At 36.3% G+C, this 60948-nt stretch overlaps 1 long non-coding RNA gene across 1 annotated transcript; it reads right to left on the bottom strand.

Moving 5' to 3' along the window:
• Positions 1 to 6606: 6606 nt before the first annotated feature.
• On the bottom strand, positions 6607 to 20142 carry LOC309646709. The gene is made up of 2 exons (XR_014255549.1): positions 8144 to 20142; positions 6607 to 7752 (listed from the first exon to the last, which is right to left on the bottom strand). It is a non-coding gene; the product is annotated as an uncharacterized lncRNA (long non-coding RNA).
• Positions 20143 to 60948: the final 40806 nt, after the last annotated feature.

Genomic DNA, 60948 nt, shown 5'->3' with positions numbered 1-60948 from the left:
TGGGCACTTGGTAGGGATTTTTGATGTGTTTTACTCTTGAATAGTTTTTGGTTTTGTTTTGAGAATATAGGCAAAAGTTAGCTTATTCAACATATTAGGTACCCTATCTACCCATCACAATATCACTTCTAACAACAGTTAAAAAAAATATTGACTTTAGTTACACTGAGAAAAATACTATGTCTTAGTTGTGTCTTCTAATGTAAAAACAAAAACAAAAACAAAAACAAAAAACATAATACAGAAGCATTTTTTCCAGAAAATTTAAAGCAGCAGGAAATAGCAGGAATAGCATGCTAAAAACGGCATTGGAAGCAAAAGACCCAATTTAGATTTTTTTTTTTCCCTTTGGCTGCTGCCAAATTTGCTTTGTGACCTTCATCCCATCAATAGATCTTTGTTCTCTAGCATCCTCATCTATAAAATGGGCATCAGTAAGTCTACCCCACAGGGCTTCCAAAAGAATTAAATTAAATAATGCAGGATTAGTGTCAAATGCATAGTAGAATGCTCAACAAGTATCAGTGTCTTACCTGTTTTCATATACTTAGAGATTGACCCTGTAGAAAATTATTGGTAGTTTGTTTCGTTTTGTTTTTCTTCCTCTTCCTCTTTGGTTTCTTTTAGAGATTCTTAAAATTTATTTAATTTTCACTCTTTTTTGTGTGTGTATCTTAATAGCAGATCTTCCTCTTTCAATCCATTTCTCCCCCAGTAGCAACCTCCCTTTGTCTGGCTCAGCTGATGACATACAGAATATAACTGAGCATTGACCTCTGGCACAAATAAGCATCTGTCATGCACATTTAGGGTATTACGTTGCCTGTAATCCCTTCCAGCTCACAATTCTAAATTACTTTTGAAATTTCTGTGTAATTTCAAGTTGGTAGGTTAAAATTGCCATTTTATTTTGGCAGATAATATGTTTTAAAATGAGCTCTTCTTTATGTGTATATTAGTTTCCTCATATAGCAGAGTAACTTTTTGTTTGTCCTTGACCACACTAGAAATTAGAAACTATGACTTACTTGGCAAAAGTTCATTTACTTTCTGGAAAAAGCTTAAAATCTTACATTTATTTTGCATTGTGTTCATATTGTGCTGGTTGTAAAGGTAGTCTGATGTCTTGCTTTTTTTTTTTTTTGGAAAAAAAAAGGAAGGGAAGAAATCCTTTGAAAGCCATTGCTTTCAAAATTATTACTTTCTTGAACGTTATTTATTTTTCTTTTTTTCTCTTACTTAGCTTTTGATATCTGTGGTAGTCTGAATAATGGATCCCCAAAGAAGGTCACATTCTGAGACTCAAAATCTGTGAATATGTTATCTTTCATGGCAAAAATGACTTTGCAAATGTGATTAATTTAAGGATACTGAAATGAGGAGATTATCCCAGATTATCTGGGTGGATTCAGTGTAATCACAAGGGTTTTTAAAAGAGGAAGGCAGGAGGGTCAGAATCAGAGACAGACACATGACAATTGAAGCAGAGGTTGGAGTGATATAGGGCCATGAGCCAAGGTATGAGGGTTGGAAGATGGAAAAAGCAAGCAGCTTCTGTCCTGGAGCCTCCAGAATAAACAGAATTCTGACACCTTGATTTTAGCCCTGTAAGACTCATTTCAGATTTCTGATGTCCAGAACTGTAAGATAAAAATTTGTACTGATTTAAGCCATTAAGTTTTGGTAATTCATTATGGCACCAATATGAAACCAATACAATGTATGAAAAAAGAGGATTTTTCTTTAATTGTTTCAAAAGTCAAAAACCAGCTAAAAACTCAAAAACGTACCTTTAATGTCAAAGTGGGCTACTTGTGCATATAAGCACACATCTTCCACAAACTGTTGGACCTGAGCATTTGAGTTGAAGGAATCCTTTATTCCTATAAGGAGGGGGCAGATACCAAGTATGTTCTGGAACGTGAGTACTAAATAGATTGGCACAATCCTCTGAGAACTAATATATGGAGAATACCTATGCACTTATATGTCTATTTTCAATTGTTTCTGAGCTAATATGCAAAGCTTTCTTTTATTCCTATACTAAAAATCATTTGAGGAAAGTTTTGCTATGTCCCAAATTTATTTGTTGACTGAGAGGCTTGGGGGAGTTCAGTAGACATTTAAATAAATGAGGTTGAATGAAGTCAGTTTTGACAGCTGCAGATAGGGACATTCTTGGGGGAACAAGAAAGACAATTTTACATTTTAAGCATAGTCAAATTGCCCTATTAAACATCTAAAGCACACCCTTTGGGGGGAAAATGATTCTCTACTCACTAGCTTCACTGACTTTTCATAATAGTATTAATGAAATTTAATCAAACAAAATACATTACTAAGCAGTTAGCTTGATTACCCTTGGGGGACCTGTGAAAATGTGTTTGGAACTTCACATGCCATGTAATAGCTCAATTTATTTTGGCCATTGTCATTGACTCTTGGGCTCATGAATTAAACCTCTCTGAGTCTGGGAACAATACGTGACTTTGAAGAGTCTTTCCTATTCTAAACACTCATTGATGCTATGATTTCATTTTAACTTACTTTATAAAGCAAACAACCCAATCAAAAAGTGGGCAGAAAATCTAAATAGACATTTCTCCAAAGAAGACATACAGATGGCCAAAAAGCACATGAAAAGATGCTCAACATCACTAATTATTAGAGAAATGCAAGTCAAAACTACAATGAGGTATCATCTCACACCAGTCAGAATGGCCATAATCAAAAAATCTGCAAAAAATAAATGCTGGAGAGAGTGTGGAGAAAAGGGAACCTTCCTACACTGTTGGTAAATTGGTACAACCATGATGGAGAACAGTATGGAGGTTCTTTAAAAAACCAGAATAGAGCTACCATATGATCCAGCAATCCCACTCCTGGGTATATACCTGGAGAAAACCATAATTGGAAAAGATACATGCACCCCAATGTTCATTGCAGCACTATTTACAATAACCAGGACATGGAAGCACCTAAATGTCTATAAATGGATGAATGAATGGGTAAAGATGTGGTACATATATACAATGGAATATTACTCAGCCATAAAAAAGAATGAAATAATGCCATTTGCAGCAACCTGGATGCACCTGGAGATTGTCATACTAAGTGAAGTCAGACAGAGAAAGACAAATATCATATGATATCACTTATATGTGGAATCAAAAAATAATGGTACAAATGAACTTATTTACAAAACAGAAATAGAGTCACAGATGTAGAAAACAAACTTATGGTTACCAAGGGGGAAAAGGTAGGGGAGGAATAAACTAGGAGTTTGGGATTGACATATACACACTACTATATATAAAATAGATAACTAATAAGAACCTACTGTATAGCACAGGGAACTCTACTCAATACTCTGTAATAACCTATATGGGAAAAGAATCTAAAAAAGAGCAGACATATGTATATGTATAACTGATCCACTTTGCTGTACACCTGAAACTAACACAACATTGTAAATCAACTATACTCCGATAAAAATTAATTTAAAAAAAAACAATTTGAGGAAAAATTAACAAACTCTAGCTAATATCAATACATAGCCTCGTAAGGGAATCTTCCCTGACTTCTCTGTGTTAAGTTTACGTGATCTCTCTGTGTTCCATTAACAACCTCAACAATCCTCTATTATACCCTTGTCCATCTTTTATTCGAAATCTCTCCTTATGGGTCTGCCTTTCTCTTTTGGCTATAAGCTCTCAAGGGCACAGATCAAGTCTAATTTGTTTTTGTTTATTATGGAGCCTCAAATAAACACACAATACATTGTGTGTTTATATACATTTGCTGAACAGTTTCTTTCACCACTCCCTTCCTCCTGTTGGGGGTTATCAGATGCCTTCTCTGAGGCAAGCGAAATATCTTCTACTTAAATCTCTCACCCTTTTGTGTTCAACATCGAAGGACTCTTCATAATACCCAATTTCCTGCTTTTTTTTTTTTTTTTTGGTTTCAAGCACATCAAAACCCTTATACAATGATTTCAAGTCCCCTTTGTAATCTGTAAAAATAAACATCAAGAGTCCATGCTTTCTATCATTATCTAAGTCTCTGCCAGGCTTTCAGATTATTAACAATTAAGCCACTTTCTTAGCAGAGATCACAAATTTTGCTGAAGCACTTATTGCCTTTGGTGAAACAGAGATAGTCTTTGGTTTTACTACCTCTAAATAATCTGGGAAACATGATTCTGATGTTTCCCTCTTTTATAAGTCTGTATTTTCAACTCTGATTTTGCTGGTGGAGGCTACCTTTGATAACTAAGCAGAAGGCAGAGAGGGTTTGAAAGAAGAAAACAAACAAACCCATATGTGCTTAGAGTGATTGCCTTTGGATTCCAGATTTTCTCTGTGGCTAAAGCCCAAATAAGTATGCTTTTGATGAGCTGCCATTTTGGTTCTCCGAGATGTGCCCACAATATGCCTTTAAAATGTAGTCCAAATTGTGTATTTCTGAGTATTTGACATTGTTTTCCTTGAATCTATTTTAGTGGTTAGTCAGCCATTGGATATTCTAACAGCTTGTCTAATTTCTCTTTGTCAATCCATCCAGTGGCCACTACAATATAGGCATTCAATACGTAATACAAAATTAGCCAACAGTGTCACTTCAGCTTAGAGGAGTTTGACTATTCCAATGCTTTACACTAGCATCAGAAAGCTTAGCCTTGCCCTGGGCTGAGCCCCAGAATCAACATGAAGCCTTAAATGACTCATTTTTTTTTCAAGGACTCAATTTCCTCATTTCTTAAAGTTAATGGAAAATATGCCCAACTTGAACTACAGTATAAAACTTGCTATGATGTAGGCACCTAGTATTCCAAAGAGATTGAGTAATTATTCCTCTTCCTGATTTAAATGTATTTGATCATCTAGTTCCACTCTGTAGGGAACGTAATGGTATGTATATAAACTTGCTCACAACCAAGCAAGACCAAATTAAGAAGCTTTTGCTGGTTGCTTTCTCAGAAGGGAAGGGCAGAACCATTTTTCTTGGAATGATGCCTGACACCACAGGACTGGAGGACCAGAGCTCATGCCACAGTCTGTCCAACCCATCACTATCTTTTATCAACCTAAGGGACCTCCTTACATGCACAGAGGCCTCTCTAAGTACCAATTAAAGAAGCCAGACTGTCACTCTGCATCACATCATTCTTTTTTAAACTTTCTGCTTGGAACTTATCACTGTGTGACATTTTCTTTTGTTTATTCACAAAAGATTTCATTCTTCCTTTAAAATATAAGCTTAAGGAAATCAGGAACCTTGTCAGCCTGGTTTATTGTTGACTCAAGAGTGCCTTAGAATAGTGTTTGGCATTTAGCAAAAACTCAATTGAGGTATGGTGACTGTTAATCATTCTCTAAGAACATAGCTAAACATAGCTAAAATCTAACCACTTCGCACAAAACCTTGCCATCATCCTGAATTACTAGGATGTAATTGAGGTAACTCATCAATGCAGTACCAGTGGTTGTCTGCCTCAGCACCAGTGGCTGTCACCATCACTCTACTCCAGTGACTACTTCTGTTTCCATATCTGTGACCTAAGCATCACTCTTAGTCTACATTTAAATATGCGAATGCCTAGATTACTTTTTCTAACCTATTTATCTTTTCTTCCATTTCTCTTACTTCCTTAGTACCACTCATGTCCTTTGCACCCCACTTTTCTTCCATTCTATGGATAGACACTTCTGTCTTCACTCCCTTCCCCACAGTCCATGACTTCAACCACAAAGTTCTTCCCTTGGTCCTCTTATCTTCCCACTCTTCTTTTCTGGACAACTGAATCACTCATAGCTCTAAATATTATCTTAGCATAGTGAACTCCCAATTTTTTTTATTTTGCAACTTTTTGTTCATTTCTTCACTAGACAATTTATATGCCTCCATTAGAACATGATGACTCCCTAAAGAGAAGAAAATGGATGAATAAAATAAGCAATGAATCCCAAATTTATGTAAGTAATGCTAACCTCTTTCCAGAGTATTGCCAATTAATAATTAGACATTCAAGACTGTAGCTAAAACAGGAGTATTTTAAGAAATAGCCTGTATTTCATTTTTAATTCTTCTATCCTAAGGCTTGATGGAGATAGTAAATAATGATCCTATTCCCCATCGAAGTTCAAAAATATTGAGAAACACAGAGGTCAAGCAGATGGAGTATGGTAACAGTAGCTTGTCTAATATTATAGCCAAATTTAAATATATACCCACCCACACAAATTCCTTCCTAGAAGTCTACTCTCATAAACATGTATCATGGAGGGTCAGAGATGAACTGGGGCTTCTTATAAGAATTTGAATACCAAAGGGAAAAGGGAATTCAGTCATGCATGCTCAGTACCTTTTATAAACTTCACTAATCAAATAAGTCATCGCCTTTTCCATGGAAAAAAGTAAATAAGGAGACCAGAACATTGCAATAATAGATGTTCCCTCACTATGAAAACATGTTGCAAGGGTGAGGAAATTATCCACCAAAGTCCCTCATCCAAAAATGTTATTTGATCAACTTTTACTGTTATAATAATTCATTTCTAAATCTGTGACACAGCAGCAAGGATAATTTTTCTCTAACATCACTTTTACTTGCATTATTCTGTTGCTCATATGTCTATCTTCCACTTAAAGCCTGGTTGTCCAGCATTCATCAGGTGCTCTCTACTAGCCCTTTGTCTCCTCTAACCTTATTTCGCATTACTTCCTGTTGTGTCCCCTCAGCCACTGCAGAGAATATCTGCTATCATTTCCCCTTGGAAGATCTCTACTCAAATTTCACATGGCTTTGCTTTATATTGTTCTTCCCTAAACTTAATCACACTTGCCAAGAAAAGCCTTCTTGCTTTCTATCACTTTTCCAAACAGTACTCAAAACTTTGCCTGTTTCTGAAACATATCTATTTTACTTATATATACATATATACGCATATATATATTTGTATTTATATGTTTAATTTTCTCCTATTAATTTCATAATATGTATTTTACTTTCTCTTGTGAATTTCACTCTCCTTTATAGCCTCTTACGAATTCATATTACACCAACCACATTTACAGCTCTATGGTCTATCACATGTCTTCTTGATCCTATGGTCATTTCCTCACCAAAGAAGATTATACCCCATTTGTGTTTATCCTGCTCCTTGTCCTCTAGCATATTTAATCCAGCCTTCTTCCTATTTGTGATTGCTCAGGGTCTCATCCAGTCTGGTCATCAGTCTCTCCATTTCTTCTCTGTTTTCCTCCTCTGTTTTGCCTAGGACAACTTGAATTCCTCATTCTGAAGAAAGATTATTATGTAAATCAGCTTTTTGCCAAAAGAAGCACCAAGTTCTACGATGGCAGGTTATGTCTATTTTATTCCCCACTACATAACCACCCTAACTTTATTGTCCCAAACATAAATGCTCAAAAAATATTTATTAAATGAATGAATGAATGACCCTCAAAGTTCATTATCAAATCATTTTCACAGTGAAAATGACTGTAACACAGAAATCCTGATGATGACACTTACATTTGTACCCACTTCTCCATACTTGCTTCCTACTCATCACAGGCTCTTTAATCTCATACTTCTTATAACAAGATACCTGTGTTTCTGTCATTTGATCTGTCAGTTTTTGCTTCATGTATTTTGAAGCTCTGTTATTAGGTGCTATAGCTTCCTGATGTATTGATCTTTTATATCATTATGAATTTTCTCTTTTTATCTCTAAATAAATAAGCCTGGGGCTTCCCTGGTGGCGCCGTGGTTGAGAATCCGCCTGCCAATGCAGGGGACACGGGTTCGAGCCCTGGCCTGGGAAGATCCCACGTGCCACGGAGCAACTGGGCCCGTGAGCCACAACTACTGAGCCTGCGCGTCTGGAGCCTGTGCTCCGCGACAAGAGAGGCCGCGATAGTGAGAGGCCCGCGCACCGCGATGAAGAGTGGTCCCCACTTGCCGCAACTAGAGAAAGCCCTCGCACAGAAACGAAGACCCAACACAGCCATAAATAAATAAATAAATAAATAAATAAAATAAAAATTTAAAAAAAAAATAGGAATTACTATGAATTGAGAGACTAAACGCACCATGGAAGACATTTCATCCCTAAAAAAAAAAAAAAAAAAAAGCCTGTCTTGAAGGCTGTATAATTTAATATCAATATAGCCACTCTAGCCTTCTGATATTTTCATTTGCATTTTCTCATTCTTTTACCTTCACACTCTTTGTATCTTTGTATTTAAAGTGAATTTTTAAAAGTATATATAGTTTTGTCTTCTTTTACATTTATTTTGGCACTCTTTGCTTTTGATTAGAGTACTTGATCTATTTAAATTTAAAGTAATTCCTTTAATTGGGGTATTTAGGTCTGCCACTTGCTACATTGTTACTATCTGTGTAATAAGTTTCTTTCCTTTGTTCTTCCTTTACTTCCTGTTTGGTATTGAACAAAATTTGTGTGGAACAATTTTTTGGATTCTATTTCATTTCCTTTATTGCTTTATAGGTGTGTCTCTTTGAATTATTTTTAAAGGTTGCTCTAGGAATTATAATATCATATTTAAATTATCAAAACCTAATTAGATTTAATATTGCATTACTACAGGTGTTAATTAGGAACCCTGCAAAGTAAGAGATCCATTTACCCCACTTTCATGTTATTATATTCATATATGTTACATTATGTATAAAATAAACCAACCAAAATTCTGTTATATGTTTTGCTTTATGCAGTCACAAATTAAAAGAAGGAAACTATTCATGAATATATATTCATAGATATATAGATATAAATATAGATGTAGAAATAATTATACTGGGTATAGAATTCTAGGTTGACAGTATTTTTTTAGCACTTTGAATATTCCACTGGATTTTTTTTTTTTTTTGCTATTTATTTTCTCTGATAATCATTTTCTCTTGTTTTTTCAAGATTGTTCAACTAAATTTGGCTTCAGTAACTTGACAACGATGTAAAAAATGATACATATATGTGTGTGAATATATATTCTTCTATTTTCACAAGGTGAATTATGAGCAAAAGTCTTTAATATTAAATATTTTATTTGTTTCACAATGAAGTTTCATTTCACAGGCTAGAGGTCCCTTTCTTTATTAAAAGTCAAGAATTTTTTTTTCTTTAAAAACCATTCAAACAACCCCGCATGTCTAGATAACACCGAAGTAACCAGATGTTTGACCAACATTTAAAACAATTTACTCCTGATTTGAATGTTCTCAATTGAACTGAACCAAACCAACTAAGCTCCTAAAATGTGCCATGTACTGAGTGAGGGACTTTCCTATGTGAATTTACCATGTAACTCTTAATAATAATTCTGCCCAATTGGCCATTATTATCCCAGTTTTTACTACAGAAGAAATGGACACTGAATATGATAAAATGTTTTACCCAAAGATGCACAACTAATAAATGGCAGAGTTGGGATTCAAACTCTGCCACACTCTGGCATGCTGGTATTCTGCAAACAGCTTCCACTTTGCACATTCAAAGTGCACTGTGTCATCTTTAGACTTCTCTATCAAGTCTAACTGGTAAAACTTTCCTGATGCAATATGACAACATGTTTCTGGTGTTGTCAATTTTTTTCACATGTGACCATTTAATGTTTAAGTTACTCATGTGTATGGGGGTCTTTCTCATTCTCCAAGGTTTCCTTCATTCTAATTAAGCATAACCTTAGACCTAGCATGTTTCCAATTCATCAAATCTCTGTTTTTGATGTTTGTGGAAAGAACATTTGATATTATTAGTTTCATTTCCACTCATCTACCCAATCACCACAATAAAGAACAGACATGTGAAGTGAAGCAGGCCATGCTCTATAACATGACATTGGTCTGGGTCTAATAGAGTATTTTTCTAGAGCCCTTTGGTAGTTAATATAATGGGATAATTATACTCCACAATTCTCAGATTCAAAACAAATCACATTATTTTGCTTTATCAAAACAAATCTTTCTCAAGGTTGGCAGGACATTGTATTTCGTCCATTCATTGGAGACCCAGACTCTCTCTATGATTCTGATTCATAGCAAACTCATGTATGCTGGAGCTTATGCAATGCAGAACGTTTTGGGGGAAAGGGCTCTATAGTTGTCTATCCATTCTGCTGACACAGAAATGGTATTGTCAAAGCTTTGGTGGCCTGCCTGTGGATTGGTGTTCCATTTCTATGCTGCCCACAGACAACACTTTGTCCATACCAGCTGGCTACTACAACTGTCCTTGAAGTTCCCAAAGCCCAATTTCTAACTGTTTGGTACCCAGGTATTCTTGTGCCACATAATCCATGTTAATGTCACCTCTGTGGTCACACATCTTTGTTATTCAGGGAATGCGCCACTCCTATCTCCTCCAAGTTATGTGAATCAGCACAGATCCATGGCCCAGACATCTTCCTCTCGATAATATGGTTCACAACCTCTAAGAGCCTCGGCATTCATATATTGTACCAAGTTCTGTTACTTCACCTCTGGGCCAAGGAATCTCACACTCCAGAGAGTAAGAGTCTTACTATTCTTATAAGGAAATTGCAGTGAGCTATCAAATCTCCGACAGCAATAAAAACAAGGTGGACATGTATTTCTTTATAAATCATAATCCTGTATCTGTAAATCTTTAAATTTGAAAAAAAATATTTAGGATAAATTAATGGTAATAGCCAGCTTTTATTGAACACTTACCAGCGCCAAACATCGTTCTAAAAATCTTTAGATATAGTAGCTAGTTGCACACCAGATTATCTGAGAAGAAGGTTCTGTGCTTTCTTTTATAGATGTTAAAATGAGGTTTGTAACTTAGGGGCTCAAGGGGCTACCTGGAGGTTGGGTGTGCAGGGGCTAGTCTGATGCTGGGGCAGCCTGGGAATCTTGGTCTGTAGGAGCAAGCCTCAAGGCTGGGACCACAGGGCTTTGGCCTGGTGACAGAGTTGGCTGGGGGCCTGTGTCTGTAGGAACTATCTGAAATCTAGGTCAATGGGGCCAGCCTGGCACTGGGATAGGCAAGAAACCTGGGGTTGTAGGAGCAGCCTGGTGCTGGGATTGGTTGAAGGTCTGCATCCATGGTAATTGGCCTAATGTAGGGCTGGGTGGGAGTCTGGTTCTCAGGTCTAGAGGTGATTTAAAGTGTATGAGAGTATGTTTGTAGGTTATATGCAAATAATACACCATTCTATATAAGGACTTGAGCATCCTCAGATTTTGGTATCTGTAGGGGTTCTGGAACAAATCCCCCTCAGATACCGAGGGATGACTACTTAAACCTTCTTACTTGGGTCATATGATCTCAGGTCTCTAAACCATGACACAGGGGTTCAGGCTATGTCCACCCCTTCCATTTCACTTAACTAATGCCAACATTTTCCCCAGTGCCTTGCCAACAGGTCCCTATATAATTTAGAGTGCCTTCTACTGTGGTTATATGATATATTGTGAGATTTCATACCATAATTTTTATTACATTGTACTTTTAATTTAAAGTGTGTATTAGTTTGAAGTAATGCTACTTGTCAATTTTTGCTTTTGTTGCCTGTGCTTTTGGTATCTTATCCAAAAAATCATTGCCAACTTCGATGTCCTACACTTTTTCCTTTATGTTTTTTTCTAGGGATTTTATAGTTTTAAGTCTTACATTTAAGTCTTTGATCCATGTTGAGGGTTTTTTAGTGTGTAAGGTGTAAGGTAAGGGTTCAACTTCATTCTTTTGCATGTTTAGGATATTTTTTTTCTGTTTCTGCAAAGAATTCCATTGGAATTGTGATATGGATTGTGTTGAATCTGTAGATAATTTTGGGTGCCATGAACATTTTAACAATATCAAACTTAAAAACTTCTGTACATAGAGGGAAAAAACAACCTATGGAAGGGAGAAAATATTTATAAGTCATGTATCTGATAAGGGGTTAATATCTAAAATACACAAGGAACTCATACAACTCAATAGCAAAAAAAACAAAAAACCCAATTATAAAATGAGCAAAGCACTTGAATAGACAGCTCTCCAAAGAAGAAATCCAAATGACCAACACATATATGAAAAAAAGTTTCAACTTTACTCATCATTAGAGAAACGAAAGTCAAAGATACAATGAGATATCACCTCACACCCATTAGGATGGTCACTATCAAAAGAAAAACAGAAAATAGCAAATGTTGGCAAGGATGTGGAAAAATTGGAACCTTTGTGCTCTGTTGGTGAGAATGTGAAGTAGTGTAACTTTTATGGAAAGCAACATGGTGGTTTCTCAAAAAATTAAAAATATAATTACCCTATGATCCAACAATTCTGCCTCTACTATGTATTCAAATGAATTTAAAGTAGGATCTTGAAGAGATATTTGTACACCCAAGTTCACTGCAGCATTGTTTACAATAGCCAAGTGGTGGCAGCAACCCAAATGTCCATCGACAGACAGATGGATAAAAAAAATGTGCTATATATGTACAATGATATATTATGCAGCCTTAAAAAAGAAAGAAATCTTGTCACATGCTACAACATGGTGAGGACGTTATGCCAAGCACAATAAGCCAGTCACAAAAGGACAAATACTATATGAGTCCATGCATACGAACTATCTAAAGTTGTCAAAATCATAGAAACAGAAAGTAGAAAGGCGATTGCTAAGAGGTGGGGGGAGGGAAAATTAGTGTTTAGTGGTTGTAGAGTTCAGTTTTACAAGATGAAAAAGTTATAGAGATCTGTTGCACAACGAGAATATATTTAACACTACTGAACTGTACGCTTAAAAATGGTATATTTAATGTTATGTGTTTTTTACCACCAAAAAAGTGATTAAACACCTTTCTATGTTCTGGTGGGGAAAATGGTCTCTGTTATCAGGAATTCAAAGGCCATAGTTCTGGCTTTTGTTATAAATTGTATTCCCCAGAAATTCATCTCAGTGGAAACATAGAGTGGCTTAACACTTGTTCTTAGCCCCTGGTGTTTTCTGAATGTACAATTACATGGGCATTTAACAAGGAATCAGAGTTCTCTTAAGTCAGCTGGAATTGAAAATAAATTGAAAGATATGACAAGATTTGTTCAAATGTCTCCAAAATATTTATTGAAGTATCAATTATGCACTGTCAAATGTACTAACGTTTCAAGTTTCAAAATGCAATGTTATTTTCACACATTGCAAATAGTTTGCAAAGGTAAGGAACTTGCTAATTTACAAAGCTTTTCCACACATGTTCTCATTCAGTCATCACGCCTACCTTATTAGATAGACAAGGAATGTATTATAATCCCCTTTTCATAGATAAAAATACTGAAGCTGAAACTCATAAAGAGGTAGTGGTTTCCCAAGGTCCTACACCTCATCAATGGCAGAGCTATTACTCTACCTATGGTTTTCTGGCTCCAAGTGACACATTCTTTTTCATTATCCCATATATGTCACTGATTCCTCCTATCTGTCATCTTTCAGGAGGTAGGAACTTAAGGGGCTAATTGAAGAACAGTCAGTAATGCTAGTATGTAGGAACCAGAAAAGGTGGGAAGCTGTGTGGTCAAGTTCAATTTGATTGCCTGAACGTTCTCTTAAGTTACTAAACACACAGCTATTTTTTATTTGAGCCACAGGGAGGTCTGTGCTCTAAGGTAAGTTCTTCAGCACGATTTATTGAATACAGGGATTAACTAAAAAACATCTGCCAAGATCAATCGAATGTAAATATTAAAATGTATTACAAATTGGATTTTATGCAGACAGGCTTTGACAAATATCGCTGTGATGGGTTTTTGGACATGAGGGGAATGTGCATTTCATTGCTTACACAGTCAGTCCTCCCAGTCTCTTAAAACAAAGCTGTGTGAAACATATAAGTACATTTTGTCCTGGTAGCCACTGGAATTTGCTCACACATTAAAGCTTTTTTGAGAATGCCGAGTTCAGTTCTTAAAGGTTCTTGGCATTCATGTTCCTACCCTCATAAGACAGTACTTCAATTTTATTCCCCTTCGGAACTCTTCTTCTTATTTCTCTTACATATCGTTATTTCATCAGATGTAGGTACTCAATATGATTCCAATTTTGTTTTGTTTGTTGGACCAGTGAACCTGGGTAACCCAAGGCATATGGCCAAGCATCTGGTAACAATAAAATCAACATTACAGTAGAAGAACATCAAGAATCCTGTAACCATAAGGTAATATGGAGTATATTTGGTAGCTATGAAGATTACATAATAGTGTTTTTTCCTATGATAGTTGTGTTCTCTGAATTGACAGAAATACGTCAAAGATCACTGATAGTGTACTTGCAATGCATTAGGCCAAGAGAAAACAGCACTTGTCCTTTGTATCTTGTCCAGATTTTTGTTTTGATTTATCATTTCTTCTGAGATCCTTAACATCACAGAACCCTAAAACCTGCAAATAAAATATACCCAGTAGGTCACAAGTTTAAAAGAGAAGGGCAGGAATTCCCTGGTGGGAGTGGTTAGGATTCAGTGCTTTCACTGCCGTGGGCCCAGGTTCAATCCCTGGTTGGGGAACTAAGATCCCACAAGCCGCGTGGTGTGGCCTAAATAAATAAATAAATTAATTAATTAATTAATTAATTAAATGAAAGAGAAGGGCAGACTGCCTTTATACAACACATCTTCTTGTATTCATCAGATTTTATTCCACAGTTGGGGTCCTGGGTAGATGTGGAAGAGTCTATGAAAGCTTATTTCCCCTAGAGATTAATTTCATTTTTTTCTCCCTTCATTTTGGCACACTGTTTGGTCCCTAGAACCTATGATAGTTTTAAGTACTTAGTAGGTGCCAAGATATATTTGGTGAATGAATAAATACATGAATAATCTACTCTGTTTTCTCTCTTTACCCTATTGTAAACTATACTTTTCCTAATGTTTGTATTAACCTCTTATTTTTATTGTGTACTTTCCACATATTAGCTATTTAAATAAACCCTTCATGTTCAGTTTTTATATAGTTATTAAATCAGAAGGAGAAGCTTACTATTCTCCTTTAGATTGCTTATACAAATTTCTAACTTGAGTTACCTTTGAAATTTTTCCCACCCCTTAATAACTTCAGAGTGCAAGGTTTATACTTAAGTTCACTTTTTCGATTTCTAGTTCCATACAACTTGTTTTCTTTAGCTTACAGTAACCATTTTTAATAAGCACCTGTTAGGTACCAGAGACAAATACTTTTTACATTTGGAAACCTATAAACTAAAGCTTACAGTTTTAAGGTTTGCTGAACAGTTTGCAGAACAGTTTGCTGTTCTTAAAACCTTCCTTAAGAAAGTCAATTCATTTTCCTTTTTATACTGGGATGGTAATAAGCATAAACAAGACTTCAGAAAAACCACTTAACCAATCTTTGATTATATCTTCAGAAAAAATGATTTAAAGCTTTATATCTCCAGTGCCTTTCCTGCCTTTCCATTAACAAGTCTTATGATCCAAAGGAAAGATATAAAATATTTCTGTTCAAAGAATGCTGGCCCAACATATAAGGAAAAGAGAAGATTTATATTCTCTTTGCATAATTCATGCAAAAATTGTTTTGGCTTGAATTTATTGGCCAAAATACTGTCTCCTGTGTTGTCATTTCCACACAGCACATGAACACAGATTTGGCCTCTCTGAACATTTCTGCTTCAGACAAACAGCAATAGAGAGGGTTACTCAAAAGGAAATTGTTAGCTCATTTCCTAATTAAAACACGCTGCACATTGAATAACCACATTTATTCTCAACTCGTGGGCCTTGAAAAAGATACCTCATTTTTCCCATGAATTTTCACTATCTGGATCCCTTGACAGCTTCCTTACAATTGCTTGTGTCTCTGTTAAAAAAAAAAAAAAGGAAAATGACATTTGTTTTCTTTGGCAAAAAAAGTAAGACCTGAAAACCATGTCCTGCCTCTAATTTGTCACTCTTTAAGTCTCCATTAAACTCTTAGGTTCTGTGGGCAGCAAAACTACTGCAAGAAATCTTTTGATCTTTGTCATAACCTCAACTAGAGAGAAGATGACTTCTCTCTGGGAGCTCATGACCACTTCTTTCAGACAGGACTCAAAGCACTAAGTGAAACCGAATGAGCTTCCGTAGCATTTAGTACCAAATAAATTTGTACTAAATAAATTTTACTTTTTTTTTTTTTGTTGGTTAGATCTTTTCTGAACAAATGCTTTATCTGAAGAGGTGAATTTGCATTTCTTACTGCAGGTGTTATCAAGTTTTGGTATCACCCATCACATCTACAAAAGTACAGGGCATTTAATAAATGCTTCTCTAGGTACTGTTTGGTTGGGCACACCCTCAGTCACAGTAACAATTACAAAAATAATAATGGTAACAATATTACCTTAGGAGGATTTGCCACATGCCAGACAATGTTTTCCTAGGGATGTCATATATGTCATGAATGTATCTACTTTCTCACCAAATTTTATTTAGAAATAAGGTGACATTTCCGTTCATACCTAAATTTCAATAAATTCAAGCTCCAATCCTTTCTGATTCTACCAGGTCCCTCTTCTAGAGCAGTATCTGAGATTTCCCCTCAAAAAACATGTATGCACTCCACTATTTTATCCTATATTTCACTTGTCTCTCCAACTGGTCATCCTACTCCGAGCTGACTCTTGGAAAATCACCTAAAATCTTGTGCCTCCAGGTTAACTGCTGCTAGTTCAAGGCTATAGTATTTAAAAATTCTTTGGGTAATAATTTTAAAGCATAAATAAATATACAACTCTGTATATAAATATGTATACTATATATAACTATATGTAATTATACAGTCTGATGTATATATCAGACTATGAAACAAATTAATTAATTAGTTGAACATTTTGCTACTATAAGTAGATATACTTAAGAAATAAAGACCAAATCCACCCTCAGAGTGCCTTCCAAACCCCTGCTGCTTCACTGAGCTGAGGGCAAGCTAATTCCCAATAAGAAGACTCAGTTTTCATGTCATGTCTTGTCATGTCTTATATCCAACTTTCTCCTAGCCCCAGAGATGAAGAACTTCTTTCCACAAGCTCGGGAACAACTCAATTCTGTCCCCAAGATGAATGTAAATGACAACATCTATTTACATAGGTGGATGCTCTAGTGGATATTCACTCATTTGAAATTATCTCATCTATTTGTTCACCAGATATAACAAATTCCTGTATCAGGCATTGTGCTAAGTGGTGGGTGCTAAGTGACAACAAACAACAACAAAATGAAACAAGAAGAAAACTGTTCTTTGTTTTTGTAGACCTTATCGTCTATGGAGGAGACACCTTACGTTATCTCAAAGACAGGCAATTTTATCTTAAATATGTGTGAGGCATGAGAGTTTTGTTCCTGAAGCACTCTAACATTCTTTTTCAAATACTTTTTTCTACTATGAAGGAAAAATCAGTCCTGAGTTTGTCTCTTACACACACAAACACACACACACACCTCCCAAGAGCAAACAGACACAAATATTTGGTAGTAAAGAAAATAAGATTTAGGAAAAAAAAATTGTTAACTCTGCCTGGTTCTGCTTATGATAATGAACTGGGTTATATTACTGAAGAGAATACTTAACAGTTTATTTTGATGCACCTCAGTTTAGATTACTTTGCTGGTTGAGGCCTTCCTCATGAATAAGGAATATATATTTACTTCATATTTTTACAATTAACTGTCTTATTCTTATGATTTTTTTTTTTCATACCAAAATAGGCTTTGCTAAAGGTGACTTCAGCTACGGATAACAATTGTTATTACTATTACTATTTCTATTATTATCACTATTCTATTATAATAACACTATTACCATTATTGTTATTACTAATATTACAAATATGCTTTTATAAGCTTCAAAGAAACTGAGCTTCTGCGTACTTCTTTTCAAATAGTTTTCTCATGAATCCTCAAATCACCTTCAGTTTAGTTATCAAATTTATTTTAATATGAAATTACAAATGTATAGACAGTAACTTATCCAGGGTAGCACAATTAAATTGTGGTTGTGGATTTGTGATATTCACTCAGGTCTTTCTGAATCCATGGTTTTGCTTTTTTCCTCTGTGCTGTGAGGTAGGTGAGGACTTGTTTTCTTAGAAGACTGATGGTTTACTTTGCCCAGTACAGCTTTCATCCAGTTCTACTTGCTAATATGGTGGAAGAGAGATGGAGAATGGAAGAATAAGCAATCCTAACCAAGACAAATGACAAAGAAAAGTCTTTACAGTGACATAGAGGAAAAGTTACAAGAAATGTGTATACAATATTTGATTTTTGAATCTATTAGTCCAGAGTAGTTTTAGCAGACTGCTTAGTAATTCTCAAACATCTTTGTTAAATATTTCTCCTAATTTTCATTGTGAAAATGATAACTTCTACTCACTTACCAAATATAAAATGATGTTAAAACTATTTTATGAAAATTTTAAGATAAGAGCTAATCCACTTCCCAAAATGTCAGATACTCTTCTTTGGTAGATCAGGCTGTCTGTCACTGCCTCCTGCTTCCAGCAGCCTGAAGGTTCACACATGGGGACTTAAGTGTTTTCACCCTCCACAACAATATGTCCCCTCTCCAAAAGAAACACACATGCACACATACACCTGCACACACACACATAACCCTGAGCTATTATGTATAAAATATATATAAAGTAGAATCATGAATTCTAGCCTATTATAATTGGAGGACAATCTGCCATTCTCATACAGAACCTAAAAGATGGGCTGTCTATTAACCAGACAAGTAAAAGGTAGAAACTAAATATCTAATTCTAAAATTCTAAGTCAACTACCGACTAATGGTATAAGCCCAGCAAAATGAGGTGCTTCTCTCTTAGTGTGTAATTTGGAAAGTTCTATTTAAAAATCAACAAACACTAAATCTGGGGGGACTTGTGCATGATTCAGCAAAACACTTAATTTATAGAAGAATTACAAAATATTTACTGGTTGACTGAATTTAATGCTTTTTAAAATAACTTTAGATGTGTAGGCAAAACCTCTGTTAACATTTTAAAGAATACACGTATCCTTCTCTACTACAGTCCTACCATAGGCAAAAATATTATCAATGGATTCAATTTTATTTGCTATCAAATAGCAAATATTTTTATTTAATCTATGTAATGTAATGCCTTTTTTATTTATCTAACATAATGTCTAAACATTTTGCATATTGTTATTGTTTTTATCCCATTTGGGGGGAGGCACGCCTATTATATACCCAACATAAATTAATTTCCTTTCTGAATTCAGTAGAAAATTTCTGTGTACTTATTGAAAGTTGTGCTATTGAAAACTGAATATGATTCACAGTATTAAAATGTTCCAGTTAAACACTGACTACACTAACGCTTCCATTTTTATCATTTATAAAAACATGCCCCAAGCTGGTAAATGGATTTGAAATATCAATTGAAAATACTACTGAATCTGCTCAGCCTAGCCTCCTGGATCCCACATTTGTTCACTTCCATTTTTCGTTAATTTCCCCCCATACGTAGCTTCTAATGTCTCCTTTAAGGCCTTGTAAATTTTTTCCTTTAAAAAGTCATTTTGGTAAGAATGCTTAATGTGAGATCTACCCTCTCAACAGATTTTTTTTTTTTAACATCTTTATTGGAGTATAATTGCTTTACAATGGTGTGTTAGTTTCTGCTTTATAACAAAGTGAATCAGTTATACATATACATATGTTCCCATATCTCTTCCCTCTTGCGTCTCCCTCCCTCCCACCCTCCCCATCCCACCCCTCTAGGTGGTCACAAAGCACCGAGCTGATCTCCCTGTGCTATGCGGCTTCAACAGATTTTTAAGTGTACAATATAGTATCATTATCTCTAGACATGTCAGTGGAATATAATTCAATCTTAAAAAAGAAGAAAATCCAACAATCTACAGCAACATGCGTGAACCTTGAGAACATTATGGTAAGTGAAATAAGCCAATCACAGAAGGACAAATAATGCATGATTACAGTTACATGAGGTATCGAAAACAGTCAAACTAATAGAAGCTAAGCATAGAATAGTGGTTGCCAGGGGCTGGGGGAGGGGGAAATTGGGAATTGCTAAGCCCTTGTTATTTTGAGAACATGTTTTAACATCCTTCTCCATGTTTTAATTCTTGACAGTCTCTTATGGATGCAATTTTGCTCTCATCTTTTACCTTTAGGCACAGTAACTCTCCAGGTGAGGCCTTCTTAGAATGAGTTTTGAGCCTGGGTGATCTATTGGCAGGGTCTACCTGTCTGGGCCTCCACAAACAGGAAGAGGGGGGAGTTATAAATAGGGTTTTTTAATCTTGTCTATCCATAAACCTTCTTTTACTCCCTGATTCTTTTCCTTCTCACCCACACGCTGTATTCCTATAAAGGGAGGTCAACATTGTTATATATCTCTAGGTTTGGAAACCAAGGGACTTTATAGCGCCTTTCCTGACTTCTTATTTTAAGATGGTGAAAGAGAGAGCCAGGTAAATTGTGTTACTTGTGCAGAGTAACACAAACAGCTAGAGCTAAAGCCAAGACTTTGCCCCAGATTTCCTGGTTCCCCATTCCTCTTCTAAGCCGTCTAATATTCTCTTTGGGTTCATTGTTCAAGCTGATGTAACTGGAAAACATTTAAAGTCTTCTATTAAGAGACCCAAATAATTGTTGATAGATTATATTATCTAAGTTTTAAACTTTTAAGTTGCATGTAGAAAATTTGCCTCAAAGAAGTTGTACATGTATACTACATGAAAGTGCTTTGTCAGTTTGGTAATGCTCTATAAATGTGTAGGAGCTAATGTTTGTACCCTCAGATTCCACTCCAGTTGTCCCCTTCGTGAAGCTAATTTGTGAAAGGCCTGTATAAGCTTCATGAAGGCAAGAGTTTTTTCCACCCTGTTCATTACTATAACCCCCAGAGCCTGGGCAGTTCCTGTCATACAGGATATAGTAATTGCTCTATAAATATTTGTTGATCGCATAAATGAATGCTCCAAAGTTCCCCACAGTAATGTGAGCTTCTTTTTTTTTTTTTTTTTTTTTAAATTTATTTATTTTTTATTTTTTTATTTTTGGCTGCACTGGATCTTCTTTGCGGTGCGCAGGCTTCTCATTGCGATGGCTTCTCTTGTTGCAGAGCACGGGCTGTAGGCACACGGGCTTCAGTGTGGCTCGCAGGCTCCAGAGCACAGCCTCGGCAGCCGTGGTGCACGGGCATAGGAGCTCCGCAGCATGTGGGATCTTCCCGGACCAGGAATCGAACCCATGTCGCCTGCATTGGCAGGAGGATTCTTAACCACTGTGCCACCAGGGAAGCCCTGAGCTTCTTTGATTCTAGTAATTCAGCAGAAGAGAATAGCTGTTAAGATATCTGAACCCTCCCTAATCTCTAGCTAAGTTTTGTTTTTGTATGCTCAGTATTCAGAATCCTATGGCAAAGTAGTTTTATTTTCAGTCATCAGACACACACACATACATACACATACAACACACACATAGACGATTGAAGAAATCTAGTAAATACCCAGATTTATATATATATATATATACTTCCATTTTCAGAAAGGCAGAAAAAGTATGAGTACAATCAGACTAAAAAGATACATCTGGCTGCCATATAAAAAGGCACCATCTTGACAACTGTTAATTGAAAGTTGTGTAGGAATTTTCTCACAAAGCCCATGAATCCTAGAAGTAATGCCGATAATCTTTCCAAAAACTTAGAAGTTATCCTGTTATGTTAGTGTTCTAATCATGTAATTTTTTTTTTTTTTGGTGAAACTTCTATTTTGTAGTCATAAGTGAGAAGACCCAAGGGTTCTTTCTCAGTCTCAGGCAACTCTCCAAATAGTCGTTAAGGACTGAACAATGATTTCTTAATACCAGCTTGGCAATTCCACTAAACCTTATCTATCCTAACTTTCCCCATCATAGAGTTTTGAAAGGGACTTTAGTAATCCCTGTGAGGGAAACATGCATTAAACTAGTCATTTCCCAATTTCTCCCTGTTAATAGCACTTCTTTGGGTTTGGAGTGAAAAATGTGCCCAGGTCTACATTTGCCTTTATATCCCCTTTTCCAGCTAGACATGGCAGTGTTACATATTTCTGGTTACTGATATGTCAGACAAAGTCTAATAAGATTTTATTTCTAAAAATTATATATTCCTACAACGCAGCTGACACTTTGATTGTAGGCTGGTGAGGCCCTAAGCAGAAGACTCAACTAAACCATGTCAGGACTCCTGACCCACAGAAACTGTGAGATAATAAATGCATGTTGTTTTTAAAAATATATATATATATTCTTAATACAAGGAGCCAGCACAGCAGGCAATACCATTTGTCCTTCCTACTGCATCCTTGAATGTAGGAACAATGTTTGGAGCTATAGCTGCCATGTTATACCATGAGGTAAAAAGCAAACATCTAGGAATAGTGAAGTAGAAATCTGGAAAACTCTTGGATCTATGAGGGTGTCATGGAGCCACTGGCCCTGTGTTGAGACTGTTCAGCTCCAGATTACTTCTTTTGTAAGAAGAATAAACCAATATTTGTTTAAGTTACTATTAGTTCCTTTTCTATTATTTTCTGCCCAAAGTATTTTTGTTATAGTTATTAATTCTAATGCCTTTATTTTGTAAGAAAAGAAAACTGAGGCTCAATGAGAACATGCAATTTGGCTAGAACTACAAATATTTTTGGTGAGAAGCACATTGCAAGAGCCCCTGCCTCTTCAAGGATACCCACACCACTGAGTACGATTAGAGTTCTGCTTCACCTGCCTGTTCAAGGCAAGAATAAGTGAAGGCAGCAAAATGCTCATCATGGAAAATGTCAGAATTGTTGGTAAGGATGAGTGTTAGACTATAATAGTATATAATATTTGTTGTATACAATAGTAATCTTTTTGATGGTTTTACGTAATATGTTGAATCAAAATTACTATCATCTGCAATAAAATATGTGTTCATTATTGGGTCAAAACATCTGGATGACAAGTCAAAAATTCCACCATTCATCAAGTTCTCCTTTATCCTCATCTCTAATTATCCAACCATCTGAATGCTTTGGCATCATGTAGATTCACTCAGGTTAAGCACTGAGTTGAGGCAATTTTCTCCTGAATTTGAGCAATGTGCTTTTAGTAATTCAGACTTTCAATCTTTACTTTCCCTCATGCTTTGGTCTTAACAAAAGGTCCCAGAAGACTCTAGATTGACTGTACATCATCTATGCTTTGTTTCCGTCTTCAGTAATTAATTATGTTAATCAAATCAAAATTTACAACTTCTTGTATATCCCCTTACAGAGGAGGGCTTTTTTCTCACTTACTAGTGTTAAATCCCAGTTCCAGGCATAGCTTTCCCTTTGTCACATTTCCATGCATATTACTCACAAACAAATAAATCCTCTTAGTAAAGCATCTGGCATCTTTATCTTCCTTGATGAAAATTCTGAGATTTCCAATTACACATATGGACCAGATGTGAAATCCGACTTAAATGAACAGGGAATTCAGTATGGTTTTGCAATTATGGGACATATACTGTATCTCTTTTATGCTGATATTGCCTTTTTAATTCTCTTTTTTGCAGGACAGCTGCTGCAAGTGCCTGAGGGGCCCCTTTTGGCATGTTCTTTCTCTTTTTGTGCCTTTTCCACTTTCTTCAATCCAATGAAAAATCTAAAAATGGAGGCAAAGTGGAAATAGTACTCCCTGCCTCACTTCTAGTATGTTAATACAAACATATGGCATATATCTCACTTCTTTTTCTCTGTGCCCATGGTAGAGAGTAAGGGTCAGTTATGGCACCCTTTCTAATTCGAATTTGCCTTTTGATTTTTCTCAACACATTACAATTCAGTCAATCAAACTAGCACTCAGTCTCCTTGTAGTCACTATAAACTTCTTAATCTAAATTTAATGTATATTTTCCACATTTCTGTCTGTACTATCAGGTGTTCCTTTGGAATAAACATACGGAGCAATTTTTTATCAATGATTGTGATGTAAAGAAATCAAATTCTTTGGGGTGTGTGTGTGTGTATGTGTGTTTCTGTGTCTGAGTGTGTATGTATGATTTCAAACTGGAAGGGATAATAACTCCGATGGGAGACACAAATTCTAAAATATATCACAAATTTATCCACCTCTTTTCATCTTAGTTTTTCAAGTCCACGTAGAACTACTGCTTCTGCCATCAAAACTACTACAACAATCTCACATTTGTCTTCTTATATTCACTGTACCTATGTTCATCCATTGTTTCATGCAGCAGTCTAAGGAACTTTCAGTAGTGCACATCATTGGTACCACTCCCATTCCTAAAATCTATCAATGAATCTCATCACAAATATAACACATTTAAAAATGAACATGATATAGAAAATCTGGCATGATTTGGTTCTTGTCTATTTTATTCTCACCATCAAATACTCTTTACCTTACTCACTTCATTCCACCTACAAGGATCTTCTGTTTCTTGAACTACTACATTCATTTCTGCCCAAGGTCTTCTCTTTAATCCATGCATTCATTTAATTTGTATTTATTAAGTGCATAATTAATATCAAGCAGCCCACTTCTTATTTACCTGGTTGTTTCCTACTTACATTCAGATTGCAGCATGAAAATCCCCCTCCACAGGACTTCCTCTACGACAGAACTTCTGTGTGTTCAGTAAAGCCCATTGACTCTTCTTCCCAGCTACAGTTCTACAAGTCTCAGTCTGTTCTTGCATCTCCAGGTGGCACGTGACTAGTATTCACCTACTGAATGTGGATGGAACTGTGATATGTTACTTCCAGGATGAAGGGTTTAAGAAGTGGTAGAAGCAAAAGACCTCAAATTTTCTAGCTTTTAGAAACTTCCCACTTCCCTTGGCTCCTGTCCCCATATCACTCCAACTTCTGCTACTATACCTTCTCTGACTCCAGTTCTGCTGCTTCCCTTTTGTAAGAACCCTTCTGATTACATTGAACCCACCTGGATAATCCAAGACACTCTCTGCAACTCAAATCTTTCATTAAATCACATTTGCAAAGTCCCTTTTGCCATGTTAGGAAACATATTCATAGGTTCTAGAACATGGACATGTTTGGGGAGGGGTAATATTTTTCTTTCTATCACACCAAGTGACACGATATAAGCCTATAAAAGGAATAGAACAAAAAGGTCTCATTAACATTCAAAACTGAGGCAAAGATAAGCTTAGAAATGTGGCTTTTCTACTAAAGCAGGTTATCTTAAGGAGTTTCAAGATAACCATCATTAAATATGAAAGGGAATCATAGAGGGAAGGAAGATAGCAGATTTGAGAACAAATAAAATAATAAAGATAAAAAGAACCATGTGGATACTAGCATATGAATTTGTACACAAGTAGAACAGAAGCTTACTAAACTTTCATGGGAATTGTATTGACACTGAATCAAAGAGTTGAGAGCAAAAAAAAAAAAAAAAAATTCTGTCTGCTCAAACCTTAAAAAACTTTCAAGCTCTGCACTTGCACCAACTGGAAATCGACTTTCGGGTGGTATACCCCTCAATTACGGCATGATCCCAACTACTTCTTTAGGTGCCATCATGAAGGACAATGGATGAGTAAAAACCTTCCAGAGGGTATAACGAAGGGTCATGAGTTATTGGAGTTATTCCCAGAGAGCAGAATCAGGATTGAATCAAGGAATTCTTTCCCTTTCAGACACAGAAAACTCACACAATCTTTAGGCAGCATTTCCTCCTTACAGTAAATCAGCGACTGTTGTATTCTCTCATTCCTCTCAACTGGTTTGGAGAATCTTTTTCCCCCCACAGTTATATCATAGACATGCGGGGACTGAGGGACAGATTACACCTGGAACAACTACCATGGAAACTTGCCTTGAGCTTGCAGAATCCTTCTGTAGTGATGGATCCAACTTCGCTTTCAATCAATGGGTTTTGAGTCCACAAACAAGGTCGGTTCCAAACACTGGGCAAAGGACCATGATTTTTTCATGGGGCTCTTGCCCTTATTCTCCTGATCATCTCTCTCTGTTTTCTTATGATTGTACATATTGAGTAGGAACCTTGTTGACCACCCATCTTCGGTAGAGACAACAAGTTCTATTAGCTATGTCTGTAGCTCTTTATAGTCAGGCACTCCTGCTACCCATCTGATGTTGTCTACCTGGCTTCTGACAGTTACGCAAACTATCTAGCCTCTAGTGTTTTGGGGTCCTATAAACTGCACTGTATTACAGAACTCAGTTCTGAAATAACACTTCCTATTGTCAATCAGAGGCCACCCTTGAAATTCTAAATTATTTTGGTGCACCACTCACAGATGCATTTTTTTATTATTTTGGTACCACTTTGAATACTATTTGTGTATTCTCTTTGTATTCCCATGGGACAAAGTTCTCTGGTGAGTTCTCTGATGTCATATACAATACCCACTTTAGCATACCCACATCTTCTTCCATCATCTGCCACAGCAATTCTGGCCACAGTTTTCTCCATTCTTCTAGGAGTCATCTTTGTAGCATGTTTGCACCATCTCCTGATATTTTTGCCAGGATTTTAAATTTTGCATATGAGGATAGTGTTCTCAAACTGATAAACTCTCCCTTAATAACTATTATGTTCTAGCCCCCTTGATCAAACACCTTCAAAATCTACTCCCATGCCTCCTCTCCCAGCTTTTGCCAGTACCAGTTGGCTATATCTTGCTTCTCTTTTAGGGTATATTCCCTTTTCTCCTTTGTCAAGACCAGCACATTCCCTAATGCCTTATAATGGGACTTAACCCTATTACTGCCCTCGTGTTGAAAATGTACAATTGTTTTCAAATATATGAATTTGGGAAGCCTTTCTTATTTGGAAATGTTCCTAAAAATTGTTATACTGTAGGAAAAGACAGTCCATACCCAACAGACACAGAGATGGGATCCACGGAGTGTTTTGTGTGTGTGTGTGGTGGGGAGAGGGTGGGGAGGGGAGAAAGAGAGAGAGACCATCTGACAATTTCTCCAAATGAGCATTTCATGTTTTAGGGAACTGATACCCTGTCTGGGCTAGTGGAGGAAATAGTCAATGGATTCTGACCATTATTATTGTTATAGACACTTAGTAGACATTCAAAGACTGAAGATTGATACCCCAAAAATTATAATATATTTCAATACGGTCAACTTCTAAAATGAGATTAATACAATATATTCACACTGTAGTTTGTGATCCTTTCTGCCACCACAGGCTCACACACCTAAACAGAATTTCCGTTATAAACATTTTTTTTAGAAATTTAATCTTTCATAGTACTTTTAAAAATTATTAGAAAAATACCACTTATGGTTCTGTGAACATTTACAGTGAAATCTGAAGCCACTTGAAAATAATTTTTGAATAAATATGACCAGAGATAAAAGTTTTCAGGTCTGATTCCAATAGGCAAGTAGACCACACAACAAGCCACAAGACAATAAGCAATTGACATGCTGATGCTCTCAGAGGATAAGTTACCTAAACTTTAGTATAATGGGAAATAGGGAAACTCTCTTCGGAAATAAAATTCCCCTTAGGATTGTAAAACTTACTACATTTTTTTCTAAATGAAAGCATATATTCATTATTTTTCCTTATATTCCTTCCTGACCCTTCAACACACATTCCCCATTGTGAGTTTGCCTATTATTGCTTGATTCCAAAACTCTTTATAGAGTCTGAGCAATTATAGAATCCAGCATCAAATCCTCATATGTTGTGAATAAGAATTTCAATGAACATGTACTTGGGAAATGAAAGACAGATGGTCTTTCGGTCTGTATCTCCTTTATCTCTTTTGTCAACCCAGAATGGACTTCACATGTCTTCTCCATTTTCTTCACATCAGTACTCTTGCAACGCTTTCATAAATTTTTTTTTTTTTTACTTAAGTGTTTCTACCAATTCTAATTCTCTGAATGTCTTCTCCATGGCAATCTTCCTTAATTGTTTTTCCTCTCTTACTACTATAATTCATTTCTCAGTTGGATCCTCTCACATTCATTCTCCAGACTTTTCTAAATAAAAAGTCATATTTACTAGGTCTTTCTTTAAAATGGAATAAACTAACAGACTATTCTGTATTCAAATCTTCACTGACATCTGCATTTTGGGCATCTGTCATGCAGAAGGCATTGAATAATTAAGGGAGGACAAAACAAATCCATTCTTCTCATTCATTTTCACTTTCCCAAACCTGGAGAACCCAGAAGCATCATTGGGATTGAAGGAGGAAGAGAAGAACAAGAGAGTTAGAGGGATGAGAGATGGAGAACAGACCATATTCTCTTTTCCCACTGCTGGACTGTGGAAGTTGAGGGTTACGTCTGACTTGGGAGGAGAAATTTTGAACTTGAAAGTTTTGTCTGAAGCTTTAGATGAGACAGACCAGCTGTGACTGCAACAGCTAGGACTGCCTGAAATCACGTCAGAAGCAGAGAAGGGGAAACTGACACAGCAGGTTTCAGGGCAGTGATAGAAAAAAGAATCAATTTCATTTCTGTATTCCACTGAGTTCAGTATTTTAAAATATATAGATTTTATATGAATACATACATAAAGATAGAAAAAGTATTTTATGAAATAAAAGGTAAGCAGGAAAAAAAACCCCAGAAATCTCAAATGTGCTACTCACTAGCAGTATCATATTAGACAAATAAAAATAGCTTCTCTGAAGCTCAAAATCTTCATTTAAAAAAATGAGAATAACAGGATCTCACTGCATTGTTGTGAAGTTTCAGTTAAAAAATAATGCATAGACATATCTAGTATAATACTTAAAACATAAAAAGCTCTCGATTCATCCTAGTTTAACTCCTCTCAGAATTTTCTATTATTGTATATTTTTGAGGAGCCATTGTATATTGGGGAACTATGCTAAAAAATTGTAAGATGAATTTTTTTCTCTGTATCTGATAAGCCACTAAGGGACAAAAAGATGATACAAATAAAATAAATAAGCATAAGACTATCATCAAGCACTAAAATGTGGTTTAAACTATAGTATAGTTGTTTTGGAAATTCAGAGAAAATGAAGCAAAGTGTGAATTAACACATTTCCTAGAAAACAAACTAAAGTTCAAGTCAACAAGAAGTCCTATTTTTCTTTCTTCTGACTCTTTCCAATTTGAAATACATCCAGAGCCATTTCTGAAAACCAGGAAGCTTAAAGACTGGAGGAGCCAACAGTAGATGTCATCGTATTAGTTTGTTTTCCAAGACACAGATCTGTATGTACCCAAATTCCTACAGAACACTCTTCACTGGTACCCAGTTTCAACATTTGCAACAGAGTATTTGGAAAACATTGTTGGGGGCAAAGCCACATCTAAAAACTCCCATTCCTAGAACATCAGATTTTGATTTTAATAAAAACAAGATTCTAAGCCTTTTGGACACCAATTTATAAAAATGGGAGCTGTAAATAGAGTTTAAGACCTAGTTACACTGAGTTTATTAATGTAAAACCACCATGTAGTCAATGGTTTGCTTCAAGAGCTTGGGTTCAGTCTACCTTGAATTAGGAAGATGTTTCGTCTCATGCGTTAGAGTTGTAAATATGCACAAATAAAGAAAAAATTAATAATATGGGAGGGTTTGCAAACTTTTGACTCATCTGGCCTCCAAAGAGGATTCCTCTCATTGCCAACTCACAACACCCTCTTCTCAGCCCAGGGATTCATTCTTGGTCAGCGTTTAATACACGTGCAGAGTCAGAGTAAAAGAAGACAAGGCTGGAAAAAGAGAATGAGGTGGTAGCAGAAGAAAGGTTAAGTCAATCAATGTAATGAGAAGGAGAGGGAGAGAAAGAGAGAGAATTAAAAAGCTGCTTTTACAGGAAGGAGAAATATTGAATGTAGAAGTTGTGAGGAGGGTCATAAATAAGAGTATCTCTGGAGTGTTGTTTGTGACACAAATGAGGAGAAGAGAAAATGAGATATGAGGAGTGTTGCTGAGGTTGTGAATTGGATGTGCTTTAATGTCTCACAAGGAACATGAGTAATGCTTTGAATTTCTTTTGGCCATTTTTGGTTTTAGCTAGCGATGACGCTTCTTGAAAGCAAAACCGTATTTGAACTATTTGTATTTCTGTGTTACGAGGATATGCTGACCCCCAAATAGCCACTAAATGATTTTAATATTCTTTCCCCATACACAGAATGCCATCTGTATGGTTATGCATGTAATCTATAATGTTAAGTCTCTGGGCAAGAGACTCATTGTCAGAATCTTTGGGCACTAGATAAACCTAGAATCCAGACAAGTAAATGAGGGAAACAGATAGGAAGGGGGAAAAGGATGAAAGATGTAGAGAAAAGAGGTCAGGATTTAATGAATGAAAACATGGAATTACTTGGCAATTTAAAAAGTTTAGAAGAACATGGGACCAGGAGGAACAGTGGTTTCTCATAGACACAAGGCTCGTCTTAAAATTCAGATTAGTTCAGACTGAGAGAAAATGCTGGGTAACGAAACGAGTTCTTTTCTCCTCAGTAACTAAGGTCTATTATATACACTGCTTCTCTATAAGCTCCAACGAGGAGCTGAACTCCATCCAGACACCTCACATCATCAATATTTGCCCCATAGTCCATATATAATAAGTGTTTGGTGAATAAATGAATCTTCTCTCATAGACACCACTGTATCCCTCTACCGTAGTTCTGACTGTGAGAAATTAAAACTAACTGTTTAAGCGTCTGGCTTGCTAACCAATTTTAAGCTCCCTGTGGTCAAGAATAGGATCACATTCATGTTTGGAGTTCCAGTTAACAAAGTGCTTGATCAATGCACGTCAGAACTGAGCTGAAAAAAGACATACACAGAAAATAAGCTCTAGTTTGGGCAGCAAGTAGATTGTATAGAAGTAGTTAGAGACGAACTTCACAGAGTCAGGCAGGAAAGGATTTGCAAATAGACTGAGATAAATTCAGACTTGCTATATTAGACCTCAGAGACTAGCCAGGTTTGCTATTATTAGCAAAGTCGCAGTTGTGTGCTAACAACATATGAGATATTATGGCTTATCCTATACTCTAGGTCGCGTCATAGGTTTTGTCAGAAGATGGTATCAAGTGCAAATAAGATTATCTGCAGAGTCTCTTAACTTAAACTTACCTAGGGGTAAGTTTAACTTTTGTATACTGGCACCTGAACTGCTCACTTACCAAGAGATGCTATTTCAGAATAGTTCCTTTGAGAGACTGAATGGTCATTCTAATATACTATTATTGCTCAACATCTTTTGGAAACTGCCTTCTAAACCTTTAAAAAGTCATTTTCTTTGTAGGTGAATATTACCTTGAAAACAGGCAAAGGTTATCTACACTTAGGTGTTGTAAATCAATGTGGGTTCTAAAATGAAGTAATGCAGTGTTTCAGAAAGAAAACAAAGCATGCTAATGAAATGACTAGTAATTCAGACTTACTAATAAACTGATGCTGAAATCAGTGCCATTTGAAGTTACAGAAATATTTTTATCAGGGCAATATTGTGAGAATAAGGTAAATGCTCTCTGAGAGGACTACATTGGAATACAACCCTCAGGTGAACACATAAGTTCTGGCATGTTTGCTCGAGAAAAGTCTCTGAACTTTAAAATACGTTCTTCCCAGCTCTGAAAAATGTCTGAATCCCATATATTTTTCATTTTCCTCTGTGTGCTTTTATAAGGAATGCCAAAGAACAATAAAAGAAGGAAGAGAGTAGGAGAAAGGGGTGGAGATTAAGAAATTATTTTCCAATACAGAGGCACTGAGAGAGGTTTAGGTCAAAATATTTATGACATTTAGAAAACAATAAATGGAGTCATCTCTAAGAAAAAGTGGATGTGGACAGACCTATCAACTTCCTTTGCGAACTGCTATCCTAATGGAGTTTGCAAATTCGACTTAAAGTAGCCCATCTATTAAATAATTAGACCTTTATCAAGACAGCTTAAACCAGAAAAGAAAAGGAATACAGCCTCATTTCACTCTCTCCATACATCCATTGCCTAAGTTGTTTCAGTGCAATGAAATTGTATGCTTGTGAGAAAGGTTACTTGTTTTCCATTTCTAAAGTTTAGGTCTGAAAAGGTCCCTCACACTGAATAAGCTATCTTAAACCATTAAGCTCTCACTGTCTAGTTTCAGTTAGATCCCTGCCCTCTACTGGAAAATATTATATCTGCACCAGAAAATGCTCCTTATTTCCAAGTTTATGGGAATCATAAATAATGTGTCAATCATAAAATGGTACATTTTCCTTATTTAAATACATTCATATCCTTAAGATTTATAAAATTGCCTTCTATTCTTGAATTATGTTTTGATCAGTTTAATCCATTATTTAAAATATGTTTTTAAGTATTCCTATACCACAAGACAATTTTCTTTGCATTAGCAATACTAAGAAATGGAATGGAGTGGTCCCTGTTCTCTACATGTGTGTACACAAATGTATACACACCTGTAGATACTGTGTGTACACACATGTATACACACCTGTAGATACTGTGTGTACACACATGTATACACACCTGTAGATACTGTGTGTACACATATGTATACACACCTGTAGATACTGTGTGTATAATACAGTAGCCACAAGGCACATGTGACAACTGACCATATGAAATGTGTCAAGTCCATATTGAAGTGTGCTAAAAGTATAATATACACACTGGATTTCCAGAACTTACTAGAAAAATACATTAGACACTAATTCTTTGCATTGCTTATATTGACTACTTTTTGTTTATATCTGTTTACACTTTTATCTTTATTACATTTTGAAATAATATTTTAAGTATAGTGTGTTTAAAATATTTTTAACATTAAGTTGCCTATTTCTTTTACTTTCTTAATGTGGCTATGAAGAAATTTAATATCTCATATATGACCCTAATTTGTGAGAAGCCATTCTTGCTCACAGAAAGTTTGTGTTTGGTTTGAGGTGGTAAAATCCTAAGCTTTTGCAGATCCATCCCTTTACAAATTTAAAACTCAATGAGTCCATGACTTTTGTAAGTCCCAAAGTTGGCCTCCCCTTCCATGTATAACGAGATTCATTGGCAATCAGTATGTTTCTAATACCTACATGGAAATTGTCTGTGGAAAATAAACTTAATGGTGATCCTTTAGAAAGTTTGCATATTGGCAACCTAAGCTAAAATCAGGGGAGTAGAATACCTGTCTACTTCAGTATATGATGCCCTTATGTTCCCGGGATTTTGGAAATTTCCTGCTAGTAATAAAAACAAGAGAACATAATTTTGAATGAGTAAAAGAAGAAAGCAGTTTTCTGTCTGGCGCTCAATCTCATCTTCCACGATGCATGTCTGTGTTCAGGTAAGGGGTTGGGGCATATGAGGTGGGAAGAGGGGACACTATTACTGTTAGGTCCTCCATGTGGGAGGATTCGTGGGGAATTATTCCTCTTACTGCCCCAGACATCTGCTGTGTTAACGGAGAGGTGTGGTCCATGATCATTACCATGAAAGTGGAAGTCAGGACAAATTGCCAGGAAAGATTCTTGAGAAACCCCAATTTAGGAAGTGGGAGGGGGACACACACACAGCATTAAGATGATGAAATAAGAGCAATGATAAAGATGTCATGTGGGTGAGAATAGGCTTTTAACCCTGTCCACAAAGTCTTTCCAGAAGTGATGAGCCCGAGTCGAGATTTAAAGAATGAGTAGAATTTAGTCTGGAAAAGAACTGATGTCAAAGGGATAGTGGGCAGTGGAAAAAGTGTGAGAGATGACTCATGTATAGATTCATACAGTGTGAGGCTGAGCAATTCGGTATTTCTCAAGTACAGAGCAGAAGTAGTGGGAGACAGGTGGGAGAGGAGGAAGGCAAACTCAGTTTCAGTCCCTTTTAAGCATATTGAACTTTACCCTTTGAGCAATGGAAATCGCTGAATTATGATGGAGAGTGAAATAGATTCATATAAAGAGAAATTTTCTGTTGACCTGTTTACCTTGCTCCTATGCCTATTTCTCCACCCCAAAATAGATTCTCCTTTGGTCTAGTTAAGGGACCTCCAGTTTGCAAAAATAAAGTTTTATTATTATTATTAATCCCATTATAGTGGGATATATTTGGGGAATTTGCTAGTTCCCCCAAATTAAAGCTTTCTATCAATTAATACTGTTTTATTCATCATTCAATGTAACCTTTGTGAAGATATGATAAAAAAATTTTTGAATGTATTCAGTGAACACCTTCTGATCTTCTTGGGAAAAGGCTAATAAATGCTAAGTAAGATATAGACCAACACCCATTTTTTCTGTAGCTTCTTATGATATGGGTCTCCTTCTACCCTCCACAAAGAAAAGACAAGGAAAGTTTCTTAAAAGCAGGTGATATGTCTGACATCTTCCCTCCATATAATCATAGGATATTAAATGTAATGCATATCCAAAAAATAAGAGCATCAGCCAGGGTCAGGATAATGAAGTTAAGGTTAAACACTGCCACTTGTTATCTGCATGTTCTTGGGTAAGACACTTATTTTCCAAAGCCTCCTTCTCTTAGATTGTAAAATTAGAATAATAACACCAGCTACCATGTATTACATTCTTGCTATATGCCAGCCACTGTCCTAGTTTCAGTGCTTTACTATTATTACACTACTTAATCCTCACAGGTAGTCAATATTATCTTCATTCTTGTTTTACAAATAAGAACAATGTGGCACAAAGAGAAAGACACTCAACAAAGTCACATATCAAGAAAGTAGTGAAATTAGAATTTGAATCCACCAATTCTGATCAAAACTCATGCCTTTGAACCACTGTATACCTGTGAAACAGATTTGTTAGGATTACATCAATGGACAAGTATGAATGATCTCTGTACACGGAAAACTGTTGTTCAAATTTAGGTAGGACTGTTGTTCAGTTGTACATTTAGATAATGCTTGTCACAGTGTGTAATGTCTAGCACATAGAAGTTCTCAGGAAAAATGAGTTCCCATTCATTCCTCCATAGAAAACAGCTGCTGTTCCTGTCTCCATTTCCCCTGTATGGAAAGGACTTAAAAATAGCTCTATTTTCCTTTTCCTATTACCCCCCAATTTTAAAGAATTAAAAGAAAATGCAAAATTCATACCAGATGTTCTGTAGCTGTTTGGATTTGAATGTCCTTTGGTTTCCTGCACATCATTTATACCCTGACAGTGTACTGTCATGGTGTCCATGTGCATCGCATCTGAAATTGCTTAAGGAGCAAGGTGGGATAGCATAGCATCAAAGCCGACTTCCTGGCCTCACTTTCCACCTGTTTAATTACCCCTCCAAAGTTCACAAGACTTTCTTGTGTTCATGTTCATGTGGTCAAAGAAAGATGGATATATTACAACCACACTCACCCAAAACCCTGAACCAAGCACTACACCTGAAACTTCCTTCCAAATTCTTGCAGGAAGTTTAAAACTACAAGTGCTTCAGGCATCTATGGCTCTGCCTATATAACCCTAAAAGTAAACCCTGAAGTAAAATTAAAATTGTCAAATGCCTCATTTGCCTGACACAGTGTAGACACAGCCCAGTGTGCATTCATTACGTTTTGGATCATCCAAATGTCAGAGAACCTGAAACAAAGAAACAACTCGTAAAGGGAGGAGACCACAGACATTTAAGATTTACGTTAAATAGCCAGAAAAAGTGGTTATAAAATAATGTAAGTCAAAGGAAAATGTATTATTCAACTTTGTACTAACATACAAAGAAAAATTTCCCCTTAATAAATCCTCAAAAGAATCTTCAATGCCTATACATTTTACCTTTAACAGTTTTCTAAATCTCATTCCACACTCTCTCCCATCAGTCATGATTCCGTATCATTGCTTCACTTACTTTACAGAAATTTTTGCTACCAAAACTATTTATTTATTTTTAGATTGGCTAGGTCTTTTTCTAGCATATATATGCTAAAAAAAGAGTCGGTACTTATTCTTTCATATTCATCTCTGTCCTAGAACAATACCTATCATATACAGTTTGCTTTCAAAAATAATATGCTAGATATTTAGTGAGAATGATATTATGAATCTTAACAATCCATCACAATTCAGCTCCAGTCATATCTCTGTAAGACCTTCTGCAATTACACCAATCCCTAAAAAAAACAAAAAACAAAAAACAATGACATGTTAAAGATCCACAACTACTGAGCCCATGTGCCAGAATTACTGAAGCCTGTGTGCCTAGAGCCCATGCTCTGCAACAAGAGAAGCCACCACAGTGAGAAGCCCACGCACCTCAACTAAGAGTAGCCTCCACTAACCGCAACTAGAGAAAGCCCGTGCACAGCAACGAAGACCCAACGCAGCCAAAAATAAATAAAATAATAAATAGATTAATTTTAAAAAATAATAAAAAAATAAATTGTCCCAAGTCACAGGGTTACCCAATAGCAAAACTGGGAACTGAGCTCAGCCGAGGCCCAGGCTCCTCCCTGCTACCCCACCTTGTTTCTCTAAGGTTTCCTTAAGCAACTGGCCCCCAGTCACACAGTTGGCAGAGCAGCTAGAATCTGAATCATGCCTGCCTGACTTTTTCTTCAATACCACACTGCCTTTTCCAATATTCCTATTCTTTGAACTTCAATGTCACTTAAAAGTTTAGAGCTAAAAAAGAAAAAAAAACACTTAGAGTTGATCTAACCTCATTTTCTCATTCTCAGATCAGATATCTGATGCCCACAGAGAAGGGACTTAGCGAAAATCACATAGGAACTCAGTTAAGGAACCGAGCCCCAAACCCAAGTCTCCTCTTCACAACCTCAATGTACCATCCATGTTGGGATTTCTTCGTAACTTGTTTTGTAAATGCTTTCTGTTTCTAAGAGTTGTATCCACTATAAAATAGCAAATAAGTAGCCAGCTCCAAGGGAAAAATTGTATAAAGACTTCATGAATTGAAAAGAGATAAACGATTACAAATTACAGTTACTCATCTTTTGAAAACACCATGCTGGACCTCCATGTACATTTCCAGCACAGCTACTCAGAAAACTGTGAGACAGAGCTCGTTTATTTACTTTATGCCAGAAAACTGTGAGACAGACCTCATTTATCTACTTTATGCCAGCAGACGTTAGCTTTTACAAAATCATCTACTCATTTAACAATGGTGATATAGTTATACTATGTACCAAGCATTAGGCTAAACTTTGGATTTATATAGACCAAAAGCAGTGTAGGTATCTCAAACTGCAGTGTCTTTCATATCCTTGAGCTCCCAGAAGGGGTCAAATATTTGTTGAATATATGAATGAGTGAGTGGGTGAATATGAGGAGAAGATTCTATGGATCTCGGCTGTTCAAAAATATCAGAACATATGATCAGTGGCAGAGTCCCTTTATACCCCTCCTTGTAAGAGACTTGTAAAAGGACAGCTAGGGTATATTTAAATATAAAAAAAATTTCAAAAAATTTCTGGAAATCTTAGCAACTAACAATATGGTTATTGAACTCTGCTCCTTCTTGTATTATCACTGTTTCACCCATTATATTAAAGCATCCTTCTTGTGTGGCAAGAAATAAAAATTGAGAAGCATAGAAAAGATGCAGACTCCAAAGTCCAAGAAGATGGAAATATAAGCATGTTCTTTGCTTTCATCCATGGTAGGTTTTCCTTAGAGTTAGCAAAACAAGGAATTATGGTAGCAACAGTTTTTAGGAAAATCAAAAAGTGAACCCAAAAATATGCATAACTTTTATTACCTAATGCAACCTGAGTTTGGCTGGAGGAATTCTTCACCCTCATGAAAAGCAATTCTCCCATGGAGTTTTTCATTAGCAAATGTCACTCCCCTGTTATCTGCATCCTCTTGCCCTTTTTTTTTCCATTAATAAAAATTCAAATATTAGCCATCATGTGCCCTTCAGAGTGCTTTCCATGCAATATGTTTTTCTACTCCTTAAAAATAACCCTAGGAGCTGCATATTTTTATACCCATTTTCCAGACAAGGAAGCTGATGCTCAAACAATTTAAGTAACTTTTCCCAGGTCACAAGAAGTAAGAAAGTAAATACAACCAGCATTTATAGCCACATACATCTTATTCCAACTTGTACTTTACAGTGCCTCCCACTCTGCTATGTTGCTTCTGTATCCCCCAACAGTTATGCTCACACACACAGACACCATGGCAACTACAAGTACAAAAATTACTGGTAAGCTGTTTCTCATACAAACATATCTGATAAGTTTGGTCATTGTCAGTTTCTGTGCTGAGAGTTGCATAAGATTTTGGGCTATCTCACTCCTCAGTGGCTTAGTGTTTCTTCTTGCCCTGCGCTAGAAGTTTAACTATCTCCATATGTTCAGGAGCTCAGAGAAAGGGAATTGAGACCAGCTTGATTAGCATCGTCTGGGTATTGGGTAAACTGTCCTCTCAGTCTAAGACATTCCTCTTCACGATACGTAGCATGAAGTTTCTCCACCATTTTTCAGTTAACACCCTGGCTCCTTAATGACCAAGTACTAAATCTTGGGTTTCAATCCCTTTGGGAATGTTTCACTTACTGATAGATAATCAAGGAGCATTTATTGAGCACCTGCTATGGGAAAGCCCCAATAGTGGGTTACAACAAATTATGAGACTATGCGTCTTTTCTTCAAGGAATGCAATACTTACTTAAGGAGAAATAGAAAACTATCAATACGACAATAAAGAGTTGAATTAAAAGCTAGGATTATAAGATACTAGTATGTAATTTATGATTAACAGTCAAATGAAAATCAAAGTCGGTAAGTACAGAAGAATTTCAGATGTAGACAAACTCATCACTGGGCTAAGAAGGCCAGTGAAGGATTCTTGGAGGAGGGAAGACTTAAGACAGCCTAAGAGAGTTGAGATTGTACTAGGTGAAAAGAAAAGGGCAGGAAAACGGATCATATAAATTCTGTTTCTACATAACCAACCTGATTGTATAATTTTCTCACTTTTTTGATGCAACTAACTCAGAGAAAATAATATTGCTTCATTCTTTTTTTAAGTGGAACTTAAAATTTTGAAAGCAATACCAAGGAAAGAGAGTTTTTTTTATACATAAGCCATGCTAAGATCTCTTCTTGTTCAAGAGTAAGCCAGAATATTTAATAATTTTGGTCTCCATTAGAAGATAATATAGCTAAATATATATGTTAAATATTTGAGAGTTACCACAGAAAGAATGGAAATACAGCTTTCAAAACAGCAAAGATAAAAGGAATATTGAGACCTTTCTCAATCTAACAAAATGCAGAAAAGGAGAAAACATACGGACACTGGATAAATAAAAAAATAATAATAGGCACAAAGTTGAGTTACAAAAAACAAGTTGCAAGATATTATGTACCGTAGATATCATTTATGTAGTTTAAAACTCATAAAGGATAGATTATTATTACAATGAAGGCATATGTAACAAAAAATTTGAAAGGATGGGAAAGATACACATTTCAGCATATTGGTTATCTCTAGCAAAGGATTAAGGACATGGGATGAGGAGGGGTATAGAGAAGCTTTCAACTAATTCTGACATTGTTTTTATTTCTTTGAAAGTTTTAAAGAAAATATAGCAAAATATTAATATTTGATAAATGAAGGGAATTAGATTGGGAAGCTATGTACACATGGCTTCAATTGGGTCTGAAATTGATTCTTATTATTTTTTTCAAAATTCTGAGGCAAACAGGGCAAAGTATTAAGTATGTTGGTGAAGTCTGGGCTACGAGCATTAGTGAAATTATCCTCTGAATGTTTGCTATATTTTATAATAATTAAAAATAAATTTTTATAATAGAGAATTTATTGGTTCATACAATTCAAATATCCAACACAGATTAGACTTCAGTTGTAGGTTGATTCAGATGTTCATGTTGTTATTAGGGCTCTGGTTCAATTTTTCTGAACTTCCTTTTTTCCCCCAATCCATGCATTGACCCCATCCTTGGTTTGGCTTCCTGCATAGCAGCAAAAGAAAGCTGCAGCAGTTTGGGTTCCTTCATACACATACTAGAACCATCTGTTCCATGAGTGGCCTTTGTGCCAAAAATTCTAACAGATGTCCAGAGATTCATTCTCATTAGCATGTGTTCCCCCTCCCCCCTGACCCCAAAGCAATCACTGTAGTCAAATAAATTGATTCCTCAGCCTGGGTCACACATACCTCACTCTTGGACCTGAAAGTGAAGTCAGTCTATCTAGAACCTCATGGATCCTCTTATAGAAAATAGAAGCTGTTAAGAAGAGGAGAGGAGGAAGTGTTACCTGACGGGTCAAAGAACTGATATCCACTCCACCATCTAACCAGAATAACCCTTGTTTACTCAGTTAGAAAAGTGTTAGTGAAAAGTGTCAGGAAAACTTGTGCTCTGCAACGCCCTGTGTTGTTTTAACACCATGCATTTACTCTATTTTAAACAAAATGAAGAATGCAAATATGCGAGCGTGTGTGTGTGTGTGTGTGTGTGTAAATCACAAGAGTCATCAAATTTTGCATATTAATTCAGTACTTCATTTACTTAATAAACATTTTCTGAGCACTTGTCTTGGGATAACTACTGGCTAGGTGTTAAGCTTTGGGTTTTTAGCCAAAATATTGGTTATCTCTAGAAAAGGAATAAGAGAATAGAATGGATAGAGGTAGAGAGAAGCCTTCAGCTAATACTATAAGTGTTTTTATTTCCTTGAAAGGTCTAAAGAAAATATAGCAAATTCTTAATCTTTGATAAGTGGAGGGAATTAGATTGGAAAGGTATGTACGCATGGCTTCAATTGTGTCTGAAATTATTATTTTATTACTTTATTAAATGAGGAAGTAGTTTGATATACTTTAACATCATCTATCCAAAATCAAAATTCAAAGGCATCTTCAGAGACTAGACTTGGTGAGCAACATAGATAGTGGTTACGGGCACAGACTACTTGGGTTCAAATCCCAACTCATACCATTTACCAGCTTTTTGACCTTGAACATGTTGCCTAAATTCTCCGTGCTTCAGTTTCCACAGATGAAAAACAGGGACTAAGACAGTATCTTCATCATACAGTGTTGCAAAGATGAAATGTTCCCAGCCCAGTCCAGCACTTAGAACAGCACCTGGCATATTGAAAGAATTTAATATTAGACCCTAACAAGACAGTTCTACTGGCTTCCAATACATTGTTTTAATTTAAAGGTAAAACCTTTGCACAAACAAATACAATTCTTGACATGGTGTAGAAATGGGGGAAAAAAAATCTAGCATCGTCAGATATCTGAAGTTTTTAAATCACCTCTAAACACAATTACACATTTAAAAATTCTGTTAAAACGTTAAATGTGAAGATATTTAGAGAAAATTTATTTTTACATTCTTATCTAGCTGTTAAAATATGTATATATTTAGGTTTTCTAGTAGGGAGCCTAGAAATCCAACATACTTCAAAAAAAGGACTATTAATAATAATTTTAAAATCCCACAGCATGCCTTTAATGGTCCATGGTCTCAACGTACATTGACTTCCTGAAAGACAAAACAAGTATGGCAATATTGTATCATTCCTTTATGGCTCAGAGGAAGACTCAAACAATCTTATCTTTGGAAAGACCTTAGAGATAACAAGCTTCCCACATAGTTCAGGGATCCCATCTTCAGTATCCTTAATAAATTGTCATCAAGCTTCTGTAAATAAAGTGGGAAAGTTCAGTATTTGACAAGACAGCCCATGTACTTTCTGAGCCTCTCTAATCATTTAAAAGTTTTCCTTCTGAATTCTTTAGGAGGAAACTTTTTGGTGCTTTCACCTATTCCAATTATGAACTAGTTTCTGGAGCCTTTATTATCATGACCATCCTCCTCTTTGGTCAGAGATTACACTCGGGTGGCCCATGGTAGGAGTATTAATCCCATACGATTTTAAATAATTTGAATTAATTGCCATCATTTAAACATCAGCAAATTTTAGAAGAAGTCTCTTATAAGATAAGAGTTTACCTGCCTGCTTCCGTGGCTGCAAAATGTTGTGGGATTCTCTGCCCTATTCAGGTTTTAGGATGAATTTTCTTTCCAGTTTTGTTGTGTTGTTGTTGTTTTGACAGTGCCGCGCGGCTTGCGGGACCTTAGTTCCCTGACCAGGGATCGAACCCGTGCCCCCTGTAGTGGAAGTGCAGAGATCTAACCACTGGACCACCAGGAATTCCCTTAGCATGCATTTTCTAGTTGAACACAATCCCTACGTGGCAACACTGGTTCCCATAGTCAACCGTTGATTTAAACTCTCTTTTTGAGTGTTTACCTCACCCTATAAAATGTGCAGCCCAGGATAAACAAAAATAAAACACTCAAGATAAGCTCAGACCACTTTATGGCAAAATTTCCTCCCATTTTCTATATATGATAATCAGCCAAATATTTTATGACATTTGGAAGTTAAAATTAACTTGAATCCATACTCTGCTTAAATTACAAAAGCAGTACATACATTCTCATTACATAAATTTCAAATATCAAACAAACAGAGATAAAGTATAAAATAAAACTTATCCAAGCCTTCCATAATTATGTCCTCCAAACCTAATTATTTTCAAATGTCTGTTGGAATATGCTTTATAATCCATTTAGGCACCTCTAAAGACATGCAAATAAATCTAATAAACAATTTTAATTCCCCCTTTAAAAATTATCTTGCTCTTAGATGGAGAGATATACCATGTTCCTGGATTGGAAGAATCAACATTGTGAAAATGACTGTACTACCCAAAGCAATCTACAGATTCAATGCAATCCCTATCAAACTACCACTGGCATTTTTCACAGAACTAGAACAAAAAATTTCACAATTTGTATGGAAACACAAAAGACCCCGAATAGCCAAAGCAATCTTGAGAACGAAAAATGGAGCTGGGGGAATCAGGCTCCCTGACTTCAGACTATATTACAAAGCTTCAGTAATCAAGACAGTTTGGTACTGGCACAAAAACAGAAATATAGATCAATGGAACAGGATAGAAAGCCCAGAGATAAACCCACACACATATGGTCACCTTATCTTTGATAAAGGAGGCAAGCATATACAGTGGAGAAAAGACAGCCTCTTCAATAAGTGGTGCTGGGAAAATTGGACAGGTACATGTAAAAGTATGAAATTAGAACACTCCCTGACACCATGCACAAAAATAAACTCAAAATGGATTAAAGACCTAAGTTTAAGGCCAGACACTATCAAACTCTTAGAGGAAAACATAGGCAGAACACTCTATGACATACATCACAGCAAGATTGTTTTTGACCCAGCTCCCAGAGAAATGGAAATAAGAACACAAATAAACAAATGGGACCTAATGAAACTTAAAAGCTTTTGCACAGCAAAGGAAACCATAAACAAGACCAAAAGACAACCATCAGAATGGGAGAAAATATTTGCAAATGAAGCAACTGACAAAGGATTAATCTCCAAGATTTACAAGCAGCTCATGCAGCTCAATAACAAAAAAACGAACAACCCAATCCAAAAATGGGCCGAAGACCTAAATAGACATTTCTCCAAAGAAGATATACAGATGGCCTACAGACACATGAAAGAATGCTCAACATCATTAATCATTAGAGAAATGCAAATCAAAACTACAATGAGATATCATCTCACACCGGTCAGAATGGCCATCATCAAAAAATCTAGAAACAATAAATGCTGGAGAGGGTGTGGAGGAAAGGGAACACTCTTGCACTGTTGGTGGGAATGTAAATTGATACAGCCACTATGGAGAACAGTATGGAGGTTCCTTAAAAAACTACAAATAGAACTACCATACGACCCAGCAATCCCACTACTGGGCATATACCCTGAGAAAACCATAGGTCAAAAAGAGTCATGTACCAAAATGTTCATTGCAGCTCTATATACAATAGCCAGGACATGGAAGCAACCTAAATGTCCATCGACAGATGAATGGATAAAGAAGATGTGGCACATATATACAATGGAATATTACTCAGCCATAAAAAGAAATGAAATGGAGGTATTTGTAATGAGGTGGATGGAGTTAGAGTCTGTCATACAGAGTGAAGTAAGTCAGAAAGAGAAAAACAAATACAGTATGCTAACACATATATATGGAATCTAAGGGAAAAAAAAAAAAAAAAAGGCCATGAAGAACCTAGTGGCAAGACGGGAATAAAGACACAGACCTACTAGAGAATGGACTTGAGGATATGGGGAGGGGGTGTGGTGAGATGTGACAGGGTAAGAGAGTGTCATGGACATATATACACTACCAAATGTAAAATAGATAACTAGTGGGAAGCAGCCGCATAGCACAGGGAGATCAGCTCGGTGCTTTGTGACCACCTAGAGGGGTGGGATGGGGAGGGTGGGAGGGAGGGAGATGCAAGAGGGAAGAGAAATGGGAACATATTGTATATGTATAACTGATTCACTTTGTTATAAAGCAGAAGCTGACACACCATTGTAAGGCAATTATACTTCAATAAAGATGTTAAAAAACAAAAAATTATCTTGCTCTAATATAGAGATTCTATGATGTACCAAGCTTTGAAATGTGGAAGAGAAAATTATCTGAAACAATAGGGGTAGTATGACTTTCCTATGATCCAGAAGAGAACTACAGAGAAGGTAAAATATTTCAGAGGGCTGGTCTCATGGACGTGTCACTTCCTAATCTGTGGAACTGCTTCTTTTTTTCTAATACCCACTCTGTGACTTTCCACACATCTTTAGGGAAAACTAACATCTATGTGAAGGGGTGGTTGTTAGCCCAGGGGCTATCTTGCCAGCCCCTCCCTCTCTCCAACCAAGACTCGATTGATTCTCTCTACAGTAACGCCTCAGTGGCTCCAACAGGGAATCAGTGGTGGTCTTTGGCACTCTGAATTTAGGGTGGATATAGGCATCTTAATCTCAAACTGCCTTTGAGTTCATACCAGCATAGTGAGAGGCACATAAGTCTTTACCATTCCAGGAGATTAGTGGATAATTTTGATACACACACACACACACACACCCACCAAAGTATCACAATTTTTATTTTAAAAGGTAGGACAATCTAATATTATAAGACCAAAGGAGCTATATTCCTAATTGTCCCATAATTCTACAAAGCTGTCCTAACAACAAAGTTAGTTCTTCACACTAAAAGGAATAATCAGAGTAGTATTACAGTTACTGCCTTCCTTTCAAATTTGGCCCCCTCCCCAGGACCTACAATATCTAAATCATGGACAAATTACTAAGCCTTAAAGTCTTGATTAAGTTCTTATCTAGGAATTTCCTCATCCGTATGTATGTGTATTTTTTTCTTGAAAGTTGTCCATACAAATAGACACACAGCTACACACCCACACTACCATATTTACACACTTTCTACATATCATGACCATCTTATTTTGGAGAAGTTGATATGTTTTCCTCCTAAGTGTAGATTTTTTTAAAATAATTGCTCTTTGTTATGGAAAGATGAACACTGAAGCCTACGGAGTTATTTTTTAATCAAAACTTCTCATTTTTGAATCATTAGTTATCCCTTTTAACCAACTTGAGGGCACTAGCAATCTTGATAAGGAGGACTTATCTATCTTCATCTTCATTATTTATATAAAATATTAAATGAGATTGGTTGTTTGAGAGAAGCCTGTTAGACCTCACCCCAAGGTGACACTTATCCTATAATAAAAATTCACTGATCACAAGTTTTAAACCAACTGTGACTTTAACTGTACTGTCATCTATCACACATTTCTCAGCTTTGTCTGCCAAGAAACCATGTAAATCTTTGCCAAATTCCTTGGTGAAATCCAGATATATTGCTTATGAAATTCATCGTATCTATCCATTTGTTAACTTTCGCGTGAAAGAAAACGGCGTGAATTTGGCCTGACTAAAGGTACTTGTGTTAGCTTATCATGATCATTATTCCTCCACTTTAGAAGAGCACATAAATCATCTGCACTATTGTTCATTCTAGACTTCTTTCCCTGAGATACACAAAGTCTGTCATTTCTAGAATCTATACCTATTCTGGTCTTTAAGATTTCTTAGACTATCTGCAGTAAGTTTGGGACTACACTAGTATTATATTTTTGGTATCACATCAATATATTATGTTCATACTCCAAAACATACTAGACCTTGAACTCATTCCAAAGAGCTGGATTCTCTAACTCTGTCACCCTGATATATCCAGAGCTTTAATTTCATCTATTCATATATGTTCTGTTTGTTCCAATTTGTTGATCATTCTCCTCGATAAAGAACACAAGAGTGTATCAGTTAAGATGTTCTTGGTTGGAAGTAACAGAAATTCCAACTCAAACTACCTGAAATAATCAAAGTAAATATAACTTTCATAGGTAAATCAGGCTTCACCATTTGTTAATTAGTGATTCAACAATATTCTGCTGGCTGCTTGTTCTTTATATCTTTCCATTCCACTGTTTACAGCATCAACATGGTAATAAGCGTGGTTCTGCGCATAGTCATAAAATGGCTGCCAGCGACAGCCTGAGTTCCATGTTTTTCTATATCGATACTACACTGCAGAGAGAGAGAGAGAGAGAGACAGAAGGAGGTGAACAAGAGAGAAATTCTTCTAAGGATGGAATGCTAGACCTTCCTTCTAGAATAATTGGGTGCTCGAATGTCACAATCCTATTCATATATCAAAGAAGTCCAATTGGAGTAAACCAATTTAGATCCACCCAGGGAAAACCTTCTCTTTTGTGAGTGAACTAGTAATAAGACTACCCCAAAAGGCTACTGACTTTCTCAGGGTCTTTGCATCTAGTTCATAACAGATGTGTGATTAGAACACAGGTTTCTGCTATCCTTGGTCACGACTAATCCCAGGAGTAACTGATTCCATTCTTCCTTAATGGAAGATATTTCCATCTTCTTGTCCACTGTACACCAAACCTTTCTTTGTAAAAGTCCCACCCTTTCAACAGCCTCTTCCTTTAATACAGTGAGTGAGGGGTTCCAGAATTGTGCATCACTCTGATGAGTCTCCAATAGCGAGATCACATTTAATCTCCACATTTCATGAGGCTGTGGAAATACAAGAAATTTGGGGTTCAGTTGAATCTTATTTCTACCACTTACTTTAGCAAGTAAGGCAACCTCAGAGAAGTTATTTTTCTCATTTGCAAATTAAAAAATAATATTACTTATCTGAAGTGCTGTTGTAATAAGAGTCAAATGAGATTAAAATAAATAAAGGACTTTGTGTGTAATAGGCAGTCAGTAAATGGCAACACTTAAGTGGTAGTTTTCATTGCTGCTGCTACTATTATCTACAAATTATAATGGGTATTTTAACCAATATTTCTGAAAGAGTTGAATTATTGCCCTGCCTTTTCTACCTTTGTTGATAAAGTTTCTTGTGCCTAGCATGCTCTTTCCTATTATATGTACTATACAACCTACCTTATCCTTTAGGGAACCATCTTTCTAACATCTTGTTTTCTTCAAACATAATTTCATGACTTAAGGGTGCTGTAACAAGGGCCTTACTCAGTTTTAATTCTCTATAAGACTTTTCATCTCCTCATGTTTAATTATGCCATTCCTCACAAGAAACCTTATTAAGCACGTATAATATGCCATTAAAGTGAGTTTGGAGGCACAGGAAAATTAATTTGGTTTGAAGATAATATGAAGCAATGGGAGCAGTGGGAGAAATTTTTATCTTGACAACAACGTAGAGATGTCATATTTTTTTTCCAAATCTCTTCGCTGAAAGATTTTACCAAAAAATGTATGGGGAAAAAAATTAAAGGAAGCCATAGGTTAAGTATGCTCTTATATAAATTAAAGCATTCCCTCTCCCATACTACAAAAAAGTATCTGTTATTATCCAACTAAGATTCTGGGTCATTTAAACACTTGGCTTGAAATCAAGGTTTAGAGACAAACAAAAGACATTTTTGAGCAGTGCAGCAAAAATCAACAGAACCTGATGGTAGATTCCAGGATGTGAGAGCTATTGAAGCCAGAAGGTAAAGGTCCTTTCTTAGCAGAAGACCCAAGCAAAGATAACACAGGGAGAGTCCTCCAAAAAGCTCTGCTCTGGCTGTGAGTGGATCTCACCTACACCTCATCATCACTCCAAGGAGCACAGGGTTTCTTTCTAGGACCAACCCAGATGGACAAAAAAATCTATTAAAACATTCTCTTCTCACTACAAAGAGGTCACTTTGTATTCCACAAAGTGACATCGGAAAGTTGGCTCATGAGAGAAGTTTGATGGTGCAATCCCAGGTACTGAGAAATGATGTTTCTTACAAAGTTGATTTATTTCCAAGTGAGCCATACATCACCAAAGTAGAGTGAGTTGTGAAAAAGTGGACTTGGCTGGGAAGAGTTGTCCAATGACAACTTAAATGAAGCCAGTATTTAAGCATGGCCCAAGGCCAAATTCTGATATATACCCCCCAACCCTACTACTAGAATCCCCCCTTTTCTTAGAAACATAACATCCTTATTTTGTCCAAGAAGCATCACCTAGACAGGCCTACTTCATGTTTCATATATTTTCTACCCACTTTCTCCTAAGAAAATCAGACTTTTCTATGTCTTTTTCCTTCATGACACTTAGAGGTATCCTGTTAAATAATCATCCAGATCAATAACTTAGGAAAAAATTTAATTGTTCACAATGATTCATTGAATATATTAATAAACAAATAGGTTATGCATTGTATAAGGAATATTATGCCTCCACGACTCTTGGCTATACTTTTGTTAGAGTTATTTATATTTCAGCTTTATCCAGAAAGTATCTGAAGATGCTTCCTATAGTTCTCACAGGACTGTCATATAGTATTGCTGTTACTTACTGATCTGTCAGTTGCTGAGATGTATAACTGATTATAATCCTTAGGTGTTTCAGCACTAAGGAGAGTCCTTGGAAGGAATATTTAGGCCAGAAGTCCTCTTGAATCCCCCTTTATTCCTCACATAAATAACCCTACAGAAGTTCTCTGCTCTACCTAAAAGTAACAGTAGCAAAACCCTACAATTTTCTGAACACCTTCAGTGCTGGACACTTACATTATCTTATTTTAAGAATCTCTGGATTTTGATGATTATGGAAATAACCTCAGAGAGATTATTTTTCCTAACTTCAAATTGATCAGAAAGTGGCGGAGCCTGAAGTGAAATTAGGTTCTATCCAAATCTGAAGTCCATGCTCTTTCTATTACAGCTCATCTGGGAGATTTTTGCTTTGGTTATAATTTCACAGTGGCACAACTTTATCAATAAGACATCAGCAGCCTGAGAAAGGCCTTACACTGACCATCAAATAGCTCCAGTGTCCCAGGCTGGACATTAAGGTGTCATTTGACGGACACCTTTGTAAGTCACCTGGGAGAGATAGTAGCTGCACATGGTTGGAACTGAAGGTCAGGCCAGGAATAAATAGTCTCAAGCAGATAAGGTCACAAAGTGGCCTCCTAACACTCCAGAATTGCCTCCAGATGGTTAGGGAATTCATTATGCATAGAGAGGGGTTATTTAGAAGATTCATATGAACAATTTAGTATTAACATGAAATTGAATGGGATGGAGGTGGAGGTGGGAGTGAGGGGTATCTTATTTATTCAGCCTTTGTTTGCTGAAATTCTCTTCTTATTAACAATTAGAATTTAAAACCCACTGAATTGTTGGTCATACAACAGAAGCACCAAACAAACTGCATCTGAAAATTAATATATGTGGCTACTCTAGGGTATATATTATAGAAACATCATTGTCTCTAGGTGTGTGCGGGGAGGGCTGTTACTTTTGGTTTTATATTTTTTAAGCTTATACCTATTACTTTTAGCATTATGATTGTTTTTTTTAATCTATGAAATATGTCATTAATTTATTTGTAATTTTAATGTGGTGTGAAACATTAAGAACCTTGTAAGAGAAAGTCTTAGCAAACTTAAGTGTTGCAAAATGTAAAAAAAAAAAGTTTTAGTTTTACTTCTAGTTTATTTTTTATTGCTTCATGGTCATAATATATTACTCATGACTTTTGTATTATTTATTTTTTTATTCTTATTTTTCACCAAAGGAGATGTGACAGAGTAGTGAGGAAATCATCACCTAAAACACTTGTAACATCAGTTAGGAAATTAAGTCATTAAAGTCATCAAGGTTCAATGGAAAAATCCTCAAACTGATGACCCTTCCTTACCTCAACCATAGCAAGATGAATGGGAATAAAAATTGTCATATGAACCATTTTTCAGACATAAAGACTATATGGTGATGGGAGAAGTTTTATCTCAAGTCAATAGTAAATCCAGAAGTCATCAAAATTAAAGTCTCCAGAAATGTTCCTACCCTTTTCTTTCCTAAGACTACAAAGAGAACAGAAGATATCTTTAGTCTTCAATGAAAATGAAGTATCTATAACTCAGATCATCATATATGATTCAGCAGAATTTGCAAGGGTGAATGGGAAATGACTTAGCAGTGCAGAAAAAGTAGGAACAGAGTAGGATACCAATGAAAAACAAGCTGATTTCCCCACCGAGGCAGTAGGTATGAAGAAGGTGGTGAAGAGTAAAACTGGACTAAAAGCATATGGGTTGTTTGAAAGTCTGTAAAAGATTCATTTTCATTCCTATCCTATGCAGTTAATGACTACCCCTTGCTTCTCTCCATAGGAAAATGGAGACATACATTCTGAAGAAAGTAAATATGGAGTCTCTTGACATGAAGAAATAAAGATCAGAAAAGGGTGAGAGGTAAAGTTTCAGATGGAAAACAAAAGGATGAGGTCAAAGGACAGAGCCTAAAAGACAGGACCTCAGATTCCCTTCCTTTACCCTACTGTAGGAGATTGATGTCTTTCTCTGAAGATCCTAAACTGCCTTATAAGAAGAGGCCTATTAATTCTGAAATTTGTGAAAAGTCCTTTAAATAATTCCAGCTGTCTACTTGATTGCCTACTAATTACTAAACTCTGCCTACTCATTGAGTTTCTGCTTTTTAAAGGCTCAAAAAAAAAGTGTCTGCTTTTAAAGGGCTTAAAGATCACAAAATTTTGGAGAAAAGTTTTTAACATGAAATACAGAGTAGAGTAAAACAAATAGAAAGAACTCAGAACTATTTTTAAATGATAGCTCTCATCTCAACAACATAAAAAAGGTACTATATCAATGAAACAAGAAAAAAGACACTAGGAGTAAACAAGAACTCTGATAATAATTCCTGCAGAAAAAATAAAATAGACTCTTTTTTTCAAAATCAGTAAAAGAATTGAAAGAAATAACTAAGAAAAACTTGCCAAAAAATAGAACAAAAAAGTAGAGCTAGATAATAGAAGAGAAAAAAATGAGTATATTAGATCTATGAAGTACCAGAGTGCAACTAGTAAGTCAAAGAAATAAAATTCCTAGATGGTAGTGCAGAGAAAATTAACAAATAAATATCAAAATAAAATATAACTGAAGTCCATGAGTCTTCAAGGTGAAAGAGCTCACAAAATTCAAAACACAATAAAATTTTAATCAGGACAGACCAGGGCAACTCATTGGGAAATTTCAAAAATCTAGGATAGAGAAGAAAATTCAAAAGCTTCCAGAGAGAAAATAAATAAGACTGTGTCACATGCAAAGGGTCTGGAATCTACATAAAAAGAATCTTGTATAAGAACACTATCATATGAATGATAATATATAATGAAAGCTGAAAGGTTATGGACCAATGTTTCCAAAATTCTGACTGAAAATAAATGTCTATACCCATTCAAACTACCAACTAAGAGAAAGGATAGAATAAAGATATTTTCAGAAGAGTGAAATATCAAAACTATTACCTCCTTGAACTCTTTCTCAATAATCTACTCAAAGAAATGCCTCAACATATTAAGCAAGTAAATCAAGAAAAAAGTCATGAGGACCTAGAAACAGGCAAACTAAAACAGATCAAATGTAAAAGCAATCCCTAGGATACTGGTGAAGGAGAGTCCCAGAACAGCAGTGTGACAGGCATAGACAAAACCAGATCCATATTAGAACAGATAAAAGAGGACTCCAGAAGACACCTCTAGGAAAAATGGAACTGGTAGATTACGTAGCTGGTTTAAGCTCTGCGAAAACTTCTATTGAGAGACATTTTACAGAGCGTATTTTGGATGTGGGAAGATTTAGCCAAATAGTCACACAATGAGAAAATTATGCAATAATAAAATGAGGAAAAGGGAGTTTGGTAAGCTGTTCAAGAAGAAAAACAATGTGATCCTAGGGATTACTTGGTTCAGCGGTGAAAAACAATTGTTTACATAGTCGTAGGAACAAAAATATGGAATACAAATTTAACCAATATTTCAAAATACATATATTGGTGAAACGTCAGCAAAGAAAGGATGAGAATACAAATCCTCACCTATTTTCATAGGATAGGAATAGTTAATATTTAAATTTGCTGAATCAAGAGATAGCAATATATAGATAATCGTGTGAAAAATGGAACTAAAAAGAAAATAATCTAAATACCCAGATGTAGACGATAGTCTTCAAATTGAATATTTTCATGAAATTATTTACCAATACAAGTGGAAAAAGCAAGAATAATATTTATAGTATGACACTGTTTTTAAAACAAAGCAAAAAAACCTCTTTATGTGATAGGTATGTATATGCTTCTGCATACAAAGAAGAATCTGGAAAGGTACATGCCAGATTATCAACACTGTATAACAACAGAAGGAAAAGAAGGAGTGATTTTCACTTTTGATTTTTTTTTTTTACATCGGATTAGAACTTCAGGGTGACTGTGTACTACTTTTGTCTTTAGAATTTTTATAGGACTTTGTAGAAAACAATATGGAGAAGGGAAAAGTAACAGGGCAGAACCCTGAAATAGTAGGAAGGAAAGATCAGTCTTGTGCACAGAGCATAATAGATGGGTTTCTTTGTATTCTGATGCATGAAAGAAGGGATTTGAAATTGTCTACCAATTATGATGGAAGAGGCTCAGAGGCAAAGACACTGATTTGTCACCTACCACATTTTAAAACTGGTACATCTTTATTCAGTTTCTGTCTCAGGCCCTGTGTTTGGTGCTAAGGAGAGAAAATTAAGACATGCTAGCTCTTCTAGGGAACCCAAAGTCTGATTGAGAGAAGTGAACATACAAACAAATATAACTCCACATAATTCCATTCTTTTAGACTGCTTTAGAAGTTGTAGTGATCGTGGATATTGTTAATAGTGATAATATCCAATGTTTATTAAGCACATTCCATGAAACACACTTTCAAGTGCTTTAGTATAATTATTATATTTATCCCTATAACAATCCTGAGAGGTGAAAACTTTTGTTATCCAATTTTCTAGCTAAAGAAACTTAGGTTTATAGATGTTAAATAACTCATTCAAGGTTATACCCCAGTAAATCTTGGGATCAAGACCTAAATTTTATCAAGTTTGACTCAGAAGCCCATACTATACTCTACCTCCACTGTTTCACTGTTACCAAAACATTTTTAAGTATACTGGATTTCTTTGATTAAGTCTGTGGCAAACAGGAAAAATATTATTAGGTTCATTTTGTAAGTGAAAAACAAAACAAATCCTGAGCTTTAGGACTGAATAAATCACTCAAGCAAGGGCCCTAGATGACATTATAAAACCTGGTGCCCTGGCCCCTCTTTTTCTCCCTATTGCCCTCATCTACCTCCCTCACAGTCCAGGGACCATGAGTAGCAAGCACAGTTCCTTCTTCCCCCATTTATTGAAGAGAAGACTCAACAGTTTATGCCCTTTTCTGAGCAAAAAATAGAAATTTGATTCCAAATCCAAGGTTTTCCAACCTGGTTGATATCCTCTGCGAAATTGTCTTGGTGACTTCAATAGATGTAGATTTGACGGCTTCTGTAGAACCCTGGAAGGGGTCATTTCAAAAGAAAGAATTAACTTAGGATGTGCTAAGCACATGGCCTGTGTTTTCTGACCCAGCACAGGGGAAAACAGACAGCTTGAAGCATGTCACCGGGGCCAAAAGAAAAACATAAATAATGTCACCCATAATGTAATACGGTTCAGGGAAAGAAATGGGGTCAAGTCATTAAAGAGAAGAAGATGAGATCATTATGCTTTAACAAACTGTGGCCAGAGGAAGACAGTAATGAAAAGTGGACTGGGGTACTGAACGCCAGTCTATGAAGACCAGGGAAAAAACAGAGCTTTCTAATCGAAACCATACTCCCAACTCCGGAAATGAAGGCTGGGCTGTCAAGCGGTAACGCAAGAAGGGTGAATGAGATTATAGAGATAGGAAGTGGACTGGGGAAGTTGTAAATACAGTGAGGGGCAGAGGACGGCACGTGGCCTAAAGAAGCACCCTGTAGTTGGGGAAATAGGAGACAGCTTTCAAACGAAGCTGAACGAAGGCAAAATTGCATCTGGACAGTTAACACTAGAGATCCACAAATTCCAAAGTCTAAGCCTATTGGAGAAAAATCAACCTGGGAAGGAAATGTCAAATGACAAGGGGAGAAGTAGAAGAGGTTAATAATTAAAAAAAAAAAAATCTTCCAAGTGAAAGTTTGCTCTGATGGTGTTGAATCTAAAGGTGTAGAAATCCACACGTGCTGAGGGAGATGGTTTTCCAGTGCACGTGTGAAACTCAAAACTCTCTTGCTGTTCTGCCTGGAGAATTCTGTATTCCCTTGTATTGACCTACAGTCATGAAAACTGTCCCAGGACCTTGGGCTGAGGACCTGAGAGGACTCAGGTTTCCCCAGAAGCCTTTACAATTTTCAAAGAACCTACTGTACTTCAAATGTCTCCCCCCAACCTTCCCTTCTACACCCTCACCAACTCCAGCGCCAGATCTGTAGTGAAAGGCACCTCTTTCTTGATGTGGAGAAATAAGAGGAGGTTTGGTTAAAATGTTTCAGGCAGCTAAGACCTCTTTTCTAGTGAGCTGATTGATTTGATGAGACAGGCATGGGCAGAAGTCATAAGGAAAGATGATATCACTGGTCAAACCACTGCAAGACCAGTGGATACGCAATTCTTAGAGATGGAAAATCATTTAAAAATAAAATATGTACTAGTCACAGCTATGCTCCCCAAAGAGAAGTTGTTGTTATTTTTTTTAATTTGCTTTTCCTACTAGCTTAACACAGAGCCAAAATGACGATTTTAGGTTTGGAGCCTTACCTTTGTCTAACCAGTCTATGGCATAATAACTATGCAAGTAAAACTCTTTCTTTTAAAGGGAAAGTTGTGATGGGAGGGAATCATTTGAATTGTTAGAGAATCTCTACTGGTCATTTAAAAAAAATTTTTATTGGAATATAGTTGATTTACATGTCATGTTAGTTTCAGGTATACAGCAAAGTGAATCTGTTATACATATACATATATCCACCCTTTTATAGATTCTTTTTTCATGTTGGTTAGTACAGAGTATTGAGTAGAGTTCCCTGTGCTATACAGTAGGTCCTTATTAGTTATCTATTTTACATATAGTACTGTGTATATGTCAATCCCAATCTTCCAATTTATCCCTCCCTCGCTTACCCCCTGGTAACCACAAGTTTATCTTCTACATCTGTAACTTGATTTCTGTTTTTCTACTGGTCATTTTTGAGACTTTAACAAACTCCTGCTTTTTCACTCATTCCCTCATTCCTCCATCAGTTATTAATGGAATTAATAAGCTAGGTAATATGCTAAGTACTGTGGATTTGACAGAAAGCAAGACAGACACAGACCGTGTCAACTTACATGGTAGAAGACCCATTCACAACTAATTGTGTAGTTGCTGTGAGTGCTATTAGGAAAACTTAGAGTATTCTAGGAGAGTATATAACCAGTGAAGTTATATAACCAGTGAAGTATATAACCATGACCTAGTGAAGAGAGGGGGGTTCAGAGATATCTCTAAGGAAGAGACATTTTATCTGAGACCCCAAAATGGATATGAGTTATTGGATAACCCAAGGGCAGGGAGGAGAACAAGGAAAGATTCCAGACAGAAGGAGAAGCTCATACGGAGGCTATGGCGGGAAAGAGTAGATGCCGTATTTGTAAAACTGTAAGAAGCCAAGGGAATGCAATAAGGAAGAGGGACAGATGACAGGTGATGCAGACACTTGTAGGCCTTGGTAAAGAGGTTGAGTTTTAGCCTAAGGTCACTAGTAAGTAGTGATAGTTTAAGCAGGGAAGTCAAAAGTTCTCGTTCTTTTTGAAATGTATTTTCGTATGTCTCTCTGGTACTTGTGGTCATAATTTGGGCTCTAATTTCTTACTTACGTTGGCGTGATTTTTTAAGATGGCCTCCTTTCTCCTTGGTTATAAGTCTCAGTTCTGGTCAAAGCCATCTGGTGTTGTGCCGGAGCCAGCTGTACCATCTATCATGTGCACATCTTGTCCCAAGTCTATGTTCAGTGGAAGATGGAAGCCAAAAATCAACTACAGTAGAAATATTTACACCATAGAAATTGGCATGCACTACAAAAAAAGGCTTTTTAATTCAAGAGACTCAATTTACCATTCCCTAACTCTAAACTCTAATCTTCTTTTAAAAATAAAAGCAGTGAATAAACTAAACTGTAGGAGATGTAACTACCGATGGAATTTCAGTCAACTCAATTAACTCAGTCTTTTCATTGGCAAAATGCCTGCCTGAAGTCTTTTTTCTGCACACTTCTCTAGATGAGATGAGAAAGATCATGAATCATGAGTTGGAAATACATGAGAATAGCGCATCATCTCTCCCCTCTCTCCCCTGCCTTTTTAAGAAAACAGTTTACATTTAACAATTTGATTTGTGTTGGATCCATTAGAACATGGAGCCACAACCTGTGGGGGAAAAAAAGAAAAAACACTTATTAATGGAGCATTCTTTGACTAGATGAGAACTCAATGTGGGAAGACCCCACCCAGTAGCTTAATTTGCTGAACTGTCAAACATAGCTAGACTCTGAAACATGTGTTAGTACTTTTGAATGCTCCACAGCTGAAGTCCCTCACCCCAAAAGGCTTGGAAAATCATAGAACTTTATCTTTAAAATGAACTTTAATAATCTTTACTGATCTCTTTTTATATACATGGTTATAGGTCATCTCAGAGTTTAAAGGCTATCTTATCTTACCTGCTGTCTAAGGAACATCTACACAGTTACTACAGTGCATTTTAAGTTTGTAATCTTCAGTTGACAAACCACTCTTAAAACCTTGTATGGGAGTCCAGTACGTGAAATACATCAAGTGGAAATGCTCTGGATGAACTTCAGTGAAGGGCAGGTTCTCCCTTTCTGCCATGTTGTGCAAATCCTGAATGTCTTCTCCATACCTCACTAGGCTCAACCAAACATAACTGAAAACTATTCTTCAAACATTACTGTGGACTTATCTCCCAACCTCTGTTTGAATACCTTTAGAGCTGGGCAACTCACTACTTTACTTTACAAAGTAACTCATTTCAATGTCTTTACACAATTTTGACTATTAAAAAAAACCATTTAACATATAAATGTTTATTTGTAGGGGTTTTGTGTGTCTGTATTTATTGAAGTATATATATATGTAACATTTAACACAGTATTGTGCTGAAATCACATTCTCTCTAGTTTCTGGCCTGATTTTTAATCATAATTTTTGGGGTCTCATAGAATACAGTAGTCTGTGGTAGCTGCTGATTTCCTTTTTTAGTCTGCTTACTTTACATTCATTTTTTTCCCCTATGTTCATGGCCCAGACTTGGCCCAATTACAGCATCATACGGACCTGGCAACAGAAATTGTTCTAAAGCAAGGAGAACTGAGCTAGTCTGGGCTGGTAATTCTCCTTCTCGGAGACTGATATAGGTGTTGGTGAAATTATGTTCTGATTTTCAACTAGGGCTGCTAAAATGATGCTGCCAATAGCCACGTATCCTACCACATGGAAAAACCTGTCTGCAGTAGAAAAGAATGAGGTCAGCAAGCAAAGAAAGCAAAGGTGAGAGAGTAGTAGCTGGTGTTTTTGAATGCTAGGTTCTACTTTAGTTTTTGTGATATCATCTTGGCATTCTTCCCAGATATGTAAACCAACAATGACCTTTTTTTTTCATCCTGACTAACAATGAGAATAATTATAGTATCTTTTGCACATCACAGGTTCCTTGAAGTAACGGAACTGTAGGTTCTATGTTGATAAACGTAGATGGAGATTCTGTGCCACTTGGACTTCCTTTGACACGCATGAGTCTCATTTCTCCTCATCTGTGCTGTCCAAACCACATCTCCTGAGCCTCCATGGTATTTGAGCAAACAGACATGGTGATGACATGGCTCATTTGTCCTGGCTCCATCACAGCAGCCCGGGAAAGTCTCTCTATTCAGATTCCTGCAAGTCACTATGCAATGGAGGAAAATTTTATTCAAAGGAAAGAACATATGTATCATTTATTACTTATTCTCCAACAGGCAAACTAAAGCAGCTTCAGAACCCTACAATTCCTACATCCTACAGATCCCAAAAGAACATCTCAATGTCATTCATAGATCCTGAACAAAGAAACATTTTTTAATTAGGAAGTCTTATATTAGTTTGCCCCATATGACTCTACTAGATGACTCTGGAATCTTCTTACATCCTTTGATTTCTCTAGCAATTTAGGGAATCCTGACACTGTCCTGAACCCTTAGGATTTTATGAAAGAAATTCTCGGCATTCCTGTTTCTATCTGGATAGATATCACAACATTTTCAGTTACAGTATGTTGGTAGGCTTTTTAAGCTAATTTGTTGTTTATTTCTGAATTTTCCAGTTGTCTCTTAGAAGCCTGCCCACCACCCCACCCCACCCCAGCTTCTTTCTTATCACAAGACTTATAGAGAGAAAGTAGTCTTGCTACAGAGACATTTACAGAGTCCTTTCTTCCAACTGAAGACTGGAGGATTCCCTTTACCAAGGGAAAACTTCTTATTTTCCCAGGACCTATAAAGGCTGACAAATATCCTCAGTTTTTATCATGAGAAAATGGGATAAAAGAATCAAGACACTTGAACTCAGGTTAGCCACTGTTGGGTATTATTCCCAGCCCATGGAACCATGTGGCTTCTTTCAGCGATCATGAGTTTGCTCACCATAGAGGCACCTCAGTTCTTGGGTGGCTAATTTTCTGAAACTCCTATCAGTCAGGTTACATGTACATTAAAAGCAGTGGGGGTGAGAACTAACATTACGTGTGCAGCAAACACCTTCCGTGAATTATAGTGAGTGGTTTATGTGAGTTACCCTGTCATAGACCTAAATGAGGATAGCTAAACATAAATGAAAATAGGATGAATTCCAATATCAAATTCAGATAAGCATAGAGAGGAATATTAAAATGCCCATATTCTCAAGCACCAAAAATGGAAAAAATAATTTTTTCATATTTTAATGCATTCCTAACGTGCATATGTTTGTACACAGGCACATAAAACACATTTGTGTCCAAAGTGGAACAAAATGTGCATGCTAATTGCAACTTGCTTTTTAAGGTAATACATTGCAAGCATCTTTCAATTGTTAAGACATATCACTTCTTAAGCAAGTCAAGTATCTGTTCCTGTGACCATAACAGACAGTTTCCTCCTCTTATATGCTGATGTGTCTAATTTATCACTCAGAGGTATCTTCTTGTCATTGGTGATGGGGGGCGGTGTGCGTACTGGGTGCGTGTGTGAGGGGGTGAAGGGTGGCTGGCATTTTATGTCAAACTCATGTTCTACCTAAGTCTAGAAGCAATTCCTCGAGCAGTCATGCACCTTTATTTTCTTCTTGGGGTCCTCTCTAGTTTCACTCTTTCCCCTTCCCATAACCTCTGACTTCTTTGTTCTCAGTGTCACTGCTGATGGTTTGTAACGTTGGTGGCAAAGGAAGGAAAACGTTTATTATTATTTTCCCAAAGGGCCTGCTTGGTTAAGGCTGGGGGTTGTGTGGCTTTGTTTTCAGAATTGGGCTTTATGTATATTTTGTTAAATTCCCCAAAGGCCTCTAGACACCAAGGACTAGAAAATGAAAAATGACTATTATTGTTACCCTATTTTGCCCAGAATCCTAAGCCACCACATGTTTCTGACTTCCCAGCCAGACTCCAAGCTCTTCCTTCACTGGCCATGAGCTGAAAGCCAAGGAGAGCTGTTTACTCCTTGTACAATAATCACAGAGGCATGCGCGGTCCTGAAAAAAATGGAACCTTGTAAAAGTTTCTTTAAATCACACACGTACTCTCCGGTTTTTGCAAGATGTGAGCTGTATTCTATCCTTAAAACCATAAATATTTTTTAAAAAAGGAAAATCTCAGTCACTTAAGCCAAATAATTTGCTTCCTCAACACCAAACACTGTCATTTTGGAAGAATCCAGGCAGTGAGTTCATTTATTTACTTTTCATACAGACGTTTGCCATGCAGCTCCGGATCCTGACGATTCTTCCTTTATTTAGTTTCCCTTGAAATCTAAAATCAATCCACAAATAATTATTACGTATCTATTGTGTACAAGACCCTGTGCTAGGCACAGTGGACGTACGTGAAAGTAACTTGGTGTGGTGGGGAAAATAAAAACAGAAACTTTCAATCAGAAATCTAAAGACCTGCTTTCACTCCTTACAAATGGTGGTATTGTCAATTGTTTCTCTGACTTGCATTTCCTCACCCGAAGAAAGTGTCTCGTCTTCTCATAGAACTGGTATAAAAAGTAATGTGAAGATGCATGTTGAAGAACTTTATATGTTGTGATGCGCACACAAATGATAAAGATGGCCAGTTATTTGTAAAATATTCTACTTTAACCTCAAGAAACTTATAGCCTAGTTGGAAGAATCAGAGACACATATTCAAGAATTTAATAACAATATAAAAGTTAAAAAATTACCGGATGGAGATTCCAAAGATGTTGCAAGACAACGTGCAATTAATTGCCAAAGAGTAGAGACTTGAGCA

The sequence above is a fragment of the Balaenoptera physalus genome (assembly GCF_965194825.1).
Source record: "Balaenoptera physalus genome assembly, chromosome: 17".
Taxonomy (NCBI): Eukaryota; Metazoa; Chordata; class Mammalia; order Artiodactyla; family Balaenopteridae; genus Balaenoptera; species Balaenoptera physalus.
The sequence above is the reverse complement of the archived record's forward strand: the minus strand, read 5'-3'. Positions and strand labels throughout refer to the sequence as shown.